The sequence below is a fragment of the Protomyctophum bolini genome (genome assembly GCF_963924005.1).
Source record: "Protomyctophum bolini genome assembly, chromosome: 21".
Taxonomy (NCBI): Eukaryota; Metazoa; Chordata; class Actinopteri; order Myctophiformes; family Myctophidae; genus Protomyctophum; species Protomyctophum bolini.
The window spans coordinates 554,534-626,622 of NC_137882.1; the positions used below are offsets into that span (position 1 = coordinate 554,534).

The 72,089-nt window shown below is 42.0% G+C and overlaps 2 long non-coding RNA genes across 3 annotated transcripts; both read left to right on the plus strand.

Moving 5' to 3' along the window:
• Nucleotides 1–3,439: 3,439 nt before the first annotated feature.
• LOC308336202 lies at nt 3,440–14,357 on the plus strand. Of its 2 annotated transcripts, XR_013966130.1 has the most exons (5): nt 3,440–3,618; nt 5,428–5,583; nt 10,199–10,318; nt 12,068–12,143; nt 12,982–14,357. It is a non-coding gene; the product is annotated as an uncharacterized lncRNA (long non-coding RNA). The 2 variants fall into 2 exon arrangements; XR_013966131.1 differs by lacking the exon at nt 12,068–12,143.
• Nucleotides 14,358–33,503: 19,146 nt separating this feature from the next.
• On the plus strand, nt 33,504–40,445 carry LOC308336793. Its single transcript, XR_013966186.1, has 4 exons — nt 33,504–33,671; nt 35,649–35,843; nt 37,254–37,373; nt 39,070–40,445. It is a non-coding gene; the product is annotated as an uncharacterized lncRNA (long non-coding RNA).
• Nucleotides 40,446–72,089: the final 31,644 nt, after the last annotated feature.

The following is a 72,089-nucleotide window of genomic DNA, read 5'->3' on the forward strand; positions in this document are numbered from 1 at the left end:
CTAGTTGGTGAACCATTCATTAACCAAGCCTTGTTTGACGTTCATAAACAGTGTGCTGCATACTGTAAGCTCTCTGTCTGCAGTGGGATTTCATAACGTCTCTGTCTTTGATCAGTGAACCTTCACTTCATTCCTTTTCTCAGCATTCTGTTTGATTTGGAAGAACTGCTTCTGCTTTGTGTGCCTTTAATTCATTAATGGAATTTCTACGTTTTATAGGACTTTCGGGGCGTTGTATTTGCTCTCTCTCTCTCTCTCTCTTTCACATGGACGTGGCTCAGAGGTAGAGAGGTAGAACAGCCGTACCAAGGTTCCCGGTTCGATCCCTGTGGGCTCCCCCAGAGTCAGTGTCCAAGAGTCCTTGAACAAGACTCTGAACCCCTGATTGCTCCTGATGTGCAGGTTGGTGCCTTGCATGGTTTCCTCCACCATGTTTCGCCAACTGCAGTTAATGTATACATCCTTTAATGTAAATATTTCACAGTCTGAGGACAAAGACATTCTGTAGCAAATATTACAGAGCAATATAATTATTGTTGGAGTATCATTTTTATAATAGTACAGAGTAATATAATTATTGTTGGAGTATAATTTATATAATAGTACACAGTAATATAATTATTGTTGGAGTATAATTTATATAATAGTACAGAGTAATATAATTATCGTTGGAGTATAATTTATATAATCATCAAGTTCACGGATGACACCACAATGACAATAAATGTAATCTAATCTAATCTAAAAAAAAACAGCTGGAATGTCCCAGGCAGAGAGCAGTCATGGTTAGCTGCAGAGAATAGCTATTATCCGTGACTTTGTTCTCGGTGGGTTCCTGGATCTAGTTATTAAAAATGTCTTCTGAAGGTTAACCCCGATATACCTACTGTAGGTATATTACTGTAGACTCGAGTACTGTACTGTACTACTGTATACCTACTGTAGAACTCATCTAAGTTTGGTCTTATGGGACAAACCACCTTCACACCTTGTATACAATAATAACTATATAAAAGTGAATACATAAAAGATGTGTAACTACTGATGGAATCTAATGTTTGTTGTGTGTGGGCTGAGTGGCTGTGTCACTTGGAGTTTAACAAGGACATGTTATCAGTGACACAGTGAGACAGTACTCCCTTCTGAACAAGAGCTCTTTCATGAGTTCAAGGTCTATTAGAACAGAAAAACACTGCATTGTTACTTTAAGGCATGTGAAAAACACTTTTGTTTTTTTTTACTTGAGACATTTTCTCATCCAAAAGTCTAAAGCAGTGGTTCTCAACCAGTGGTCCGGGGACCACCAGTGGTCCTTGTGGAGGTTCCAGGTGGTCCCCAGCTAAATGATGGAGAGTTGGTAACCAAATGGAGATATTTGACTCTTGAGGGTAAAATGAAACCATAATATGCTGTCAAGAGTAAAAGTTATTGTTAAACATCTGTATTACAAATTGATTTTATTATTGCGATTCATAATCACAAGCAGACCAGACAATACCACTGTGTGGTATACAGTACCTACATATGGTATACTGTATTTACCACTGCGTGGTAGCCTATTTCTCTCTCTCATAGCCTGGCGTTTCATAGCCAGATAATACCACTGCGTGGTAGCCTATTTCTCTCTCTCATAGCCTGGCGTTTCATAGCCAGATAATACCACTGCGTGGTAGCCTATTTCTCTCTCTCATAGCCTGGCGTTTCATAACCAGATAATACCACTGCGTGCAGGTAGCCTATTTCTTTGCATTGCAAAGGCAGTAGATTATTACGTCTGGCTACGCAGCGAGACTATAGCTCTCTCTCATTGTGCGTCAGAGTGGATACAAAGCGCCCATGTTCTCTTCATGAGACAACTGTCAATCTGTCATCTATATTATTTAGCTAATCCTCCTCATACTTCAAACTATAGCCTGGTAGACAATAAGGCAATCCAGTTGGTCTAGTTTTAAAATGTATTTTGGCAGGCCTTGATGCCGTCCTAATGACTGATTTTACACTTGCTGAAATTAGCCGATCTACGAGCTTGTAGAGCAGCTATTTTCAGCATGCAACCAAGTGTAAAATGACTTGTACTGGATCTCTTGTCCACTGCATGATTTCATGTAATGACCCTGATGTCATGATTTAATTTAATGACCCTACATCAGGTCATGATGTCATTTAATGACCCATGATGTCATGATTTAATTTAATGACCCTACATCAGGTCATGATGTCATTTAATGACCCTGATGTGATGTGATGTCTCTCTTCAAATGGGGGTCCCTGGCATATCTCTTCAAATGGGGGTCCCTGGCATATCTCTTCAAATGGGGGTCCCTGGCATATGTCTTCAAATGGGGGTCCCTGGCATATCTCTTCAAATGGGGGTCCCTGGCATATCTCTTCAAATGGGGTCCCTGGCATGTCTCTTCAAATGGGGGTCCCTGGCATATCTCTTCAAATGGGGGTCCCTGGCATATCTCTTCAAATGGGGGTCCCTGGCATGTCTCTTCAAATGGGGGTCCCTGGCATATCTCTTCAAATGGGGGTCCACGGGGTGGGCTTCAGCGAAGGGTCCATTAACTAAATCACTGAATAAATATATTTTATTAAGTGCATTATTTTAAACAGTGGTTCCCAAAGTGGGTCCGGGGACTAATTATCTCTTCAAATGGGGGTCCGCTGGCTAATTAGTGTCCAATGGGGGTCCTCGACATGAAAAGGTTTGGGAACCACTGAATTGAAATACATCTCAAAGTGTTAGTCAAACATTCCCATACATTTCATCTTGAACATATTTCTGCTGTTAGTTTGAGACAGATTCACACACCAAGGATATAACTATTATTATTATTATTATTATTATTATTGGTGTTAAGTGTCCATTCAAAGACTGCTCAGATAGTCTGTGGTCTGTGATAGAATTTACATGATGTGCTCTCATTTTAAGACCCATTTGCAAAAAATAAGCCAAATCTAGGCTTTTCTGCCATCCTGTGGTGTTAGTGGAGAATTGCAGAATATACATTTAAATGAATGCATGGTTGATGAGCGCTGAGAATAAGAATAAAAATAACAATAATAGTAACGATAATAAATGTTTATGGGTTTTAAATACGTTCTAAAACATCATTATTTTATTCTATATAACAATAATAATAATAGTAACGATAATAAATGTTTATGGGTTTAAAAACGTTCTAAAACATTATGTTTGTTCCGTTCACTCTTCAAAATAAATCCGTTTGGTCAGTTAAGTGACACGCTAAAACATCAAGAGCACTTCCACGCGCACTTCACACTACATGTAGTCCAAACATGTAGACAAAAGCACACAGTGGCGTAGGAACGGTTAGAGACGGAACTGATCTGTTAATTAAAGTGTTTGTTCCAGACTTTTTAACGGCTGCACACCGGATGTTTTCAAAGATGGCGGCTGTGTGTTAACGTTAACGTCGACGAAGCTGTTTAATGAATATATGATCATAAATATGACTTTATTAACGTTTTGATACATCCTAGTGTCATGGTGTCAGACTGAGGCTACATGTGAGGACAGAGATGGAACTTTTAGGAGAAATTAATCTCCATCTGCGGATGTTTCTGTCTTCAATCCAGCTCTGAAATCACCAGGTACTCAAATGATGATTTAATTACACATGTTAATTACTCTGTTAATGATTCTCATTGAATTGCACATGTTTAAGGTAGGATAAGTGGGCCCTATTGTAAACAAGTGTAATGCTTTATGTTGTCGTCCAGAGTTAACAGGTTTTGTATTGAGTTGTGCTTTAAATGTACTGTGATTCTCCAATCTGTTAATAAATGCATCAACCAATCAATAAATCAAACCTGGCCCTTCGAACCCATCCCATTGAAAGCGTTCTCAACAGGCAAATTAAGGGCCCCCCTACCTGGTCCCTCATCAAACCCTGTACACTCAAGACACACTCCATATATGGCCAGTACACGTGACCTCGCCCGGCAGTGGTGGATAAAATTATTCACATTTGAGTAAAAGTACAAAAGTAGTGACATAAAATGTACTTAAAGTACCAATAAGTAAAAGTAGGTTATACTCATTATGCAGAATGTCTCATTTCAAGTTTTCAAATATAAAAAATACTTTGAAAACAGCAGATCTACAAGCTCACAATGCAACACTTTGTGAGCTTGTAGATCTGCTACATTGAAATGTATATAAGGAAGTGTGATTTATTTTTGTATACTATATAGTCTTGATGAAAATGCTGCTATTTGTCTAAAAGTGACGGCAAATAATTGCTATTTGTTTAAACAAAAGCTTTATACCCTGTATATGTTAACACATATAACCATGCAATGGGACATGTTTACAAAATGCTGCTGTACCCTCCAACTGTATATACTTTCTCCATTTTCAACTGGGGTTTTTTTTACTATATTTTGACACTTGCTTTGGCAATGTAAAGATATGTTTTTCATGCCAATAAAGCTCCTTAGAATATAATTTAATTGTATTTAGGGCTGAAGTGGTTTATGTACGTTTTGTAGTAACAATCAAAATATACAAAGTAACTAATAACTAATGTTTTCAAATAATTGTACTGGAGTAAAAGTACAATATTTGCCTCTGAGATGTAGTGGAGTAGAAGTAAGAATATACAAATATAACTACAAATTGCAGCATATCACAAATCATGACTAAATACTAAATACATTATTGAAATGTATATTTTCAAAAAAACTAAATCTACTTAGGCCTGCTTTTTATCAGAGATGATTTCATTAAGATAGCAATTATTTCCCCACACCATTTTATAGATTGTTAATGAATTATTGCATATAATTATTCATTATAATTGCATATTCAGGAAGTGCTCTGTGAAAAGATAAGTCGCCCAATTGACACGTCATTACCTAAATAAGTTATTCATAGTCTAATATTTTCGGTGGTGAGGTGACCACCGAACTACAACATGACGTCACTGAGGTGACCACCGAACTACAACATGACGTCACAGAGCCGCAGTGAAGAGCAAACCACCGCTCTCCCCAGCCCTTCTCTCTGTTTTTACTCGCCACCGCTCCACGTTATTACAGCTCCGGTGGTCACCTCACCAGACTATGAATAGGCCTTTACTCCTTCCTTATCAGTAGTCTGTTATTGTTGAAAGAAAACGGTCAAAATGACCTCTCAGACCTTCTAGTGTTAAGTGTCTCTCTTTGTAATTATCTCCACCAGGCCGAAGGCATGGGGAGAGAGTATGTTTTGCACTCTGTTCGTTTGTGTGTGTGTGTGAGTGTGTGTGAGTCAGTTATTTAAATTGCAGTGCAATTGCAGTATTACTCAAAATGTTACGTATATATTCTTGGGGTCCTTGACGTGAAATAGTTTGAGATCGGCCTCAGGTCAAAATGGGTTAATGCGTAGGATACTAGGATTTCCCTTTTCTGTTCTAGGATGCGTTGGAACTGCTGGAGAGAGAGAGAGAGAGAGAGAGAGAGAGAGAGAGCGTCTAAGCCGGGGGGAAGGTGTAGACTCCGCTAAGCGATCTGCCCAACAGAAAGATGGAGGTAGTTCTGCCCAACAGCAACAACAAGACCACAGCGCTGGAGGTACCCACACAGACACACGCACACACACACACGCACACACACACACACACATGCGCACACACACACACACACACACACACACCCACACACACTAGGGCTGTCAGTTCACCTCTATAATCCAATTCGAATTTCATTGCTTAATTATTTGTAATTTTCGAAAATATTCGAATATTTACATTGTTTATTTTAGCTCATATTTAGCCTATAATAATACACGTGGCTGGCATGTCTTGTGAGTTTTGGGAAGTGCATAGTTTTGACAGGTCTGCCTGAATTAAACACGGGCAGACGCAACGATAAAGTCTATCATTCATTGTGAAGCCAGCAACATGTTGATGCAAACAGACGTGTACAGTAGCTGCTCGGCCTGCTCCAAATGATATTAGCATTCGTCTGTGTCTGCCCGTGTAAACGCAGCATCGAGTGTGTTATTAAGGAGGACTCCTTGGCTTCTAACGATATGGACCAGAGTTAAACTAATGTTAGCTCCCATGCTAACTAGTTGCTACCCTCGTCAGAAACAACACCACAGATCGGGTGGAAGATGCTGATATCACTTTGCTTGTGCCCGTGGATGGGAAATGAGATTTAAAAGGCTATAGAAGCGTGGATGAAAGGCAAGCACAGATGTGCAATAAAGTTGCGTCGTGAGACTGTATTATGATTTTCGTTCTACCGGCGATTTCTGTCTGCGTAGTATACTAGACGTATCTATGTATGTGTTACAAGGGTTTGTGTGTCTGTGAATAAATGTGCTACTGTTTACAACAGCCAGTAAGCCCGCCCACCCTGTAGACTGTCTCTGATTGGCGACGTGACCGGACGTGCACCTTTTCACATGCAGTGGAAGCGGCCGGGGAGATTTCACAGCGGTAGATCCGTTACTCAATACATTTAGTGAGCGGATAAAATAACATAAAACAAAATAAAAATATTAAATAGAATTAATAAATGATAAAAGCTCCATTCGAATGGCAATTTTAGCTTTCTAATATATATATATTTTTTAATATTCGAATTTCTTTCATATTATGAAATTCGTTCTGACAGCCCTAACACACACACACACACACACACAGTGGTGTCATGCTCGTAGAACGCAGTACCACGCCGTGGTGCCAGTAATTTCTTGACGTGCACACGCAGGGACAGAAGAAAACGGTGCTGCGTGCACGCTAGAACACGTCCCCCTAAATTCAAGAGAAGACTCACCTAATCAACCTCACAAAGTACCCAGTGGTACACACACACACACACACACACACACACACACACACACTCTCAAAGATGGCCTACAGTATAAGTTAGACCGTCAGAGTTCAAAGTTTGAATGAATGTAGAATTATTTGCAGGATTTAATATCCATACAGATGTAAGGGCACTTAATTGACTAATCTTTTTTGTTTTGTTCTGTTTTTTTTCGTTTTTTTTAAATATTTCTTTATCCCACGATTTTGCAACCCAGCTTTTTTCACCCAGTGCCAATTATCTAATGTAATCCTGGGCACTTCCTCCGCCAACCTAGGGGGACAGAGGACTGACATCATGCCTCCTTCCATGCATGAGGAGTCCAAGCTTTCACCTGACAGGGGAGAGTTTCCCCGGCCGGACGTAGCGCGTGGAAGGAACACGTTATTCCGACCAGTTCCTTTCCCCTCCATCAGGCGCCCCGGCTGGCCAGGGGGAGGTAGTTTTTTAGACACCAGGATTACTGCATGTTTTTGTGAGGGTACCTACCCTAGGGGACACGGGGAGAACATGTGAGGGTATCTACCCTAGGGGACACGGGGAGAACATGTGAGGGTACCTACCCTAGGGGACACGGGGAGAACATGTGAGGGTACCTACCCTAGGGGACACGGGGAGAACATGTGAGGGTACCTACCCTAGGGGACACGGGGAGAACATGCAAACTCCACACAGAAAGGCCCTTTCGCCAACCCCACCTCGTGTATGGGCACTGATGACGGAGGAGGGAAAACGCCCCCAGCGTCCCCAGCGTGAATCGAACCCAGGACCTTCTAGCACTACCGAGCCCCCTAATCTATTTAAATATATTTTACGTGTCCGTGTGCCAGTGATCTCCCCTGTGCCAATGTTGGTACCCTAAGGTTGTCTACCCCTGCGTTAGAGAGAGAGTAGCTTTTTATTGAGAGGATAAACCCCTTGAGATGTATCATCTAATTTTCCAGAAGGTCCTAACAAGAAGATCATAACTAGAAAGTCACCGTTCTAGTCATCATGTCCAAAACATCACACATCTTGAGCAACACCTCTACCTGGTCAATGACTAATTCACTCTGGCTCAGCTAAAAAAGATCAAATTAAACTCACTTTATTTCCAGCCCCTCTCGTACACACAGGGCTGTATTTTGCGTGTCTTAAGTACCAGGTCTTATTACCTAACTTGAGTAAACTAAAGACCTGGAGGTGTGATCAATGCCATTTGGCTATTCTGAGTGGCCAAAGAGCATTGACCACGCCTCCAGGTCTTTAGTTTACTCAAGTTAGGGAATAAGACCTGGGCTGCGTCCGAATTGCTAGGGTTGTTCCCTACTCCCTATCCCCCATACGGGGATCCAGACTCTAGTGGACTCTATAGTGATGATTTGGGACAATACTCCCTGTATGGGGATCCAGACTCTAGTGGACTCTATAGTGATGATTTGGGACAATACTCCCTGTATGGGGATCCAGACTCTAGTGGACTCTATAGTGATGATTTGGGACAATACTCCCTGTATGGGGATCCAGACTCTAGTGGACTCTATAGTGATGATTTGGGACAATACTCCCTGTATGGGGATCCAGACTCTAGTGGACTCTATAGTGAGGATTTGGGACAATACTCCCTGTATGGGGATCCAGACTCTAGTGGACTCTATAGTGAGGATTTGGGACAATACTCCCTGTATGGGGATCCAGACTCTAGTGGACTCTATAGTGAGGATTTGGGACAATACTCCCTGTATGGGGAGCACCGACTCTGACGTCAATATCGATAGAGGGCGCTGTAGTTCCGCGGGTTCATGTACTTTTTATTTGCATGAAATCCCCATTAGGTTTTTTCAGATCGCCTCATAAAGAACTGTTTGAAAAATAAACAAATCATCCCGGCCGTTTCACTCATTTGGATATGAAGAATCAACTGACTACAAGAAACCAATCAAAACGCTGCTGCTGAATTTCCGCTAGGAACAGACTGTATCAAATAAGTCTGGCTGTCACCTCCCTGCAAGGACAGTTTGTAAAGTTATTTTTAAATTCATGAATGAATAAAGGAAAAAATAGGTTAATGAAAATATGTTTGCAGGCATTTAGGCCTATATATCTATGATAAAAAGGTTATTTAGGATAATGGATATAGTCTAATATTAATTTATTGATAATAATCATAGGCCCATTGTTATGGGAAAACAGTGCACAACCTTGACAATATATGAAAATATCAGCAGCATGATTTAATCTTAACCACATGAACCCCCGCTAATCCTGGGGCGGGGGGGATACGGCAAAAATAGCCGATCTAAGCAACGCGCGACGTCCGTGTTGTGAGCTTGTATACTTTTACTTGGGTACTTTTGGTAAAGAATTACCAAAAGTAGCCGATCTACAAGCTCTTCTCACAATACGGACGTTTGGTGTTAACAGAAACAGCAGTCCAATAAATGACTGCCTACACAATGAAGTTGCAATTTATTGCAATTCAATGAAATAATGTTAGATAGCATATTCATGGCAGGAATGAATGAATATTAATAAAACATATGTTCGGACACCATTAATATGTGTCTCACATGCATGTATTTAGCCTACGTTTGTGATAAAGAATCTCACAAATATATTCTACAGCAAGCAACTGATTGCTCTCCTAACGTCATGCACTGGGCCTGGGTGATACAATTAATCAGATTAGTAATACTATTGCAAACGAGTAGATTTATTATAAATAAAATAAAACAATTTCAAATAAATGCACAGATCATTTGTCTCGAGATCTGTAGCTTCGAGATCCGCCAGGGAAGAAAAGAGGGGAAAACGAAAGTTTAAAAAGTACATTTGTGTTGATTTCTTTCGCTGGTTCAACTTCTGCCTCTTCTGAGTTGGAGCGCAATGAGCGCATGCATGCAGAAGCAGCGCACGTGCGCAAACGCGTGCATGTGCGCTCAAGAGCGAGCTTGCGCAATGCATTATGGGGCAGATTTGCTTCGCTGTGTTTTTGTAGTGACCATCGGATGCTCCCTACAATTCCCGGTGCATTGTGGGATACTTCAGTCCACTACGTTAGGGTGCAAAAATGCTCACTACATATTCGGACACTATAACAAAATGGCGGAACCTCAAAGTAGTGCACTATATGGGGCATAGGGAATGATTTCGGACGCAGCCCTGGTACTTAAGACACGCAAAATACAGCCCACAGTATGCAGAGGGCAAAGCCAAATCCTGTAAATGTAATATTTTGTCTGTTTGCTGCAGTTCCCAGAACATAATCGTATAAACCATGCTGTGGTCTTATGTAACTCAATGGGTCAAACATGAAAGTAATCCTTTGTCTGAGTTGGTCCATGAAAAACAAACATTTAATGTATTATTTTCTAAATGTCATGAATAGGTGCAGGAAAAGGAAGCTGGAGCCCTGGCTGGCTGGCGTGGCGATCTGCGTGGGAAAGAAGCTAGTCAAGATGCAGAGTGAACTGAATGCTACGGCTGCCTCTCTGGGAGCGGACTTCAGGTCTGGTGCCAAGTTTACATATTGTTCTTCTCCCAGAAACCACACCTTCACCCTCTACAATACTCTTTAATGGGACAGTTTACACATTGTTCTTCTCCCAGAAACCACACCTTCACCCTCTACAATACTCTTTAATGGGACAGTTTACACATTGTTCTTCTCCCAGAAACCACACCTTCACCCTCTACAATACTCTTTAATGGGACAGTTTACACATTGTTCTTCTCCCAGAAACCACACCTTCACCCTCTACAATACTCTTTAATGGGACAGTTTACACATTGTTCTTCTCCCAGAAACCACACCTTCACCCTCTACAATACTCTTTAATGGGACATGTTTACATATTGTTCTTCTCCCAGAAACCACACCTTCACCCTCTACAATACTCTTTAATGGGACAGTTTACACATTGTTCTTCTCCCAGAAACCACACCTTCACCCTCTACAATACTCTTTAATGGGACATGTTTACATATTGTTCTTCTCCCAGAAACCACACCTTCACCCTCTACAATACTCTTTAATGGGACAGTTTACACATTGTTCTTCTCCCAGAAACCACACCTTCACCCTCTACAATACTCTTTAATAGGACAGTTTACACATTGTTCTTCTAACAGAAACCACACCTTCACCCTCTACAATACTCTTTAATGGGACATGTTTACATATTGTTCTTCTCCCAGAAACCACACCTTCACCCTCTACAATACTCTTTAATGGGACATGTTTACATATTGTTCTTCTCCCAGAAACCACACCTTCACCCTCTACAAAACTCTTTAATAGGACAGTTTACACATTGTTCTTCTCCCAGAAACCACACCTTCACCCTCTACAATACTCTTTAATAGGACATGTTTTTCTTCTACTTTTCTTGTCACTCACAGATAAGAATAAAAAAATCACACCCGTGTGAAGTGAGGGGCGCTCTTATCATCATACATCATCTCATGAACAACTGAATTCATGTGATTGATTAGCCGATTTGCTCGTCGACATGAGACTTAAAATGTCCCTTCATTGTCAACGGCATTTAATGTTTGTTAACTTTACGCCATAAAGCACCTTTTCAAAGAATTACATTTTCTTCCCAAATATAATATAAATCCTTTCATTTCAATTCATTGTGCATAAAGTGAAGTATTTAAAACATTTATTTTAATCTTGATGAAAAAATCCTATTTCAAAATATTAGAATATTTTACGAGACCACTATTTTTTTTTATATTAATGTATGTAGTCAATACTTTGTCTGAGCTACTTTTGAACAAATCATTTCATCAATGGGGCGTGGCATGGAGGTGACCGGCCTGTTGAGGTGTTATGGAAGCCCAGGTTTGCTTTGATAACAGCCGTAAATTAATTTGTATGTGTTCAGTTTCATGTCTCACACCTTCCTCTTGACAATACAACCTAGAATCTCTGTGGGGTTCTGGTCAGGCCAGTTGGCTGGTTAGTTAAGCACAGTAATACCATGGTCAGTACACCAGTTACTAGTATATTTCAATATAAAAATATATTTCAATCCAAATACAGCAAAAATAGCAGATCTACAAGCTCAAAACGTGTCGCAGTGTGACATGTTTTGAGCTTGTAGATCTGCTATCTTTGTATATGCAGTGTGGCCCTCTGGAGTGAGTGTGGCCCTGTCCATATCCAAAGCAGAAGACATGTTAGAATCTGCTCTCAGCTCTCAATGAGGTTAATGTGTCTCATCATCACTTCTGTTTGCTGCTCTTCCAGATATCGCCGTGCAGTTCCTCCATAAATCTGCCCCCATATGCAAGCTACAGAAGAAGTACGCAGCGCATGTCGCCAGGTTAGTGGATGTATAGATCTACATGTTGTGTTCTATTCATTCCATGGTGTAGGTTAGTGAATGTATAGATCTACACGTTGTGTTCTATTCATTCCATGGTGCAGGTTAGTGGATGTATAGATCTACACGTTGTGTTCTATTCATTCACACACAGACACACAGACATCAAAGGGGGCTTCAGCCCCTGCCCTTTTACCCGTCTGTAAAACAACTGCCCTCTCCAGACCACGAATGCAGCGTTTGCTACATGGTGGAAGAAATGCAAAATGCCCTCCTCTCCTTTCCATGCCATTCCAGAAGGCCGCAGTCTCGTGAACTTACGTCTCCTGAACTTAAACACAGCATTTTGCGTTGAACAAATGTGTTTATAAATCCATGTCGTTACACCGCATCTCCACTAGCTAAAGATTGCTGGGTTGCGCCCCGAAAATATCTAATCTACAAGCTCTCAACGTGACACGTTGTGAGCTACCTGGTTGGTCCTGCCAGTAGCATATTCTTGTCTCAAAGATTAAGGGCCGATTCATACTCCTATTTTAGAGCCGAATAAAAGTCGGTTCGGCGCTGTAGAGACTACAATGTGACGTCATTTGAGGTTCGGGGGGGCGGGTACCGTCCTAAAGTCGTCTCTTCGGTCCTACTGAAAATTTCTGATGAGCCGAAATCATTTCGGCACTACAGCGCCGAAACAGCAGTAAAATAGGAGTATGAATCGGCCCTAAGCCATGCATGTCTAAGTACAAACGGCTTGTACAGTGAAACTGCGACATGAGTCCATATTTATCATTACCAATGTTATCGGTCGGTCAATAGCTTTCTGTTTGTTTCTCTATCACAGTTACTGACATGTGGATGAAACAGCAGACGCAGGACATCGACTCTGCTTTGGACCCGGAGAGCAAAGACCGCTCGTCTGAGAAACTGCAGCCGCCGTCTGTGTCCGTGAGCCATCACCAACACCACTGAGGGGAGGAGATTGTGTTTTCAGCCAGGTTGGCATTTAATGCTCCTCCCACCTCCGGTGAACTCTCACATTTCTGACATTGGGGCACAGGAACACTTTGGTCACTTTTCTTTTTTTATATATAAAGTATATTTATTGTTTTTTCACTTGGGTCACTTTGTGAGTGTGTGTTGGTGTTTCTCGCTTATCAAATCAAGGAGACGACAAGAGAAACAAGACTACAGATATGTAGTAATGCCCCATTTAGACTGCAGTCACAGCCAGTCAAATATTTTGCCCCGACCGTTCACACTGCATCTGCAATGAGATTTGAATCAGACTTGAAACCACCTCTGAATGTGGCTCAAGTCGCATTTGTAAAAATCGGATTCCACTTGTTGGTGTTTAGACTTAATGTAATCAAATCGGATTCCAGTCTGGATGTGGCACAGATCTGATTCAGATTCTTTTTTTTTTCTCCTCAAAAACGTTTGAAGCGCAATTAATCTTTGTTAATAATAATAATAATAATAATAAAACTTTATTTGTGTAGCACCTTTCATGACATGAAATGCAGCTCAAAGTGCTTTACAGAACAATGGAGAAAAAAGAAAAGAAAAGCAAGTCAACGACATTAGAAAACAAGCAGTAATGCAATACAGTGAGGACATGAATAACAAAAAATAAAAGATCCATTAAAAGCAATGTTGTAGAAGTGGGTCTTGAACTGTGCTTTAAAAATGTCTACAGAGGCTGCCTGTCGAAGGTACAGTGGGAGTTTGTTCCATGCCGTCGGCCCGTAGAAGCAAAAAGCTGCTTCCCCGTATTTTTAGAGGTTTGGGCTGTGTTAACATCATGATAACTCCAAGTGTTGGTGAGATTCATACCTCCAAATATAGTTGGTCTGTGGATTTATTTTTAAATTCACGTCTCCCCAAGAATCTCCTTTAGTTCACTTTAGTATGTGTGCCAAAAGTGTGCCTTTGAGCCCTGCTTTACAGTGAAACTCAACAGGGAGACTATCTTACGTCATACATATATATTCTTTTTAATTAACTATTGGACAACAGACACGAATATGTGTAGTTACATTGTGGCATGGAAACCACACAGCTCAAAGCTCCACCAATAAACAGAATATGTCTTTGCACTTTAAGTAATCTGGTGTGGTGAGTTATTATGAATAATAGTCAGGTTTTCTTTTTCTTTCTTTTCAGTTAACCCATTTAGGCCTGACGTCGAAGTTAAAACAATGTCTGAAATACCTCATGTTTCTCTATCAGTGGTGCTCAATATTTCATGTCGAGGACCCCCAGAATTATGTGTATTTGGCCGCCGACCCCCATCTGAAAATATGTTGTTCCAGAGACCTCCCCAGAAGCAAATGTATGAGTTAAAAATGTTTTTCTAAAATAGCAGACCTCCTACAAGCTCGTAGCGCTGCACTCGGTGCCGTGCTATGAGCTTGTAGATCTGCTATTTTTCAACGGCTAAAGCATAACATAATGCTTAAAACACCAAAAGGGGTTCCCGCCCAAAATGGGTTAAATATTGGTCCGGGTTGCGTGGTCCGGCTTTTATTTGCTACCTGGCACATTCTTATTAATAAAAATAAATGTTTTATTGTTGAATTAAAGAATATAACATTATTTAATACAACTATAATACATTTCAACATTTTATTGTTGAACTAAATGATAGAACATTATTTATATAAATAATGAGCATTTTTAAAGCATTGTGTTAAAGATAAATTGGGCTACAGTACCGTTCAGTGACTTTGTTATTTTATTTTGCTTTCCATTCAGTCTTGTGTCGAAGCACTTCAATCTCTATTTGCTTCATATTTAATTGTATAAGGCAGTGATTCTCCACCAGTGGTCCGTGAGGTGGTTCCAGGTGGTCCCCATACAGCTGAATGATGGAGAGTTGGTAACCAAATGGACCCTTATTAGATCTTTAAGGTCAAATGAAACCAAATGGACCCCATTTGGTTTACGTAGTAAGTTAAATTATTGTTAAACATCTGAATTACTTAACTTACAAGATGTCTACACAATTAGAGCATGTAGAATAGTTGTCATTTTCATCGTTTGCCTGTTATGCCTGGTTGAACGTCATCAAATGGTGGTCCGTGGCTCTTATGCTGAATAAATAATATAACTTGATATGAAAAGGGTAAGGCGATACTGCTCAAAGAACATAGATCTCTCTGTTTTTGTTAGCTCACAACGTGCTGCAGAGTGATCCTATGTCCTAGGATAGGTGGTCTAGAATAGAATAGGAATAGAATTATACCGAAATTTGGGCAGCCTCAAGTATGTATGGATGGTTCTAGACCTGTTACTGGTCTTCTCCACTTGAGGGCGACACAGACCGTAGAATAAAAACGGATTCAGCTCTGTCTTTCACAATCTGAGAACCCAGCGGATAGCGGATCTACAAACCCACAGCGCCTTCTGATGCAGCTCGTTGTGGGCTTGTAGCTCTGACGATAGCGCCCCTGGTGGTTAGTCTACCAACTTCGTGTAATGTAAATGTCCGTGTGTTTTTTATTAGTAATTGAATATTAGGACCACAATGGAAACACTGTGTTATCCTTTAGGCCAAAGTGTCTCACTTTAAATCTTTGCTATATATATATTTAATCTAATAAACTAACTAAAATAATAGCTAAATAACGAATTAACTATCTAATCCATTCATTAACATAATATATATTTACTTTCGCCCGGTGCATTTATGAACCGTCGTATGACGGTGCAGAGCGCCGAAAATATATCTACAAGCCCACAGCACTGTGAAAATCAGAGCTGTGATGCAAACTGTATTGAAAAGTGGGTATTAGTGCCTTCTGGTGGTAGTTTTAGTAATGTGCGTTGTCAAGTTAAAGCGTCGAAATTCTGACGTTCTATCAAATAGATAATGTACTAACCAACCCATAATTAATCATTTCAATAGATCAAACAGATAGTGTACTAACCAACCCATAATTAATCATTTCAATAGATCAAACAGATAGTGTACTAACCAACCCATAATTAATCATTTCAATAGATCAAACAGATAGTGTACTAACCAACCCATAATTAATCATTTCAATAGATCAAATAGATAGTGTACTAACCAACCCATAATTCAGATGTTACACTTGAAGAGTTTCTTTTACTTTTCTTAGTTGTAAATCCCACATCAAGTATATTAACAGTAAAAGACACAGGACAGAAAAAGAAAAGAGAGGGACATTTATTGACATTCAGTTAACATTCTGGACAGATACTGGTACATGGTTAATGTTAAATTGGACAGATACTGGTACATGGTTAATGTTACATTGGACAGATACTGGTACATGGTTAATGTTAAATTGGACAGATACTGGTACATGGTTAATGTTAAATTGGCAGGTTTTTTTTTTTCCATAAATGTTTAAAATGGACATAAATAATGTCAATGATATACATGATTTACATCAAGCTATCTAGGTTTTGTAGCATTTAAAAAATATATTAGGCCTTAAATGTTATTACAAATTAAAAATATATTATATTTTTATATATATATGTAAAAATACTGGGTCTTAAATGTTATTACAAAAATATATTATTATTTTATTATTATCTGTAATCAAATAGTAGGCCTACAAATAAAATTGTGCCAAGTGTTCTCATTGGCCCAATTGTTCCAGTTACCTTTCCTGTCCCATAGTTAGTTAGTTTAGTTTAGTTCACACAATTACACATAGTATACAATCAACACATCTCTCTCACTACAGACTACAGTCCATGCCTGTACTGTACTGTACTGTACTGTACTGTACTGTACTGTACTGTACTGTACTGTAGTTCCTCCACTGCTCTCCACATGATGTACATTACTGTACATGGAATACATTCTGTGTAAATCATCTTTATACCTGTGTAATTACTACAGCTATTGTTAAAAAAACCATGAAAAGGTCCCTCAAATAATTTCAAGTGAAAAGGTTCTCTAGAACAGTGATAAAAAGGTACAGTTGAATTATGTACATCACACTGCTGCTCAAATCAATGAACCACTTTAACCTGGAGAGAGACATGTAGAAGTGTAGAGTTTTAATCACTTTAACCCTGGAGAAGAAGTGTAGAGTTTTAATCAAATGAAAACAGCTGGTTTAACCTTAAGACCTGAGGGGCCGGTTCTACAAAGTGCCTAAATTCTAAATTATTTTAAATTATGTTTTGAAGACACATTTTTTCAAAAACTAGCAGAGGTTAATGAATCTGCGTGTGTGAGATGTGTCTCAGAGGTTAATGAATCTGCGTGTGTGAGATGTGTCTCAGAGGTTAATGAATCTGCGTGTGTGAGATGTGTCTCAGAGGTTAATGAATCTGCGTGTGTGAGATGTGTCTCAGAGGTTAACATCTGTCCTACAAACTGAATTATTAACCTTCAAATTTCTTGAAGCAGACTTTGCTGGAGGCGTCTTCAGAGATGACCTCGTTGAGCCAGAGGAGGTGCGCAGAGACCTCGTGGAACAGAGAAGGACGTCTGGACCAACCAGGCCAGCAGAGGACACCCTGCAGGTTATTGATCCGGCTGTCCTTCTCCTCACAGCTAAGAGGTCCACCCCAGTCCTCCTGTAACAACAACAACAACAACAACAAACAAGTTGTGTTTTTTAGAGTGTGTTTTATCTGTAATTATCATGTTTGTTTCCATCTCTATGTCACTCACGAAGGAGGGATGGGTCTCATCGCCTGCAGTACAGATCGTAGCGTTGGTGATCCTTTTGAGCAGGGAAGGATCATCAGCATAGTCCCGTCTGCACTGATCGGTTGTGATTGTGGTGGCTGAGCCTTCACGGAGAACGTCAGTGAGCCAACCTGGAGAAACACACACAGTATGCATAGTCAGGACATTGTATACAGAGGAAAAATATATTCCATTAAAGATATATACATTTTAACCACTTGTTTACCTATAATGACATGCCAAAAATATGTATTTATTTGTTTGTTTGTTTATTTATTTATTCATTTATTATAATGTATGTATATATAATATAATAATGTAAATATTATAATGTTCACACATTTTCAAAAAATGATAAATGTGAGTGACCAATCAAATTCCTTGTCAGCCTGTCTGAATGTGTGTTTATGTTCCTCACCTGGTGACCTGTGATCTCCCCATCCAGATATCAGGCAGACGGAACCAGCAGGGAGGACGTAGCCAGGCTTAGGGAGACAGATGGGTTGAACATGCTTGGTGAACTGGGCAGGGTGGGACAGTTTGAGCAGCCTCATGCCAAGGTAAGGACGGTTGGCCCAGGTGAAGTTGGGGTGCGTCAAGACCTACCAGAGAAATTACAGACACACGTTTAGATCAACCACATAAACCCTGTTTTCCAAACATTTTCAAAAAAGCTCAGATTGTAGATCTAACTTCAAAGGATTTTAACACATTGTGGAATGTTTGACTGAACAGAAGGACACTCCGTTCTCAAACACAACGTTCATTTCAGTAACACTGTAAGGTGATGTGTATAACTTCCACCTCTCATTTTTAAGTTATTATATTTTCAAGTGTAGAGAGACAGGAAATGACATCAGAGAGGGGGTGAGGACTGGGTCTTAATGTTTTATATCTAGCAGCTAAAACACTTGTCCATAATAATTTATGAATAATACATTAATAATTCTAATAAACATTATAATGTATCAGTAAAAAGCTCTATAATGATCTTTAATGGATCTATATTGTGTATTTAAAGACTTAGTTCAGACTGCAGGCTCAGACTTGATAAAACCATCTGATTACATTTAGACCTGTTATGTAATATGTTCTGACATATTGATCATACCTGTTCTATCTTGATCTTCTGACGTCCGTCTGAGGTGTTGGAACGTTTATGGACACCCAGGAACACAAAGTCACCAACCCTGGGGACAGAAACATAATTATTAAATTTTAATTCCATTATCAATTAGTAGCCTAATAAAAAAGTAGTAAAACTATTTAACATTTGTCTATACTGTATGTAGTATAGCCATGGGTTGGTTGTAAAACGTATATTTAATCACTTTAGCCCTAAATACTTTGTTTGTGTATTATGAATAGAAAAGATAAACGATCTAAGATGACAACACCTTGCTGTGGCACATTGTGAACTTGTAGATCAGCTATTTTCACAAGTTAATACCAAAATAGGAGCAGGCTTTAAGATGTAGTTAAATGAAAACAGGGTTTAACACATTAAGACCTGAGGCTGATTCTATACATTTACTTTATTTTTATTAATATTTTTCTTTTTACCATGACCTATAATGACTGATGACCAGAATAGTGAGTCCAGATTGAAAGAGTGACAGAGTGATACTAAACTGTGTTTACTTATATCTCATGGTTTATGTATGTTTGGATTACAGTACCCGGCCCAGAAATAAGTCACAACAAATGACTCATGGATCAGGGTAGCACCTCCGTTAAAGGATCCATCGGGACGCTGAAAGATAAAAAGGTAAAGTGTGAATCAAAGACAGACAGAATAAAGGGTTGGGTGAGCTTGTAGATCTTCTCTTTTCGCCGTGTGACGTCGTCGTACAATGGAGCATAAATGAAGCACTTCTCCAACATAATTACCATGTTCTATTAGCTCAGTGGTTCTCAAAGAGGTGTGTGTGTGTGTGTGTGTGTGTGTGTGTGTGTGTGTGTGTGTGTGTGTGTGTGTGTGTGTGTGTGTGTGTGTGTGTGTGTGTGTGTGTGTGTGTGTGTGTGTGTGTGTGTGTGTGTGTGTGTGTGTGTGTGTGTGTGTGTGTGTGTGCGCGCACTGTTAGAGGTTCAGTGTCTTGCTCAAGGACACTCGGACACGCAGCCAGGAGGAGCCGGGGATCGAACCGGGAACCTTCTGACTCCAAGATGACCTCTTTTCCTCCTGAGCCTCTGGCTGTCCTGTTGTATAAAGTATAATTACCTCAATGTATGCCATCCACGGTAAAGAATGGGGCGCAGAAACCTGTCCGTTTTCAACACGTACATCTGGAACATTCCTCATCCCACACTGGATCGGATCCCTCATCTCTACACGGGATGAAAGTAACACCATCTCTGTGAATAACAGCTAAATACATAAAGACTCAACTCAGTATAAAGGACTTTAAGTGTCTAAGATGCACACGCATGCACACGTCTCTCTCACACACACACACACACACGCACACACACACACGTCACACACACACACACACACACACACACACACACACACACAAACGTGCCAGCATGCAGGACGTCAAAACATGGACACACGCGTACGTTTAATGGCGTCATTGACGAACGTTTCGTTGTGGATCCAGTAAACTCCTGGACTGTTCAGTTCAGCACAATTATACGGCCCTCTGATGTTGGATCCCAACATGATGAGGTCATCGCCGACTTTCACCATCAGGGGAGCTCCAGAGTCACCCTGATGAGACAGCAGTACAGCATTGTTCAGTAGGGTGTGTGTGTGTGTGTGTGTGTGTGTGTGTGTGTGTGTGTGTGATAATTGGCATGACGACTAAATTATGGGGAAAAAGGGGTACACTAAATAATAATTGGCTCTACTCTACGTTTATAGGAAATACAAGGTGGCACCATTTCCCTGTCAGAGGAGGGGTGTGTGTAGCCTACTGTTAATTAAAGACGCCACCAGCCTACCAGTGACATCATCATTAGGCAGGTTTGTGTCATTTTTTTTACATTTTACGTCCTATTTTCTCTCCCTATAGCTGAAGTGCTCCATGAAGGTGTGGATGGAGTTCTCACCTGGCAGATGTTCTGATGTCCATGAAGGTGTGGATGGAGTTCTCACCTGGCAGATGTTCTGATGTCCATGAAGGTGTGGATGGAGTTCTCACCTGGCAGATGTTCTGATGTCCATGAAGGTGTGGATGGAGTTCTAACCTGGCAGATGTTCTGATGTCCATGAAGGTGTGGATGTGAGTTCTCACCTGGCAGATGTTCTGATGTCCATGAAGGTGTGGATGTAGTTCTCACCTGGCAGATGTTCTGATGTCCATGAAGGTGTGGATGTGAGTTCTCACCTGGCAGATGTTCTGATGTCCATGAAGGTGTGGATGTAGTTCTCACCTGGCAGATGTTCTGATGTCCATGAAGGTGTGGATGGAGTTCTCACCTGGCAGATGTTCTGATGTCCATGAAGGTGTGAATGGAGTTCTCACCTGGCAGATGGCAGGTCCGCCGGCGTCACAGATCATGTCGTCCGTCACCTTTCCACCACGGTATCTCCTCTTACATTGGCCGTGGTCGCCTATCGTCAGGTTGACCGCCTGGAGCGTTCTGGGTGCTGGTAGGTCTTCTATGAATGCACACAATGCACAACAGAACCATTATATCTGTGTGTGTGCCTGCGTGTGTGTGTGTGTGTGTGTGTGTGTGTGTGTGTGTGTGTGTGTGTGTGTGTGCGTGTGTGCGTGCGTGCGTGCGTGCGTGCGTGCGTGTTCTGACTGCAAGATTAACAACTTTTCAACCCTGTGTCTCTATTGTGGGTATATATGGCATGGAAAATAGCAGATCTACAAGCTCACATTGTGGGTCAATATGGCGTAAGTGTTTACATACAGTGAACAGTGGAAATGGAAGCCTAAATGTCATTATGTATGCGATTATTGTAGATCTGCTGTTTTCACCAAATTTTGGCCTATTACGACTAGGCGAGAATAGGGAGGGCGGTAGATAGGTGGATGTGCTTAAATACTGTTATTAATACTGCTGTTATTATTAATTAGCATTCTTTCAAAACTTTATTCAGTGAAATTCTATACTGCACTCAAAGTGTGGTCCGGGGACCTCCAGGGGTACTTGAGGCCACCTGATTGATCCTCTAAACTCCAGGGTCCATTTGGTTATAACCTCATGCCAATAAACAAACAAATGGAACCCCATTGGACCCTAATCTATACAAGTCCATCAGTCCAAATGTGATGAACTTTGGTCCCCGGGCAGGGTGCCATCTTGGGCCTACCTGCTGTTCCCACTTTACCCCAGCCGTACACGGTTGCTGGGGTACCAGTGGGGAAGACGCTGCCCCGGGCTGCTAAACACACGGGCTTGATGTTCTCCACGGGTCGGTCCAGTTTGACCACCGCCTCGTCGTACGCCCAAACCCTGTCAGGGATGAGTCACAATGATCCAGTATTAGTTATTAAACACTAGGACAATAATCTATACTGTGATCTTTGGCCAGTCGTTCACAACAACGTCCCTACTTTGAATTCTCTGGATCCCACTTTGGGTTGATCCTGAAGTCACTGACTTTCCTCGTCACGCCCCCTTCGCCATCGAGGTCCGTCCGCCCAATGGTTACTGGGTAATTCTTTACCCTCCTGCATGGAAGAGAAACATAGAAACATAGAAACATGGTTACTGGGTAATGTTCTACCTTCCTGCATGGAAGAGAAACATAGAAACATAGAAACATGGTTACTGGGTAATGTTCTACCTTCCTGCATGGAAGAGAAACATAGCCTATAAATGTCCCATTTAGTGATTATTCTAATTATTCAACAGTTGTCTTCATTTAGTGATTTTCTCTCTCTCTCTCCCTCTCTCTCTACCTACCTCTCTCCCTCCCTCTCTCTCTCCCTCCCTCCTCTGTCTCTGTCTCTCTCTCTCTCTCTCTCTCTCTCTCTCTCTCTCTCTCTCTCTCTCTCTCTCTCTCTCTCTCTCCCTCCCTCTCTCTCTCCGTCCCTCCCTCCTCTGTCTCTCTCTCTCTCTCCCTCCCTCCCTCCCTCCTCTCTCTCTCTCTCTCTCTCTCTCTCTCCCTCTCCCCCTCCCTCTCCCTCCCTCCTCTGTCTCCATCTCTTTGCACATGCATGAGGGCTGAGAGTGTAAAAGGATGAATAACGTTTTGTTACTTACTTAATGCAATATGCAGTAGTTACCACATACTGGGACTCCACCAGATTTCCGTGGCATGCATGAGTTCTACCACCAAAGCTGACGATGGACGACAGTTGGGCTGGCCTTCCTCCGATGATCTTTGGGCTTCTCGGCTGCCCCCCTCCCTCTGTGAGTGGAACAGAGTCAGCGGCCTGCTGCCCCCCTCCCTCTGTGAGTGGAACAGAGTCAGCGGCCTGCTGCCCCCCCCCCCTCCGTGAGTGGAACAGAGTCAGCGGCCTGCTGCCCCCCTCCCTCTGTGAGTGGAACAGAGTCAGCGGCCTGCTGCCCCCCTCCCTCTGTGAGTGGAACAGAGTCAGCGGCCTGCTGCCCCCCTCCCTCTGTGAGTGGAACAGAGTCAGCGGCCTGCTGCCCCCCTCCCTCCGTGAGTGGAACAGAGTCAGCGGCCTGCTGCCCCCCTCCCTCTGTGAGTGGAACAGAGTCAGCGGCCTGCTGCCCCCCCCCCTCCGTGAGTGGAACAGAGTCAGCGGCCTGCTGCCCCCCTCCCTCTGTGAGTGGAACAGAGTCAGCGGCCTGCTGCCCCCCTCCCTCCGTGAGTGGAACAGAGTCAGCGGCCTGCTGCCCCCCTCCCTCTGTGAGTGGAACAGAGTCAGCGGCCTGCTGCCCCCCTCCCTCTGTGAGTGGAACAGAGTCAGCGGCCTGCTGCCCCCCTCCCTCCGTGAGTGGAACAGAGTCAGCGGCCTGCTGCCCCCCTCCCTCCGTGAGTGGAACAGAGTCAGCGGCCTGCTGCCCCCCTCCCTCTGTGAGTGGAACAGAGTCAGCGGCCTGCAGCCCCCCTCCCTCTGTGAGTGGAACAGAGTCAGCGGCCTGCTCTGCACCTGTGGAAGAGACACAGACCCAGTGTTGGCAAGTAACTTAAGTAATATACTACTTTCAGTAATATTATTATTTTTTTCCCTGTGGAAGAGACACAGATCACCGATAATTAACAACTAAAGACTTTATACGGCCAATAGGCTATACTTCATTGTATATGATTCATTTTTTTAAAGTATCTAAAAAAAAGACTAACTCCAAATTATTATCCTAAGGGATAATAAATATCTCTATATTCTGATAATATCCTATATTATATATATCATTGATATAGTGTTAAATATCTCTATATTATGATAATATCCTATATTATATATATCATTGATATAGTGTTAAATATCTCTATATTCTGATAATATCCTATATTATATCATTGATATAGTGTTAAATATCTCTATATTCTGATAATATCCTATATTATATCATTGATATAGTGTTAAATATCTTTATATTCTGATAATATCCTATATTATATATATCATTGATATAGTGTTAAATATCTCTATATTCTGATAATATCCTATATTATTTATATCATTGATATAGTGTTAAATATCTCTATATTCTGATATTATCCTATATTATTTATATCATTGATATAGTGTTAAATATCTCTATATTCTGATAATATCCTATATTATTTATATCATTGATATAGTGTTAAATATCTCTATATTCTGATAATATCCTATATTATTTATATCATTGATATAGTGTTAAATATCTCTATATTCTGATATTATCCTATATTATATCATTGATATAGTGTTAAATATCTCTATATTCTGATAATATCCTATATTATATTATCATTGATATAGTGTTAAATATCTCTATATTCTGATAGTATCCTATATATTATTTATATCATTGATATAGTGTTAAATATCTGTTAAACAGAAGTTGTGTTGTACCGCGTCCGCAGAGCAGGGCCACCAACACCACCACGCCCACGGTGGTGCCCACAGCGAGGCCAGCAGTGACGTAAGGATGCTTGGGACGGAGGCACTTCCTTCTTTTAGCCATGGTACGCAGAACCCCAGATCTGAAACACACACACACACACACACACACACACACACACACACACACACACACACACACACACACACACACACACACACACACACACACACACACACACAGCCATGAGGTAGGGTATCGCCCAATTGTCTAGGTCCCGACGTGCCCTTGAGCAAGGCAGAAAATCAACGCTTGGCCAATCACAGAGACCCACGAGCATCATCTGGACTGGGCAGAACGGGATCGAATCCAGTTAGAGCCACAACTTTGTTGAACCTGGCTGTAACCTACTGTAGTCTGTAGCGGCGTAGCCTATATATACCATAACGTTATTGAACATAATCTGAATGAAAGATGCTAATGTATAAAAGTATACGACGCTAAAATTGACGTGAGATAAAGGCATTACTACCTATTTTTCGGCTACCTATCAATGATGCGCGTTGCCTACAAACCTAAACCTAGTAACTCTATCTTGTCAGGGTTATGTCGAGAGATTGCTATAGGGTTTGGAGCGCATCTCTCTCTCTCTCTCTCTCTCTCTCTCTCTCTCTCTCTCTCTCAGCGCATGCAAGCAATTATATATAGCCTACAGGCCTTTAATATAGCCTATCTATGCGCGCTCTCTCTCTCTCTCTCTCTCTCTCTCTCTCTCTCTCTCTCTCTCTCTCTCTCTCTCTCTCTCTCTCTCTCTCTCTCTCTCTCTCTCTCTCTCTCTCTCTCGTAATGACAGCACAGCAAGACGCATGCAGTCTCTGTGCGCACCTGTGCGTAATGTGACTATATCGTTAGATTGGAAGACAATACAGTCTTGGCTGACGACACCAATTGAAAGTAGAGTTCCCAAGGATTATGGTGATTTTTAAATTTAAAAAATCGCTTAAGAAATGAACGAGATATGCCCAAGTAAAATGTCAGTGGTCTTGGCTAACAAAATGTATTTGTGTGCGATCCGCGACGGTAACGGGCGCGGCGGCACAATAGATTTACATTCATCTTTCAGATCATTTTCATCAACTTCATAGGCTATTGTACAATATGTGACATATTTCTTTCACCCGGTATTATTGATGTGAGTTGATCAAAATAGTAGGCCTATTGCCTATAATGCTTGACTTGTAGCCTATAGGCTACAGTATATAATGCCAGCATGCAGTTGTGTTGTGTAAAGCAATGTGACATTCTCTTTCTTTAAGACTATAAGGCAACCCTTGACTTGATAGGCTTTCTCAAATAGACTACTATTAATAATGCGACGATAGCAGAAGTCCATTAACGTAATAAAAGACAGTCAAACTAATCACACAGTGACTTCCTCGTTGCAGTGATTGAACAGCCAACTCAACCGATTGTCTTGGACGTTTAAAAACACAAAGATCATAAAGAGAATAACAAATAGAACAAGCTCACGGTGTGAATCAAACTTTATCTTTATTTCTTTTTTTATTTGTCTTCTCTGTTCTGTTGCCTCGGGAGGTATAGCCACCGTGCCCCCTTCAATGGGTATTCTATAGATATAGGTTAAAATATATAAATTAGGCGCTGTGGTTTACACCTGCATAACTACTGCGCACTACAGGATGATATTATGCTCGCGCGTGGAAAATGGGTGAAATGATTAGCACGGCATATGTTTTTTCCTCCGTAGAACACTTCTCCGTGAGGTGCACGTGCACGCAATTTCAATTCAATTCAATTATTGGCATGAGAAAACATACGTTTACATTGCCAAAGCAGAAAGTACAATACACAGCAATACAATCAAAACAAAACAGCACGCACTCACACATGGGCAGCTGTAACCGAGCCCTAAGTCGAACCTAAGGGCTGATCTGGTCCTGGGGTAATGTATGGGGTCTCTGAGACGAGCGGGTATAAAGTCCTTATAGGTCGATGTATGGATCTTGGTTCTTATCTTAAAACCGTCTTCTACTCGCTATAGCACCTATATTTACAGTGTTGAGATGTCAGAGGTCACTCTGACATCACGGTCATGATGTCGGAGCGACACCAGGTTCCTTCGTATAACAGCAGCCGTGCGCTGCCTCAATGCCTATAGGCTATATGCCATCCGTTTGGCCGACACAACAACCAGCTGTTATTAGTTATACACGCACTTCCACGCTAACTCTGGGAGCCCGGGATCGAACCGGGAACTTATACGGTTCCCATCCGCCCCGACTGTGCGTCAGGACGGCGTGTCGCATCGCATGCAGCGCCATGCCAGGCCAGAATAACTCCCTAAAACTCTTAGCTCCATAATTATGTGCTCTCTCCCTATACGCTCCTTCTGTAGCATCTCAGAGCTACAGAATTAGCACATATGGGGCTGTGTAACTCTCTGCATGGGCAGAGCGCTAGAATGTTCCCTTCTCACCGTTCTCAAAGAGAGACGGAACTTTAATATTTTATATATTTAGTCATTGATTTAAATAACCCGTATAACTGCTTCATCATTCCTACACAGGACACCAAAGTGTATAATGTCTATATGGCGACTGCTAAAGAATAAATATACATAATACCAATAATAGCCCACTTGGCAACGTGCATGTTGATCCCAACGCAGTAACACACAGTAACACACAGTAACACACAGTAACACACAGGCCAAAAAACAGTAGAATAAATAATACATTATACATTCTGTCTTAGATTTGCTGCTTCATAATAATTCCATACATTGCATTCATTCCACAGCTCCATTTCTCCATTAGATAGATGAGACAATTCTCTGAGTATAAATGCCACTTCTATGCCAGACTAATAACATGCGGACAATTTGCTGCATGGCATGCTGTGTTTGTTGGTCAACTCTATTTCCGTAATTTAAAATACTTATTCTGACTCTTTGTACCATATTTATAGACACTTATATGACAACGGGAAAAGTCCAGACATAACGGAAAAGTTAATTCACAATTATACACCAGGCTTGTATAATTATTGTCCTTCATTGCGGATCTGTTATATTGTGTACATATACAGGCTATACACAATTGTTGAATGCGTTTACCACAACAACACTATAAATGCAGCCATGCTATATATATTTCTCATCGGCATTTCATTCACTTTCAAAGCATTTTACATTTGATATGAAGTCTGTCGTAAAAGCATTTTACATTTGATATGAAGTCTGTCGTAAAAGCATTTTACATTTGATATGTCAAAGCATTTTACATTTGATATGAAGTCTGTCGGACTCGTATATATAGTGTCTTTCTTATATTCAGAGTAAAACATATATATAGGATACTTAATTATTACTTACATTGTGTAGTTTATAGACGCCCCGGCTTGGCTGGACATATCCGCCGCGCTCTGTCTCCATCTCTCTCTCTCTCTCTCTCTCTCTCTCTCTCTCTCTCTCTCTCTCTCTCTCTCTCTCTCTCTCTCTCTCTCTCTGTCTCTCTCTCTCTCTCTTCACCAGTGGAGACTGAACTAACTATAGTGTGATGAACTGCAGAGATGAAATGAGAACATGCAGAAAGCTCCTGCAATATACACTGCCTCCTTGATGACGCAATGAGTCAGGGCGGAGTCAAGCTGTCCTTGCACACACACACACACACACACACACACACACACACACACACACACTCACTCACTCACTCACTCACTCACTCACTCACTCACTCACTCACTCTCTCTCTCTCCCTGCTCAAAGGCCCTTAAAACAAGGCTCCAGACCTCCCAAAACAAACTGGCCAGGCTCCTACTTATTGGCCTCACCCCCCGAACCCACCTCACCCCTGCCCACTTTGACAGGCTGGGATGGCTTAGGGTCGACGACAGAGTACAGCATCTTGCAATGGGTCTGGTCCACAAGATTCGATACACCACCAAGATACCCATGTGTACCTGTCTAGATACTTCCTTAATGTAAACGAAGTCCACACCCACAACACCAGAGGGAGTGCAACGAACCATGTACAACCCAGATTCGGCACAAACAAGGGACTAAATTGTTTTCGCTCCTATGCCACCAAAATGTGGAACACCCTACCAACAGTCATTAAGACATGTGAATTCCTTGACTCCTTCAAAACCGCAAAGGGCACCTACGGAAGGCTGCAATTCGAAACTGGCCCCCGTAAAATAAGAATCTATGTAAAGGTGTGTGAATGGGTGAATGTAATGCACAATCTAGTAAAGGTGTGTGAATGGGTGAATGTAATGCACCATCTATGTACACACACACACACACACACACACACACACACGCACACACACACACTATATACACAGATTTCAGCACCATAGACAGCGCCGCCTCCTATAGACTCATATGGCTCAGCCTCCTTCCACACACACACACACACACACACACACACGGATGCGCTGAGTTTAATTGTCTCCGCCAGGCCGAAGGCAGCTTGGGGAGACGGGATCAGAGAGTATGCCAACGATGAACCTCTGCCCCAAATCTTCCAGAACGTCCTGTTATAGCGCCACCATGAGGCAGATTCTCACATGTTTACCTGTAGATGCCAAGGTCAAACCTTTGACCTGTTTTTTTCACATCTGACTTTTCTAGCGCCACCAGGAGGCAGATTTCTGGATAAAAACTATGTCAGTGGTTCTCAAACTATTTCAGTTCAAGGACCCCCAAAATGTATGTATTCAGCCGCCGACCCCCATCTGAAAATATCTTGTTCCAGGGACTTTTTTACAAGGTCGTAGCGCGGTCGCGCTATGAGCTTGTAGATCTGCTATTTCTCAATAGACTAGGCCTTGTTATTCTGTGCGGGAACCCCTTTTGGTGTTTTAATTTAGCCATTGCAAAATAGCAGATCTACAAGCTCATAGCGTGGCACTCGGTGCTGCACTATACGACCTTGTAGGTCTGCTATTTGGTTTTAATCGTGAATATTTGGCGCAAATCTTTGAATATACGGTATATTCTTTCAAAACGAACGTTTTTAACTCAACTCTTTGCTTCTGGGCGGGGTCCCTGGAACACCATATGTTCAGATGGGGGTCCGCAGACAAATACAGAGCATTCTGGGGTCCTTGACATGAAAAAGGTTGAGAACCAACTGACATAGAACCACTGACATAGAACCACTGACATAGAAGCATGAGGGGTTTTCTGAAAACTGGCAGTATTTAGAAGACATTTGTAGAATCTGTGAACTAGTTGGTGAACCATTCATTAACCAAGCCTTGTTTGACGTTCATAAACAGTGTGCTGCATACTGTAAGCTCTCTGTCAGTGGGATTTCATAACGTCTCTGTCTTTGATCAGTGAACCTTCACTTCATTCCTTTTCTCAGCATTCTGTTTGATTTGGAAGAACTGCTTCTGCTTTGTGTGCCTTTAATTCATTAATGGAATTTCTACGTTTTATAGGACTTTCGGGGCGTTGTATTTGCTCTCTCTCTGTCTCTCTTTCACATGGACGTGGCTCAGAGGTAGAGAGGTAGAACAGCCGTACCAAGGTTCCCGGTTCGATCCCTGTGGGCTCCCCCAGAGTCAGTGTCCAAGAGTCCTTGAGCAAGACTCTGAACCCCTGATTGCTCCTGATGTGCAGGTTGGTGCCTTGCATGGTTTCCTCCACCATGTTTCGCCAACTGCAGTTAATGTATACATCCTTTAATGTAAATATTTCACAGTCTGAGGACAAAGACATTCTGTAGCAAATATTACAGAGCAATATAATTATTGTTGGAGTATAATTTTTATAATAGTACAGAGTAATATAATTATTGTTGGAGTATAATTTATATAATAGTACACAGTAATATAATTATTGTTGGAGTATAATTTATATAATAGTACAGAGTAATATAATTATCGTTGGAGTATAATTTATATAATCATCAAGTTCACGGATGACACCACAATGACAATAAATGTAATCTAATCTAAATCTAATCTAAAAAAAAACAGCTGGAATGTCCCAGGCAGAGAGCAGTCATGGTTAGCTGCAGAGAATAGCTATTATCCGTGACTTTGTTCTCGGTGGGTTCCTGGATCTAGTTATTAAAAATGTCTTCTGAAGGTTAACCCCGATATACCTACTGTAGGTATATTACTGTAGAGTACTGTACTGTACTACTGTATACCTACTGTAGAACTCATCTAAGTTTGGTCTTATGGGACAAACCACCTTCACACCTTGTATACAATAATAACTATATAAAAGTGAATACATAAAAGATGTGTAACTACTGATGGAATCTAATGTTTGTTGTGTGTGGGCTGAGTGGCTGTGTCACTTGGAGTTTAACAAGGACATGTTATCAGTGACACAGTGAGACAGTACTCCCTTCTGAACAAGAGCTCTTTCATGAGTTCAAGGTCTATTAGAACAGAGAAACACTGCATTGTTACTTTAAGGCATGTGAAAAACACTTTTGTTTTTTTTACTTGAGACATTTTCTCATCCAAAAGTCTAAAGCAGTGGTTCTCAACCAGTGGTCCGGGGACCACCAGTGGTCCTTGTGGAGGTTCCAGGTGGTCCCCAGCTAAATGATGGAGAGTTGGTAACCAAATGGAGATATTTGACTCTTGAGGGTAAAATGAAACCATAATATGCTGTCAAGAGTAAAAGTTATTGTTAAACATCTGTATTACAAATTGATTTTATTTTTGCGATTCATAATCACAAGCAGACCAGACAATACCACTGTGTGGTATACAGTACCTACATATGGTATACTGTATTTACCACTGCGTGGTAGCCTATTTCTCTCTCTCATAGCCTGGCGTTTCATAGCCAGATAATACCACTGCGTGGTAGCCTATTTCTCTCTCTCATAGCCTGGCGTTTCATAACCAGATAATACCACTGCGTGCAGGTAGCCTATTTCTTTGCATTGCAAAGGCAGTAGATTATTACGTCTGGCTACGCAGCGAGACTATATAGCTCTCTCTCATTGTGCGTCAGAGTGGATACAAAGCGCCCATGTTCTCTTCATGAGACAACTGTCAATCTGTCATCTATATTATTTAGCTAATCCTCCTCATACTTCAAACTATAGCCTGGTAGACAATAAGACAATCCAGTTGGTCTAGTTTTAAAATGTATTTTGGCAGGCCTTGATGCCGTCCTAATGACTGATTTTACACTTGCTGAAATTAGCCGATCTACGAGCTTGTAGAGCAGCTATTTTCAGCATGCAACCAAGTGTAAAATGACTTGTACTGGATCTCTTGTCCACTGCATGATTTCATGTAATGACCCTGATGTCATGATTTAATTTAATGACCCTACATCAGGTCATGATGTCATTTAATGACCCATGATGTCATGATTTAATTTAATGACCCTACATCAGGTCATGATGTCATTTAATGACCCTGATGTGATGTGATGTCTCTCTTCAAATGGGGGTCCCTGGCATATCTCTTCAAATGGGGGTCCCTGGCATATCTCTTCAAATGGGGGTCCCTGGCATATCTCTTCAAATGGGGGTCCCTGGCATATCTCTTCAAATGGGGGTCCCTGGCATATCTCTTCAAATGGGGGTCCTTGGCATGTCTCTTCAAATGGGGGTCCCTGGCATATCTCTTCAAATGGGGGTCCCTGGCATGTCTCTTCAAATGGGGGTCCCTGGCATATCTCTTCAAATGGGGGTCCACGGGGTGGGCTTCAGCGAAGGGTCCATTAACTAAATCACTGAATAAATATATTTTATTAAGTGCATTATTTTAAACAGTGGTTCCCAAAGTGGGTCCGGGGACTAATTATCTCTTCAAATGGGGGTCCGCTGGCTAATTAGTGTCCAGTGGGGGTCCTCGACATGAAAAGGTTTGGGAACCACTGAATTGAAATACATCTCAAAGTGTTTAATCATAATCACAGATAATCACAGCTTATATGAAGCTGTGATTATCCTTGTAAACTTATATAACTGAGAAACTGCTGTTTTGTTATAGTCAAACATTCCCATACATTTCATCTTGAACATATTTCTGCTGTTAGTTTGAGACAGATTCACACACCAAGGATATAACTATTATTATTATTATTATTATTATTATTATTATTATTATTATTATTATTATTATTATTATTATTATTATTATTGGTGTTAAGTGTCCATTCAAAGACTGCTCAGATAGTCCGTGGTCTGTGATAGAATTTACATGATGTGCTCTCATTTTAAGACCCATTTGCAAAAAATAAGCCAAATCTAGGCTTTTCTGCCATCCTGTGGTGTTAGTGGAGATTTGCAGAATATACATTTAAATGAATTCATGGTTGATGAGCGCTGAGAATAAGAATAAAAATAACAATAATAGTAACGATAATAAATGTTTATGGGTTTTAAATACGTTCTAAAACATCATTATTTTATTCTATATAACAATAATAACAATAATAGTAACGATAATAAATGTTTATGGGTTTAAAAACGTTCTAAAACATTATGTTTGTTCCGTCCACTCTTCAAAATAAATCCGTTTGGTCAGTTAAGTGACACGCTAAAACATCAAGAGCACTTCCACGCGCACTTCACACTACATGTAATCCAAACATGTAGACAAAAGCACACAGTGGCGTAGGAACGGTTAGAGACGGAACTGATCTGTTAATTTAAGTGTTTGTTCCAGACTTTTTAACGGCTGCACACCGGATGTTTTCAAAGATGGTGGCTGTGTGTTAACGTTAACGTCGACGAAGCTGTTTAATGAATATATGATCATAAATATGACTTTATTAACGTTTTGATACATCCTAGTGTCATGGTGTCAGACTGAGGCTACATGTGAGGACAGAGATGGAACTTTTAGGAGAAATTAATCTCCATCTGCGGATGTTTCTGTCTTCAATCCAGCTCTGAAATCACCAGGTACTCAAATGGTGATTTAATTACACATGTTAATTACTCTGTTAATGATTCTCATTGAATTGCACATGTTTAAGGTAGGATAAGTGGGCCCTATTGTAAACAAGTGTAATGCTTTATGTTGTCGTCCACAGTTACCAGGTTTTGTATTGAGTTGTGCTTTAAATCTACTGTGATTCTCCAATCTGTTAATAAATGCATCAACCAATCAATAAATCAAACCTGGCCCTTCGAACCCATCCCATTGAAAGCGTTCTCAACAGGCAAATTAAGGGCCCCCCTACCTGGTCCCTCATCAAACCCTGTACACTCAAGACACACTCCATATATGGCCAGTACACGTGACCTCGCCCGGCAGTGGTGGATAAAATTATTCACATTTGAGTAAAAGTACAAAAGTAATAAAATGTACTTAAAGTACCAATAAGTAAAAGTAGGTTATACTCATTATGCAGAATGTCTCATTTCAAGTTTTCAAATATAAAAAATACTTTGAAAACAGCAGATCTACAAGCTCACAATGCAACACTTTGTGAGCTTGTAGATCTGCTACATTGAAATGTATATAAGGAAGTGTGATTTATTTTTGTATACTATATAGTCTTGATGAAAATGCTGCTATTTGTCTAAAAGTGACGGCAAATAATTGCTATTTGTTTAAACAAAAGCTTTATACCCTGTATATGTTAACACATATAACCATGCAATGGGACATGTTTACAAAATGCTGCTGTACCCTCCAACTGTATATACTTTCTCCATTTTCAACTGGGTTTTTTTAAACTATATTTTGACACTTGCTTTGGCAATGTAAAGATATGTTTTTCATGCCAATAAAGCTCCTTAGAATATAATTTAATTGTATTTAGGGCTGAAGTGGTTTATGTACGTTTTGTAGTAACAATCAAAATATACAAAGTAACTAATAACTAATGTTTTCAAATAATTGTACTGGAGTAAAAGTACAATATTTGCCTCTGAGATGTAGTGGAGTAGAAGTAAGAATATACAAATATAACTACAAATTGCAGCATATCACAAATCATGACTAAATACTAAATACATTATTGAAATGTATATTTTCAAAAAAACTAAATCTACTTAGGCCTGCTTTTTATCAGAGATGATTTCATTAAGATAGCAATTATTTCCCCACACCATTTTATAGATTGTTAATGAATTATTGCATATAATTATTCATTATAATTGCATATTCAGGAAGTGCTCTGTGAAAAGATAAGTCGCCCAATTGACACGTCATTACCTAAATAAGTTATTCATAGTCTAATATTTTCGGTGGTGAGGTGACCACCGAACTACAACATGACGTCACTGAGGTGACCACCGAACTACAACATGACGTCACTGAGGTGACCACCGAACTACAACATGACGTCACTGAGGTGACCACCGAACTACAACATGACTTCACAGAGGTGACCACCGAACTACAACATGACGTCACTGAGGTGACCACCGAACTACAACATGACGTCACTGAGGTGACCACCGAACTACAACATGACGTCACAGAGCCGCAGTGAAGAGAAAACCACCGCTCTCGCCAGCCCTTCTCTCTGTTTTTACTCGCCACCGCTCCACGTTATTACAGCTCCGGTGGTCACCTCACCAGACTATGAATAGGCCTTTACTCCTTCCTTATCAGTAGTCTGTTATTGTTGAAAGAAAACGGTCAAAATGACCTCTCAGACCTTCTAGTGTTAAGTGTCTCTCTTTGTAATTATCTCCACCAGGCCGAAGGCATGGGGAGAGAGTATGTTTTGCACTATGTTCGTGTGTGTTCGTGTGTGTGTGTGTGTGTGAGTCAGTTATTTAAATTGCAGTATTACTCAAAATGTTACGTATATATTCTTGGGGTCCTTGACGTGAAATAGTTTGAGCACCACTGACAGAATTTTTTTTTGAATCGGCCTCAGGTCAAAATTGATTAATGCGTAGGATGTCCCTTTTCTGTTCTAGGATGCGTTGGAACTGCTGGAGAGAGAGAGAGAGAGAGAGAGAGAGCGCGTCTAAGCCGGGGGGAAGGTGTAGACTCCGCTGAGCGATCTGCTCAACAGAAAGATGGAGGTAGTTTTGCCCAACAGCAACCGCCACGCTGCAGCCATGCAGGCTTTGAGCGCCAGTCCCCAGTTCAACAAGACCACAGCGCTGGAGGTACACACACAGACACACGCACACACACACACCCACCCACACACACACAGTGGTGTCATGCTCGTAGAACGCAGTACCACGCCGTGGTGCCAGTCATTTCTTGACGTGCACACGCAGGGACAGAAGGAAACGGTGCTGCGTGCACGCTAGAACACGTCCCCCTAAATTTAAGAGAAGACTCACCTAATCAACCTCACAAAGTACCCAGTGGTACACACACACACACACACACACACACACTCACTCTCAAAGATGGCCTACAGTATAAGTTAGACCGTCAGAGTTCAAAGTTTGAATGAATGTAGAATTATTTGCAGGATTTAATATCCATACAGATGTAAGGGCACTTAATTGACTAATCTTTTTTGTTTTGTTCTGTTTTTTTCTTCTTTTTTTAAAAATATTTCTTTATCCCACGATTTTGCAACCCAGTTTTCTTCACCCAGTGCCAATTATCTAATTATCTGTCTAGGGGACACGGGGAGAACATGTGAGGGTATCTACCCTAGGGGACACGGGGAGAACATGTGAGGGTACCTACCCTAGGGGACACGGGGAGAACATGTGAGGGTACCTACCCTAGGGGACACGGGGAGAACATGTGAGGGTACCTACCCTAGGGGACACGGGGAGAACATGTGAGGGTACCTACCCTAGGGGACACGGGGAGAACATGTGAGGGTACCTACCCTAGGGGACACGGGGAGAACATGTGAGGGTACCTACCCTAGGGGACACGGGGAGAACATGCAAACTCCACACAGAAAGGCCCTTTCGCCAACCCCACCTCGTGTATGGGCACTGATGTCGGAGGAGGGAACACGCCCCCAGCGTCCCCAGCGTGAATCGAACCCAGGACCTTCTAGCTGTGAGGCGACAGCACTACCGAGCCCCCTAATCTATTTAAATATATTGTACGTGTCCGTGTGCCAGTGATCTCCCCTGTGCCAATGTTGGTACCCTAAGGTTGTCTACCCCTGCGTTAGAGAGAGAGTAGCTTTTTATTGAGAGGATAAACCCCTTGAGATGTATCATCTAATTTTCCAGAAGGTCCTAACAAGAAGATCATAACTAGAAAGTCACCGTTCTAGTCATCATGTCCAAAACATCACACATCTTGAGCAACACCTCTACCTGGTCAATGACTAATTCACTCTGGCTCAGCTAAAAAAGATCAAATTAAACTCACTTTATTTCCAGCCCCTCTCGTACACACAGTATGCAGAGGGCAAAGCCAAATCCTGTAAATGTAATATTTTGTCTGTTTGCTGCAGTTCCCAGAACATAATCGTATAAACCATGCTGTGGTCTTATGTAACTCAATTGGTCAAACATGAAAGTAATCCTTTGTCTGAGTTGGTCCATGAAAAACAAACATTTAATGTATTATTTTCTAAATGTCATGAATAGGTGCAGGAAAAGGAAGCTGGAGCCCTGGCTGGCTGGCGTGGCGATCTGTGTGGGAAAGAAGCTAGTCAAGATGCAGAGTGAACTGAATGCTACGGCTGCCTCTCTGGGAGCGGACTTCAGGTCTGGTGCCAAGTTTACATATTGTTCTTCTCCCAGAAACCACACCTTCACCCTCTACAATACTCTTTAATGGGACAGTTTACACATTGTTCTTCTCCCAGAAACCACACCTTCACTCTCTACAATACTCTTTAATGGGACAGTTTACACATTGTTCTTCTCCCAGAAACCACACCTTCACCCTCTACAATACTCTTTAATGGGACAGTTTACACATTGTTCTTCTAACAGAAACCACACCTTCACCCTCTACAATACTCTTTAATGGGACAGTTTACACATTGTTCTTCTCCCAGAAACCACACCTTCACCCTCTACAATACTCTTTAATGGGACAGTTTACACATTGTTCTTCTCCCAGAAACCACACCTTCACCCTCTACAATACTCTTTAATGGGACAGTTTACACATTGTTCTTCTCCCAGAAACCACACCTTCACCCTCTACAATATTACTCTTTAATAGGACATGTTTACACATTGTTCTTCTCCCAGAAACCACACCTTCACCCTCTACAATACTCTTTAATGGGACAGTTTACATATTGTTCTTCTCCCAGAAACCACACCTTCACCCTCTACAATACTCTTTAATGGGACAGTTTACACATTGTTCTTCTCCCAGAAACCACACCTTCACCCTCTACAATACTCTTTAATGGGACAGTTTACACATTGTTCTTCTCCCAGAAACCACACCTTCACCCTCTACAATACTCTTTAACGTCGTTTATCATCAATCTTGATGATTATGGCATACAGGCAGCTCATGAAAATCAAAAAATCCTATTTCAAAATATTAGAATATTTTTACGAGACCACTAAATTTTTTTATATTAATGTATGTAGTCAATACTTTGTCTGAGCTACTTTTGAACAAATCATTTCATCAATGGGGCGTGGCATGGTTAGATCAGCCTGTGGCACTGTTGAGGTGTTTGAGCTTTGATAACAGCCGTAAATTAATTTGAATTGTTCAGTCTTATGTCTCACACCTTCCTCTTGACAATACAACCTAGAATCTCCTTGGGTACACCAGTTACTAGTAGTTTTAACACAGTAACACCCTGGTCAGTACACCAGTTACTAGTAGTTTTAACACAGTAACACCATGGTCAGTACACCAGTTACTAGTAGTTTTAACACAGTAACACCATGGTCAGTACACCAGTTACTAGTAGTTTTAACACAGTAACACCATGGTCAGTACACCAGTTACTAGTAGTTTTAACACAGTAACACCATGGTCAGTACACCAGTTACTAGTAGTTTTAACACAGTAACACCCTGGTCAGTACACCAGTTACTAGTAGTTTTAACACAGTAACACCATGGTCAGTACACCAGTTACTAGTAGTTTTAACACAGTAACACCATGGTCAGTACACCAGTTACTAGTAGTTTTAACACAGTAACACCATGGTCAGTACACCAGTTACTAGTAGTTTTAACACAGTAACACCATGGTCAGTACACCAGTTACTAGTAGTTTTAACACAGTAACACCCTGGTCAGTACACCAGTTACTAGTAGTTACAACAGTATATGCAGTGTGGCCCTCTGGAGTTAGTGTAGCCCTGTCCATATCCAAAGTAGAGCTGAGCCTTGCTGTACAGTGAAACTGCGACATGAGTCCATATCGTTACCAACGTTATCGGTCGGTCACTAGCTTTCTGTTTCTGTTTCTCTATCACAGTTACTGACATGTGGATGAAACAGCAGACGCAGGACATCGACTCTGCTTTGGACCCGGAGAGCAAAGACCGCTCGTCTGAGAAACTGCAGCCGCCGTCTGTGTCCGTGAGCCATCACCAACACCACTGAGGGGAGGAGATTGTGTTTTCAGCCAGGTTGGCATTTAATGCTCCTCCCACCTCCGGTGAACTCTCACATTTCTGACATTGGGGCACAGGAACACTTTGGTCACTTTTCTTTTTTTATATATAAAGTATATTTATTGTTTTTTCACTTGGGTGACTTTGTGAGTGTGTGTTGGTGTTTCTCGCTTATCAAATCAAGGAGACGACAAGAGAAACAAGACTACAGATATGTAGTAATGCCCCATTTAGACTGCAGTCACAGCCAGTCAAATATTTTGCCCCGACCGTTCACACTGCATCTGCAATGAGATTTGAATCAGACTTGAAACCACCTCTGAATGTGGCTCAAGTCGCATTTGTAAAAATCGGATTCCACTTGTTGGTGTTTAGACTTAATGTAATCAAATCGGATTCCAGTCTGGATGTGGCACAGATCTGATTCAGATTCTTTTTTTTTTCTCCTCAAAAACGTTTGAAGCGCAATTAATCTTTGTTAATAATAATAATAATAATAATAAAACTTTATTTGTGTAGCACCTTTCATGACATGAAATGCAGCTCAAAGTGCTTTACAGAACAATGGAGAAAAAAGAAAAGAAAAGCAAGTCAACGACATTAGAAAACAAGCAGTAATGCAATACAGTGAGGACATGAATAACAAAAAATAAAAGATCCATTAAAAGCAATGTTGTAGAAGTGGGTCTTGAACTGTGCTTTAAAAATGTCTACAGAGGCTGCCTGTCGAAGGTACAGTGGGAGTTTGTTCCATGCCGTCGGCCCGTAGAAGCAAAAAGCTGCTTCCCCGTATTTTTAGAGGTTTGGGCTGTGTTAACATCATGATAACTCCAAGTGTTGGTGAGATTCATACCTCCAAATATAGTTGGTCTGTGGATTTATTTTTAAATTCACGTCTCCCCAAGAATCTCCTTTAGTTCACTTTAGTATGTGTGCCAAAAGTGTGCCTTTGAGCCCTGCTTTACAGTGAAACTCAACAGGGAGACTATCTTACGTCATACATATATATTCTTTTTAATTAACTATTGGACAACAGACACGAATATGTGTAGTTACATTGTGGCATGGAAACCACACAGCTCAAAGCTCCACCAATAAACAGAATATGTCTTTGCACTTTAAGTAATCTGGTGTGGTGAGTTATTATGAATAATAGTCAGGTTTTCTTTTTCTTTCTTTTCAGTTAACCCATTTAGGCCTGACGTCGAAGTTAAAACAATGTCTGAAATACCTCATGTTTCTCTATCAGTGGTGCTCAATATTTCATGTCGAGGACCCCCAGAATTATGTGTATTTGGCCGCCGACCCCCATCTGAAAATATGTTGTTCCAGAGACCTCCCCAGAAGCAAATGTATGAGTTAAAAATGTTTTTCTAAAATAGCAGACCTCCTACAAGCTCGTAGCGCTGCACTCGGTGCCGTGCTATGAGCTTGTAGATCTGCTATTTTTCAACGGCTAAAGCATAACATAATGCTTAAAACACCAAAAGGGGTTCCCGCCCAAAATGGGTTAAATATTGGTCCGGGTTGCGTGGTCCGGCTTTTATTTGCTACCTGGCACATTCTTATTAATAAAAATAAATGTTTTATTGTTGAATTAAAGAATATAACATTATTTAATACAACTATAATACATTTCAACATTTTATTGTTGAACTAAATGATAGAACATTATTTATATAAATAATGAGCATTTTTAAAGCATTGTGTTAAAGATAAATTGGGCTACAGTACCGTTCAGTGACTTTGTTATTTTATTTTGCTTTCCATTCAGTCTTGTGTCGAAGCACTTCAATCTCTATTTGCTTCATATTTAATTGTGTAAGGCAGTGATTCTCCACCAGTGGTCCGTGAGGTGGTTCCAGGTGGTCCCCATACAGCTAAATGATGGAGAGTTGGTAACCAAATGGACCCTTATTAGATCTTTAAGGTCAAATGAAACCAAATGGACCCCATTTGGTTTACGTAGTAAGTTAAATTATTGTTAAACATCTGAATTACTTAACTTACAAGATGTCTACACAATTAGAGCATGTAGAATAGTTGTCATTTTCATCGTTTGCCTGTTATGCCTGGTTGAACGTCATCAAATGGTGGTCCGTGGCTCATATGCTGAATAAATAATATAACTTGATATGAAAAGGGTAAGGCGATACTGCTCAAAGAACATAGATCTCTCTGTTTTTGTTAGCTCACAACGTGCTGCAGAGTGATCCTATGTCCTAGGATAGGTGGTCTATTAGCAAAGATTTGGCACAACGTTTGGAATAGAATTATACCGAAATTTGGGCAGGCTCAAGTATGTATGGATGGTTCTAGACCTGTTACTGGTCTTCTCCACTTGAGGGCGACACAGACCGTAGAATAAAAACGGATTCAGCTCTGTCTTTCACAATCTGAGAACCCAGCGGATAGCGGATCTACAAACCCACAGCGCCTTCTGATGCAGCTCGTTGTGGGCTTGTAGCTCTGACGATAGCGCCCCTGGTGGTTAGTCTACCAACTTTGTGTAATGTAAATGTCCGTGTGTTTTTATTAGTAATTGAATATTAGGACCACAATGGAAACACTGTGTTATCCTTTCTGTGCTATATATATTTTTCATCTAATAAACTAACTAAAAAAATAGCTAAATAACGAATTAACTATCTAATCCATTCATTAACATAATATATATTTACTTTCGCCCGGTGCATCTATGAACCGTCGTATGACGGTGCAGAGCGCCGAAAATAGATCTACAAGCCCACAGGGCGTCGCGGATGCAACACTGCAGATGTGAACTGTGAAAATCAGAGTTGTGATGCAAACTGTATTGAAAAGCGGGTATTAGTGCCTTCTGGTGGTAGTTTTAGTAATGTTCTTTGTCAAGTTAAAGCTTGAAATTCTGACGTTCTATCAAATAGATAGTGTACTAACCAGTACTACTAACCAACCCATAATTAATCATTTCAATAGATCAAACAGATAGTGTACTAACCAACCCATAATTAATCATTTCAATAGATCAAACAGATAGTGTTCTAACCAACCCATAATTAATCATTTCAATAGATCAAATAGATAGTGTACTAACCAACCCATAATTAATCATTTCAATAGATCAAACATATAGTGTACTAACCAACCCATAATTCAGATGTTACACTTGAAGAGTTGCTTTTACTGTTCTTAGTTGTACAGTACATGTCATGGTAAAATCACACATCAAGTATATTAACAGTAAAAGACACAAAGGACATAAAGAGAGGGACATTTATTGACATTCAGTTAACATTCTGGACAGATACTGGTACATGGTTAATGTTACATTGGACAGATACTGGTACATGGTTAATGTTAAATTGGACAGATACTGGTACATGGTTAATGTTAAATTGGACAGATACTGGTACATGGTTAATGTTAAATTGGACAGATACTGGTACATGGTTAATGTTACATTGGACAGATACTGGTACATGGTTAATGTTAAATTGGACAGATACTGGTACATGGTTAATGTTACATTGGACAGATACTGGTACATGGTTAATGTTAAATTGGACAGATACTGGTACATGGTTAATGTTACATTGGACAGATACTGGTACATGGTTAATGTTACATTGGATCAGATACTGGTACATGGTTAATGTTACATTGGACAGATACTGGTACATGGTTAATGTTAAATTGGACAGATACTGGTACATGGTTAATGTTACATTGGACAGATACTGGTACATGGTTAATGTTAAATTGGACAGATACTGGTACATGGTTAATGTTAAATTGGACAGATACTGGTACATGCGCTTAATGTTAAATTGGCAGGTTTTTTTTTTTCTATAAATGTTTAAAATGGACATAAATAATGTCAATGATATACATGATTTACATCAAGCTATCTAGGTTTTGTATCATTTAAAAAATATATTAGGCCTTAAATGTTATTACAAATTAAAAATATATTATATTTTTATATATATATGTAAAAAATACTGGGTCTTAAATGTTATTACAAAAATATATTATTATTTTATTATTATCTGTAATCAAATAGTAGGCCTACAAATAAAATTGTGCCAAGTGTTCTCATTGGCCCAATTGTTCCAGTTACCTTTCCTGTCCCATAGTTAGTTAGTTTAGTTTAGTTCACACAATTACACATAGTATACAATCAACACATCTCTCTCACTACAGACTACAGTCCATGCCTGTACTGTACTGTACTGTACTGTACTGTACTGTACTGTACTGTACTGTAGTTCCACCACTGCTCTCCACATGATGTACGTTACTGTATATGGAATACATTCTGTGTAAATCATCCCCCCCCCCCAGAAGAGAAGATTTGCATTCAATTCTAAATTATTTTAAATGATGTTTCGAAGACACATTTTTTCAAAAACTAGCAGAGGTTAATTCATCTGCGTGTGTGAGATGTGTCTCAGAGGTTAATTAATCTGCGTGTGTGAGATGTGTCTCAGAGGTTAACATCTGTCCTACAAACTGAATTATTAACCTTCAAATTTCTTGAAGCAGACTTTGCTGGAGGCGTCTTCAGAGATGGCCTCGTTGAGCCAGAGGAGGTGCGGAGAGACGTCGTGGGACAGAGAAGGACGCCAGGACCGACCAGGCCAGTAGAAGACACCCTGCAGGTTATTGATCGGGCTGTCCTTCTCCTCACAGCTAAGCGGTCCACCCCAGTCATACTGTAACAACAACAACAAACAAGTTGAGTTTTTTAGAGTGTGTTTTATCTGTAATTATCATGTTTATGTTTCCATCTCTATGTCACTCACGAAGGAGGGATGGGTCTCATCGCCGGTTGCAGTACAGATCGTAGAGTTGGTGATGGATTTGAGCATGTTAGGATAATCAGCATAGTCCCGTCTGCACTGATCGGTTGTGATTGTGGTGACTGAGCCTTCACGGAGAACGTCAGTGACCTTTGGCCAATCTGGAGGAACACACACAGTATGCATAGTCATGAGGACATTGTATACAGAGGAAAAATATATTCCATTAAAAATATATACATTTTTAACCACTTGTTTACCTATAATGAAATGCCAAAAATATGTATTTATTTGTTTATTTGTTTATTTGTTTGTTTGTTTGTTTTATTCATTTATTCATTTATTCATTTATTCATTTATTCATTTATTCATTTATTATAATGTATGTATGTATATATAATATAATAATGTAAATATTATAATGTTCACACATTTTCAAAAAATGATAAATGTGAGTGACCAATTAAATTCCTTGTCAGCCTGTCTGAATGTGTGTTTATGTTCCTCACCTGGTTTCTTGTCATCTCCCCATCCAGATATCAGGCAGACGGAACCAGCAGGGAGGACGTAGCCAGGCTTAGGGAGACAGATGGGTTGAACATGCTTGGTGAACTGGGCAGGACGGGACAGTTTGAGCAGAAACATGCCAAGGTAAGGATAGTTGGCCCAGGTGAAGTTGGGGTGCGTGAGGACCTACCAGAGAAATTACAGACACACGTTTAGATCAACCACATAAACCCTGTTTTCCAAATATTTTCAAGAAAGCTCAGATTGTAGATCTATGTTCAAAGGATTTTAACACATTGTGGAATGTTTGACTGAACAGAAGGACACTCAGTTCTCAAACACAACTTTCATTTCAGTAACACTGTAAGGTGATGTGTATAACTTCCACCTCTCATTTTGAAGTTATTATATTTTCAAGTGTAGAGAGACAGGAAATGACATCAGAGAGGGGGTGAGGACTGGGTCTTAATGTTTTATCTCTAGCAGCTAAAACACTTGTCCATACTAATTGTAGAGACCTTTTGTCCTTGTGGTGGTTGACTGAGAGTACCTTTTTCCAACTGACTGGCTTTGTGCAGCAAACTTAAACCAAAAAAAGGGAAATGAGGAATGTCCAGGCGAAGAGTTAAAGTTGAACTCAAAAGATTTATTTGATCCAAGTTGAAGACAAAAATAAAGATACTTTTAGCATATAAACTGTAACTTAGAATAGAAGGAGGTGCAGAACAAAAACCAGACGTAAAAAACTGTGAACCTCCAATCAACAACACCTGGCCCTCTGATGGCCAGGTAATTTATGTCCTTTCTGCCATGTCTGTAGGGGGTGACAAAGCACACTAACAGGGGTGTTAGGCATGGCATGATGGCACATACATGATGTGATGGCCTATTAGTAGATCGGCTCCTACACACCGGCCCCAATTGTATGGCGTGTATAACTAAATACAATTATCAATACAAAATAATGAATGGAGCCGTTTAGTTATATTCAACACATTCTTCATATTGTGTCAAAATAGAAAATGACTTAACTTAAAAATGTCTACTGGGGACAGGAGTCGTCTTCAAGCAGCAGACATAGTTTTGTGATGGGTCGTTCAAGAACACTGGTTTGGGTCTTGATCTTTACAGAACGAACTAGGCCTTTGGCATCTGGCCTGGTTTCCATCACTCTTCCCAGAATCCATGACCCTCGGGGTGCTGTCGAGTCGACAATCATAACAATGTCACCCGTCTGAATATTTTTCTTCTTACTTGACCATTTTTGTCGCTCCTGCAACAATGGCAAGTATTCTTGGGTCCACCTTTTCCAAAACAAGTCAGCCATGTACTGAGCTTGTCTCCATCGGCGTTTGAGGTACATGTCAGACTTTTGAAAGACCCCCGGTGGTAGAATGGGTTTAGACCTCAAGGTCAGGATGTGGCTGGGTGTCAGTGCCTCCAGATCGTGTGGGTCAGATGACATGGTGGTGATGGGCCGACTGTTGAGAATAGCTTCTACCTCACACAGGATGGTAAACAGGCCTTCATCATCGAGCACTTGCTGGTGTAAAACTGATAATAGGACTTTTCTCACCATTCTGATGAGCCTTTCCCACACTCCACCGTGGTGTGATGCTGATGGGGGGTTGAAAGTCCACTTGATGCCATCTTTCAATAAAGAATTCCTCAGTTTGTCCTGGTTCAGATTCATTAGGGCTTCACGTAGTTCTTTATTTGCACCAACCAGATTAGTGCCATTGTCTGAACGGATGTGAGATACTTGACCTCTCCGACATATGAATCTCCGAATGGCATGTACACAAGAGTCTGTGTCTAAGGAGTATGCCATCTCTAAATGCACTGCCCTACTGGTCATACAGGTAAAGATCACTCCATACCGCTTGACAAGGCTTCTTGCTCTTTTTACTTGGATTGGTCCAAAGTAATCCATTCCAACATTTGTAAAGGGTGGCAGATCAGGGATTAGTCGTTCTTGGGGCAGGTCTGCCATTTTCTGTACTTTGGTCCTTCCTGCTACACGTCTGCACACAGTGCACTTGGTGATCACCTTTCTTGCTGCTGAGTTTGCATTTGTGATCCAGTACTTCTTACGAAGCTCAGACATCATGTGATTTCTTCCACTGTGGCCTGTGCGCTCATGTATGTGACGTAGTATCAGAGTAGAGATTGGGTGATTTTTGTGCAGGATTATGGGATGTTTTACCTGTTGGGGCATGGCTGCACGGTTGAGACGTCCACCAACTCTTAATAAGCCATTATCCAACACTGGATCCAACTTGAATATGCAGCTTGCTTTTTGCACACAAGATGGCGCCATTTGCAACTTTGCCAATTCTTCAGGGAATGTTTGACTCTGGCTAATTCCAATGATGACTTTTTCAGCCTCTTCCATGTCATCTACAGTGATGTTCTGACCGCTCACAATGGAGTTGAATGGGTGCATTTTTGAAGCGACATTTTTGCTTTGGCAACGTGTAGTTACACCAATTTCCTTGAGTTCCATTTCCTTTCTCTTTCTTGCAAGTTTTCTCAGAACATCTTTAAACTTCAAGTACCAAGCCACTGCCTTCTTGAGTCTCAGCCAGTCTGAGAAGTGAGATAGCAGCTGGTCTGTTGGGCTTTGTGTGTTTTGAACATTGGTTGTATATGAGACAACCTTTCTTTTGACCTCTTGGTCATCCACTGGGTTAAACTGTAAATCAACGTAGTTAGCTGGCCAGTCATTTTCAGAATTCATGAGAAACGTTGGACCTTGTATCCATCGTTTGCATTCGACAAACTTCTTGGCACTTAGGCCTCTGGAAGCGAGATCTGCTGGGTTGAAATTTGTGCTTACATACCTCCACTGTGACGCGCTGGTGTTCGCCCGGATCGCAGCTATGCGATTGGCTACAAAGGTGTGGAATCGTGTTTTTTCATTAGAAATGTATTTCAACACCGTCTGACTATCTGTCCAAAAGACAGAATCCTCGAGTTCCAGTTGTAGTTCTGACCTCAGCATTTTGTCCACTCTTACTGATAGTACTGCAGCTGTGAGCTCCATCCTGGGTACTGTGATCTGTTTCAAGGGAGCCACTCTTCCTTTTCCCATCATAAATGAAACTGACACTTCCCCTCTGCTGTTTTTCATCCGTAGGTAGCTCACGGTGCCATATCCATCATCACTGGAGTCTGAAAAGTGATGTAATTGGGAGCTGGTTGATTCGCCAAAGTCTTTTGGTTTGATGCAGCGAGGCACGCTAAAATCGGTCAGCTTTGTCAGACTAGATGTCCAGTCGGTCCATTTTTTAGATGTTGCTTGTGGGATGTTTTCATCCCATCCATACTTTTCTTTGCATAGTTCTTGGAGCATATTTTTTACAGGAAGGGTTAGTGGGGCTAAAAATCCAAGTGGATCATAAACTGAACTTAATACAGAAAGCATTCCTCTTCGAGTGAGTGGCTTTTCTTTCAGTGTAATTTTGAACACAAAAGTGTCATTTTCGACATTCCACTGTAGTCCCAGTGCCCTTTCCATGGGGAGCTCCTCTTTATCCAAGTCCAATGTTTTAACTTCTTTGGCTCTGTCTTCCTCGGGGATAGCGGAGAGCACAGTGCGGCTGTTACTCATCCACTTTGTGAGATGAAATCCTCCCATGTGACAGGCATTTGACAGGTTTTTAACCATTTGTATAGCATCCTGTTCTGTGGCCATTGACTTCAAGCAATCATCGACGTAAAAGTTATTATTAATGGTGCTTTCTATTTCTGGGTGGAAATGAGCCTTGTTGTCCTCTGCTGTTCTTTTCAATGCAAAACTTGAGCAGCTGGGTGACGAAGTAGCTCCAAATAGGTGAACGAGCATGCGATGTTCGACTGGGCTTTTACTGACATCGCCATTAGGCCACCACAGAAATCTTAGAAAGTCAACGTCCTTTGCAGACACCCTCACTTGATGGAACATTGAGCGGATATCTGCCATAACGGCCACAGGCTCCTTTCTAAATTTCAGAAGCACTCCAATTAGGCTGTTTGTCAAATCAGGGCCTTGCAGCAGCTCAGAGTTGAGTGTCTTTCCCTGGTAGGATGCACTGCAGTCAAATACAACTCTTAATGTTTTCTTTTTGGGGTGATACACGCCGTGATGTGGAATGTACCAAACTCTCCCGTCTGTCTTTTTGAGCTGCTCTGATGGTATCACTTCGGCATAGCCCTTTTCAATTACATCAGCTACAAAGTTAATGTACTCTTTCTTGAAATGTTCATTCTTTTCAAATTTCCTTTTCAGCCCTAGGAGGCGCTGTTCTGCAACTGAACGATTATTTGACATGGTAAGGTCGTTTCTCCTGAAAGGCAAATCCAGATAATAGTGTCCATCTTTCAGTGTTACACTATTATTTGCACATTTAATGAATTTCCTGTCTTCCATTGACATCTCAGGCTTATCCTCAGATGCCTTCTCACTGAAGTCTTGATTATATTGGCTGATCAAGAGCTGCTCTATTTTGTCAATTGAAATTCTATTGCATTGGACAGTTGGATGGCAGGTTGTGTCTGTGCCATCATGATGTCCAAGCGGTCCATTGACAATCCACCCCAAATGTGTTCTCACAGCAAACGGTCCATCTCCTTTGCTGTTAATTACCTCCAATGGTTCCATGACTTTTGGGGCGTCTGTTCCAATCAGCAACTCCACTTCAGCATCAATGACAGGGATGTGCACTTTGTTCAGATATGGCCATTTGGATAGATCCTCCTTTCTGATGATGTTGTCTCTAGTTACGGGCATTTCCTTCTGTGTGTAAATGCCTGGAAGAATATAAAAGTCATTGGTGTCCAGTCCAGCCACTTCTAGGCCTGAAACAATGCGTGTTTCGATAACTTTCTTCTGACCCATAGTTCTCAATAAGATGTTAGTTTTTCTTCCTTGGAGGTTGAGTCTAGCCATTAGCCCCTCTGTACAAAATGATGCCGTGCTGCCTGGGTCAAGGAATGCATAAGTATACACTGTTGTGTTCCCTTTCCTGGCCTTTATTTGAACCGGCACTATTGCAAGTTTGCAGTTGTCTTCACCGGCCCCAGTAAGACCGCTGGTCAGCACGGACGCCATGGCTTTGTCTTTGATGATTTCCTTCATTTCAGATGGGTCTCTGTAAATATGTAGCATTTTGGGGTGCCTTAGGCCGCAAATGCTGCAATTTAGTCTTCGTCTACATGTTGCACTGATGTGTCCTTTGCACATGCAGCCAAAACATATTCCATTCTCTTTTAGAAAAGTGAATTTTTCGTTATGTGTCCTCTTTTCCAACTCTGGGCACAATTCTAGTGCATGCTCTCCTTCGCAGAATAAGCATCTCTTTATAGAAAACTGACTTTTCTTTTCCTGGGTTCCTTTTTCTTTTGCAGCCGTCACGGTTGTTGCAAAAATACTTCCTTTTATTTTGGGGTGTGGTTGTGACTTGGACCTTCTTGTGTCTTTATTCACTGGGTCGTCTTTAATGTCACCAAAGATGGGATCTGTAATGATTCTGACTTGTTTTTCAAGAAAAAATACAATGTCCTTAAAGCTTGCTCTTCGGCTGTGGTTCTCCTGGAAGTCACATACTATATTTCTCCATTTGTCCCTTAGGCGGTAAGGCAGCTTCTTAATGATGATCAACAGATTAGAAGGCATATCAAGCTCGTGCATATAGTTGACATCTTCCATGGCATTACAACATCCTCGTAGGAAAAGACTGTAAGCTTGCAGAGCTGTAGTGTCATCAGGTTTTATTGACGGCCATAAAAGAGCCTTCTCCACATAGGCTGTTGAGATTTTATGCTCGTTGCCAAAATGCTCCTTCAGTAGAGACTTAGCCTTCCTGTATCCTCGGTCTGACATCATGTGTAAGCAGCTCCTCACGAGTTCCCTTGGTTGTCCTTGGGTATACTGTTCCAGATAATATAGACAATCTGTGGGATTTGGGTTCTTAGTTTCGATGTTATGTTCAAAGGATTTTATAAAGGTATGATATTTAAGTGGGTCACCATCAAAAATGTGAATTTCCTTCTTGGGCATAGAAGACAGACATTGTTGTTGAATGAGTAGGGCTGTGATTTCGTTTTGTTTCTCCATGACAGAATAGATATTGTTGCCTTGTTCAACTGGACCCATCTGGCTTGCCACAGGTGCTGTAGTGCGAGGCCGGACGGCCGGATCCACAGCTCTGCCTGTGACAATGCCTGCTGGTGCTGATGCCCCAACATCTCTCTCTGGTATTGGGTTTGCTGTCAGTGAATAGACCGGAGCCACGGCGCCACCTGTGGGTGTTGCAATTAGAGCTGGTGCCTGTCTGGGTTGTGAGGGGACCTGTCCTGGAGTGGGTTGTGCATGTGATGTGGAAACAGCTGCCTGCTGTCTCTTCTCAAAATATGATCTCATCCCATCTGTCACTTTAGATGTAATAGAAACATCAGATCTCCTTGAATCTAGCACCTTTATTTTTGCCATATTAGCAGCCATGTTTGTGTCCAGCTCCAGCTGTTCTTTTTGTCTTCTTAGCTGCTCCATTTGTACCTCTAGGGCATGTTTATCCTTTATCGTTTTTTGCTGAGCAATGAGACCAGCCATTTCTGCCTGAGCTTTCAATCGTGCTGATGCTGTACTTGAAGCTCTACTAGAACCTTTTGTTTTCTTGCTTGCATTTGATACACTGTCACCAGGTTGAATCGTTTCCTGTAAGTCAACTGTTTCAGATGTTGCCTGTTGTGATTGAGTTACCTGTTGTGACTGATCAGAGTGCATTTGAGCATTAGGTGGCATTGTCTCCTGCTGCCCATCATTTATTTCCACCTCCTGTCTAGCAGGTATTTCAATATGCCGTACATGTCCAACATTGATTTCCACCTCTTCAGGTGAATACATAAATTCAGTAACTGGCCCAGTTTCATCCACATTACTCATTTCATGCATTGACATTTCATACATTGACATTCCAAGCTTAATAAACCACTGTTTCACATCCTCCATGAAATCTTTATGGTGTTTTGAAACACGTGAAAACCACACATTCTGATTTTCAAGTTCCTCCTGTGGAATTGATAGGATTAGTGAATCGTGTACTGCTTTTGCATTTTCGTACGCATTTATCAGTTCCCCCATTGTGCTTTGCACATCCTTTGCATTTGCGTCATCTTTCATTAGCCCTTTAATTTCTCTTGTGAGCTCTTTCATTTGTTTCACATGTGAGTGGCGGTCCTTCTGATTCTTTTCAATTTTATTACCCAGTGCTTTGGCTGAGAGCTTGACCCTCCTCCTTGTGTCCTCCATTTGATCCTCCTGATCCATTCTGTTTGTGTCTGTGACGTTTGTGTCACTCATTTTCCATTTCCAACATGTAATTCACAGCAAGAATACACAGCAGGGGTGCACACAACACCAGCCAAAATCCAAACAATAGTCCCCAATGGACCAGCAGTAGTACTTCTTTCAACTGTGTTCAAATTCAACCAAATACACAGAAGAGAAGAACCTGCAATACGATACGATTGTATTTCTCACCAATGGCTGTGATGCTTTGCTGCTTGTTCAAACATTTTCATTGCTGTTGTCCATATGTCACTCCAAACTGAGTCACACTCTTCTCCAATCCAGAAATCAATCTGTCCAAACTCCATGAATCCATGTTGTCCAATTAGTCCTGTACTCCAGAAAGGTAGTTTTTTACAATTGTAGAGACCTTTTGTCCTTGTGGTGGTTGACTGAGAGTACCTTTTTCTAACTGACTGGCTTTGTGCAGCAAACTTAAACCAAAAAAAGGGAAATGAGGAATGTCCAGGCGAAGAGTTAAAGTTGAACTCAAAAGATTTATTTGATCCAAGTTGAAGACAAAAATAAAGATACTTTTAGCATATAAACTGTAACTTAGAATAGAAGGAGGTGCAGAACAAAAACCAGACGTAAAAAACTGTGAACCTCCAATCAACAACACCTGGCCCTCTGATGGCCAGGTAATTTATGTCCTTTCTGCCATGTCTGTAGGGGGTGACAAAGCACACTAACAGGGGTGTTAGGCATGGCATGATGGCACATACATGATGTGATGGCCTATTAGTAGATCGGCTCCTACACTAATTGATGAATAATACATTAATAATTCTAATAAACATTATAATGTATCAGTAAAAAGCTCTATAATGATCTTTAATGGATCTATATTGTGTATCTAAAGACTTAGTTCAGACTGCAGGCTCAGACTTGATAAAACCATCTGATTACATTTAGACCTGTTAGTTATGTAATATGTTCTGACATATTGATCATACCTTTTCTATTTCAATCCTCTGACGTCCATCTGAGGTGTTGGAACGTTTATGGACACCCAGGAACACAAAGTCACCAACCCTGGGGACAGAAACATAATTATTACATTTTAATTCCATTATCAATTAGTAGCCTAATAAAAAAGTAGTAAAACTATTTAACATTTTGTCTATACTGTATGTAGTATAGCCATGGGTTCGTTGTAAAACGTATATTTAATCACTTTAGCCCTAAATACTTTGTTTGTGTATTATGATACAAGATGACAACACCTTGTGGCACATTGTGAACTTGTAGTTATTTTCACAAGTTAATACCAAAATAGGAGCAGGCTTTAAGATGTGGTTAAATGAAAACAGGGTTTAACACATTAAGACCTGAGGCTGATTCTATAAATTTACTTTATTTTTATTAATATTTTTCTTTTTACCATGACCTATAATGACTGATGACCAGAATAGTGAGTCCAGATTGAAAGAGTGACAGAGTGATACTAAACTGTGTTTACTTATATCTCATGGTTATGTATGTTTGGATTACAGTACCTGGCCTTGAAATCAGTCACAGCAAATGACTCATGAATCAGGGTAGCACCCGCCTTAAAGGATCCATCGGGACGCTGAAAGATAAAAAGGTAAAGTGTGAATCAAAGACAGACAGAATAAAGGGTTGGGTGAGCTTGTAGACCGTCTCTTTTTCCCGTGTGACGTCGTCGTACAATGGAGCATAAATGAAGCACTTCTACATGACTGCCTGCCTAAATATGTCCCAAACCGCCCCCCTAAGGTCTTCCACTGCTGGCCTGCTCGCTTTGCCTAAAAAATGGCAACTAAAAAATATGGGGAAGCAGATTTTTGCTTCTAGGGGCCGACGGCATGGAACAAACTCCCACTGTACCTTCGACAGGCAGCCTCTGTAGACATTTTTAAAGCTCAGCTCAAGACCCACTTCTACAACATTGCTTTTAATTGATCTTTTATTTTTAAATATGAATTTAATTTAGCATCAATGTAGGGATTCTTGGGATCTTCTATTTGAAGGAAGAAAAAGGTTTCATGGTTTCCTCTGTGCGTGCTCACGGACACTCGGACACGCAGCCAGGAGGAGCCGGGGATCGAACCGGGAACCTTCTGACTCCAAGATGACCTCTTCTCCTCCTGAGCCTCTGGCTGTCCTGTTGTATAAAGTATAATTACCTCAACGTAAGCCATCCACGGTGAAGAATGGGGCGCAGAAACCTGTCCGTTTTCAACACGTACATCTGGAACATTCCTAATCCCACACTGGATCGGATCCCTCATCTCTACATGGGATGAAAGTAACACCATCTCTGTGAATAACAGCTAAATACATAAAGACTCAACTCAGTATAAAGGACTTTAAGTGTCTAAGATGCACACGCATGCACACGTCACACACACACACGCACACACACACACGTCACACACACACGCACACACACACACACACACACACACACACACACACACACACACACACACACACACACACACACACACACACACACACACACACACCCACACACACACAAACGTGCCAGCATGCAGGACGTCAAAACATGGACACACGCGTACGTTCAATGGCGTCATTGACGAACGTTTCGTTGTGGGTCCAGTAAACTCCTGGACTGTTCTGAGCAGCACAATCACGCGGCCCTCTGATGTTGGATCCCAACAGGATGTGGTCATCGCCGTCTTTCACCAGCAGGGGAGCTCCAGAGTCATCCTGATGAGACACAAGCAGTACAGCATTGTTCAGTATGAAACGTCTGGGTTTCCGAGGCTAAAGGCTCATTCATAGTCTGGATTTTCGGTGGTTAGGTGACCACCGAACTACAACATGACGTCACGAGCCGCGGTGAAGAGCAAACCACCGCCACCGCTCCAGCCCTTCTCTCTGTTTTTACTCACCACCGCGCAACGTTATTTCAGTTCCGGTGGTCCGCTCACCACCGGAGCGGTGGTGAGCACCTTAAGCGCACCTTACCACCGAAAATTCAGACTATGAATAGGCCTTAAGTAGGATGTGACAGCAGTGTGTGTGTGTGTGCTATGATGATTGACGTATAAGGTATGTCACTTTAATGGGCACTGCTTAGGTAGTGGGCGTGTCACGGGGGCTGGGGCGCTGCCACTCTAGTTTTCATGGTGTTACCTGTCACTACGGTGAGGGAAGTTGGATAGAGAGAGGAGGTGAGCGTGGGAGAAGACAATTCTGTTGACCGTATCAATCGCACCTTTTATTCACCTTAACAACCACGTTCAGTCATCGCTAAAGCCTGGGAACTGTTGTGACTTACGTGTGGTGACGAGAATAAACGGTAAAACCTACAGCTGGAATGGACCTGAATTCATTGCGTGCGCGTCATACAAGCGTCTCTTTTTACTCTCATGTTTAGCTCCTCGCGGCGGCCTATAAACCGCCGCAACATTACGTTTATAGGAAATAAAAGGTGGCACCATTTCCCTGTCAGAGGAGGGGTGTGTGTGTAGCCTATACTGTTAAAGACGCCACCAGTCTACCAGTGACATTTTTTAACATTTTACGTCCTATTTTCTCTCCCTATGGCAGATGTTCTGATGTCCATGAAGGTGTGGATGGAGTTCTAACCTGGCAGATGTTCTGATGTCCATGAAGGTGTGGATGGAGTTCTCACCTGGCAGATGTTCTGATGTCCATGAAGGTGTGGATGGAGTTCTCACCTGGCAGATGTTCTGATGTCCATGAAGGTGTGAATGGAGTTCTAACCTGGCAGATGTTCTGATGTCCATGAAGGTGTGGATGTGAGTTCTCACCTGGCAGATGTTCCGTCCGCCGCCGTCATTTCCAGCACAGATCATGTCGTCCGTCACCTTTCCAAGGTATTTCTGCTTACATTGGCCGTGGTCGTTTAGCGTCAGGTTGACCGCCTGGAGCGTTCTGGGTGCTGATGGGTCTCCTAAAAATACACACAATGCAGAACAGAACCATTATCTCTCAGTTGGTTAACAAACAAACGGAACCCCATTGGACCGATGGATTTCCATCGAAAGAAGTAGTAAAGTGTGCCGCTTGGGATATTATTTACATTATGAAGAGAGGATATATACAAAGAAATTATAATTTTGAGCAATGGAAATAAGCAAATTAGCACAACACCTCATAGCCCCATTCAATTCCAATTCAATGCAATTCATTGAGGGCTTATGGTAGGGGAAATAGCCAATAAGGAGCTTTTGCACAAAAAAACACCTGGACCTCTTTGGTGGGGACGTAACAACTACAAAGAAAGGTAAGAAAGCCTTTTAGTATGGAATTCTCCTTTAAGAGGCGGCTGTTCATAGCTACTGTGTAGTCAGTACTGCTGTATGGGGCCGAGACATGGACCCTCACAGTGGAGTCAGTATTGCTGTATGGGGCTGAGACATGGACCCTCACAGTGGAGTCAGTACTGCTGTATGGAGCCGAGACATGGACCCTCACAGTGGAGTCAGTACTGCTGTATGGGGCCGAGACATGGACCCTCACAGTGGAGTCAGTACTGCTGTATGGGGCCGAGACATGGACCCTCACAGTGGAGTCAGTACTGCTGTATGGGGCCGAGACATGGACCCTCACAGTGGAGTCAGTACTGCTGTATGGGGCCGAGACATGGACCCTCACAGTGGAGTCAGTACTGCTGTATGGAGCCGAGACATGGACCCTCACAGTGGAGTCAGTACTGCTGTATGGAGCCGAGACATGGACCCTCACAGTGGAGTCAGTACTGCTGTATGGGGCCGAGACATGGACCCTCACAGTGGAGTCAGTACTGCTGTATGGGGCCGAGACATGGACCCTCACAGTGGAGTCAGTACTGCTGTATATGGGGCCGAGACATGGACCCTCACAGTGGAGTCAGTACTGCTGTATGGGGCCGAGACATGGACCCTCACTGTGGAGTCAGTACTGTTGTATGGGGCCGAGACATGGACCCTCACAGTGGAGTCAGTACTGCTGTATGGGGCCGAGACATGGACCCTCACAGTGGAGTCAGTACTGCTGTATGGGGCCGAGACATGGACCCTCACAGTGGAGTCAGTACTGCTGTATGGGCCCGAGACATGGACCCTCACAGTGGAGTCAGTACTGCTGTATGGAGCCGAGACATGGACCCTCACAGTGGAGTCAGTACTGCTGTATGGGGTCGAGACATGGACCCTCACAGTGGAGTCAGTACTGCTGTATGGGGCCGAGACATGGACCCTCACAGTACAACAGGAAAAAGCCCTGGATGGAGTCTACACAAGAATGCTACGAATGGCACTAGGTGTCACATGGACGGATCGCATCAGAAATGTGGACCTCTATGCCATGGGGACCTACCACGCGTCACGAACAAAGTCAGAGAGAGAAGGATGAGGCTGGCAGGGCACTGCGTCAGGCACCCAGAACTTGAGGCAAGTAAATTGACCCTATATGGGAGCCAACCCAGGGCAAAGCCAGGAGGGGAAAGAAGCGTACCACCTAATGTAGACGTGCTGCGGCGCGACAGCTTGGCTGACAACACTGCAGAGCTCAAGAACCTGATGTTGGAGAGGACAGCGATCCAGGAATCCCGAGTTGGTGTTGGCTAGACCTCAGTCTCGCAGCAAGAAGATTAGTCCAAATGTGATTATCTGTGGTCGCCGGGCAGGGTGCCATCTCTGGGGGTCCCCGGGCAGGGTGCCATCTCTGGGGGTCCCCGGGCAGGGTGCCATCTCTGGGGGTCCCCGGGCAGGGTGCCATCTCTGGGGGTCCCCGGGCAGAGTGCCATCTCTGGGGGTCCCCATGCCGTGCCTACCTGATGTATCCCAGCCGTACACAGTTGCTGGCGTGCCGTTCAGGAAGACGCTGCCCCGGCCTGCTAAACACACGGGCTTGATGTTCTCCACGGGTCGGTCCAGTTTGACCACCGCCTCGTCGTACGCCCAAACCCTGTCAGGGATGAGTCACAATGATCCAGTATTAGTTATTAAACACTAGGACAATAATCTATACTGTGATCTTTTTCAGTCGTTCACAACAACGTCCCTACTTTGAATTCTCTGGATCCCACTTTGGGTTGATCCTGAAGTCACTGATGTTCCTGGCCACGCCCCCTTGGCCATCCAGGTCGGACCGCCCCACGATTACCTTCAAGGAGGCTGCTGTGTTATTCCTGCATGGACGAGAGACATAGGTGAGCTCTGCACAGTGCTATGCTCTGTCTCTCTACCTCTCTCTCTCTCCCTCTCTCTCTCTCTCTCTCTCTCTCTCTCCCTCTCTCTCCTCTGTGTTATTCCTGCATGGGAGAGAGACATAGGTGAGCTCTGCACAGTGCTATGCTCTCTCTCTCTACCTCTCTCTCTCTCTTTCTCTCTCTCCCTCTCCCTCCCTCCTCTGTCTCTCTCTCTGTCTCTCTCTCTGTCTCTCTCTCTCTCTCTCTCTCTCTCTCTCTCTCTCTCTCTCTCTCTCTCTCTCTCTCTCTCTCTCTCTCTCTCTCTCTCTCTCTCTCTCTCTCTCTCTCCCTCTCCCTCCCTCCTCTGTCTCTCTCTCTCTCCCTCTCTCTCTCTCTCTCTCCCTCCCTCCTCTCTCTCTCTCTCTCTCTCTCTCTCTCTCTCTCTCTCTCTCTCCCTCTCCCTCCCTCCTCTCTCTCCATCTCTTTGCACATGCATGAGCACTTTAGGGCTGAGAGTGTAAAAGGATATAATAACGGCTTGTTATACTTGCCTAATGCAATGTGCAGTAGTTAACACATACTGTTACTTATACCTAATGCAATGTGCAGTAGTTAACACATACTGTTACTTACCTAATGCAATGTGCAGTAGTTAACACATACTGTTACTTATACCTAATGCAATGTGCAGTAGTTAACACATACTGTTACTTATACCTAATGCAATGTGCAGTAGTTAACACATACTGTTACTTATACCTAATGCAATGTGCAGTAGTTAACACATACTGTTACTTACCTAATGCAATGTGCAGTAGTTAACACATACTGTTACTTACCTAATGCAATGTGCAGTAGTTAACACATACTGTTACTTATACCTAATGCAATGTGCAGTAGTTACCACATACTGTTACTTATACCTAATGCAATGTGCAGTAGTTAACACATACTGTTACTTATACCTAATGCAATGTGCAGTAGTTACCACATACTGTTACTTACCTAATGCAATGTGCAGTAGTTAACACATACTGGGGCTCCACCAGAACTCCGTGGCATTCATGGACGTCACTTCTACTGAAGCTGGCGATGGACGCCAGCTGGGCTGGCTTCCCTGCAGTCCCAGCCCAACGACAGCAGGCTGTCTCAACCACTGTGACTGGAAAGAAGTCACCTGTGGAGACACAGATCACATGTATACCATTAACCACTAAAGACCTACTATATAAAAAACTAAATCCAAATTATATTTAGTGTTAAATATCTCTATATTCTGATAATATCCTATATTATATCATTGATATAGTGTTAAATATCTCTATATTCTGATAATATCCTATATTATATAACATTGATATAGTGTTAAATATCTCTATATTCTGATAATATCCTATATTGATATAGTGTTAAATATCTCTATATTCTGATAATATCCTATATTATTTATATCATTGATATAGTGTTAAATATCTCTATTCTGATAATATCCTATATTATTTATATCATTGATATAGTGTTAAATATCTCTATATTCTGATAATATCCTATATTATTTATATCATTGATATAGTGTTAAATATCTCTATATTCTGATAATATCCTATATTATTTATATCATTGATATAGTGTTAAATATCTCTATATTCTGATAATATCCTATATTATATATATCATTGATATAGTGTTAAATATCTCTATATTCTGATAATATCCTATATTATTTATATCATTGATATAGTGTTAAATATCTCTATATTATGATAATATCCTATATTATATATATCATTGTTATATGGCCTCCATGTTAAGCAATAAGTACTGTAGATGCATGTGAAAATAGGAAGTGATCATGCAGAAAAATTGGAACTGGACTAATGCTAATGATGAATTGTAAAACACACCATCAGGTGGAAGTGGTCTTACCGTTGAAGATGAGCAGTTGAAACAAGGAGATGGACACGCAGGAGACAATGACAGAGATCACAGCCAGGGCAGCAGTCAGGAGAGGATGCTTAGGACAGAGTTCAGCCATGAGGTAAACCGCTATGCTACGCAGAACCCCAGGTCTGAAACACACACACACACACACACACACACACACACACACACACGCTCTTTATTGTATTGTAATATTTTGTGCACTGAGCTACGTATATAAACGTTTTAAACTTTGAGCTTGTTTGGATATGAATAATTTTATCATTGTTTTGTCGCGCGTCATTATTGTTTTATCTCCCAGGTCTGAAGAACCGGGTCTCCACTGTACCTCTCTGGGTTCTGACCCGGACCTCCACTGTACCTCTCTGGGTTCTGACCCGGACCTCCACTGTACCTCTCTGGGTTCTGACCCGGACCTCCACTGTACCTCTCTGGGTTCTGACCCGGACCTCCACTTTACCTCTCTGGGTTCTGAACGTCTGGTTCCCTGGGAGTGATAACGGGGGCCGGGACCCCCCCGGCTGCAGCCTGGCCATCGGCTGCCTGGACCCCCCCTGGAGCGGCGGGGGAGGAGGGGCTGCCTGGACCCCCCCTGGAGCGGCGGGGGGAGGAGGGGCTGCCTGGACCCCCCCTGGAGCGGCGGGGGGAGGAGGGGCTGCCTGGACCCCCCCTGGAGCGGTGGGGGGAGGAGGGGCTGCCCAGGTGGGGGGAGGAGGGGCTGCATAGGTGGGGGGAGGAGGGGCTGCATAGGTGGGGGGAGGAGGGGCTGCCTGGGTGGGGGGAGGAGGGGCTGCCTGGGTGGGGGGAGGAGGGGCTGCCTGGGTGGGGGGAGGAGGGGCTGCCTGGGTGGGGGGAGGAGGGGCTGCCTGGGTGGGGGGAGGAGGGGCTGCCCAGGCGGGGGGGAGGAGGGGCTGCCTGGGTGGGGGGAGGAGGGGCTGCCTGGGTGGGGGGAGGAGGGGCATCGGTGACCAGCTGAGCGAGCCGGTCAGTCATCTCAACGAGAACAGCACCTCGAAGCCGGGCGAGTTCTGCAGGATCCATCTTTTGGGTTGGTTTATACTGTCCGGCTTCTGTCCCTGCAGGTAAGGATCACATGACACAATGTCACACATGACACAATGAATAACTTAAAGTCTTTACTTAGAAATAAGGTACACTGATAAACCAACACCAATCACATGAGAAAACCAAGGGCTAAATATAGACTATAGGCCCTCATTTATCAACCGTGCGTACGCCCAAATATGCATGTGTGATGGGTATAGGAGTATAGGACAAAAAGTCACGTCTGGTCGGGAGCCGTCGTACGCTTTGTCCTCGGCTGTTTTTCTGTCGTACACAAGCGGAGCAGCCTTGTCTGAACTGCTGACACGCTGTCACAGGCATCTAAACATATGTTTTCACTCCTAAAATGTTAATATAAAACTATGTATATGTAAAAAAAAAAAGGAAAAAAAAGAGAGATTTCCAACTTTACAAGTAATTAAATTTGCGCAATTAAAAACAATGTAACATGTTTACAATGTATTAGTTTGTGCTTAATCTAACAGTGCTTTACTGGCCTTGTTATGCGAGCGCACTTGTGAGATGATTTGGGAGCATGTGGCATGACATCAGATGCCTATATCACTGTACTGTCTGTGAGTGATATTATAACATGACATCAGATGCCTATATCACTGTACTGTCTGTGAGTGATATTATAACATGACATCAGATGCCTATATCACTGTACTGTCTGTGAGTGATATTATAACATGACATCAGATGCCTATATCACTGTACTGTCTGTGAGTGATATTATAACATGACATCAGATGCCTATATCACTGTACTGTCTGTGAGTGATATTATAACATGACATCAGATGCCTATATCACTGTACTGTCTGTGAGTGATATTATAACATGACATCAGATGCCTATATCACTGTACTGTGATATTATTTAAAAAAGGCATAAATGGACTGCACGCCTCTATTTCCAATGATAAATTGGACATGATAGCCTATCTCTCATGCAGGCATCACTGACACCCTGAGTCACCCACAAACAGGACTTATCACAGCAGTGCGCAGTCTCACGCCTTCGCCGTCATGTAGGTGCGTGCGTGCATGACAGCAAGGCAAGCGAGGTGAGAGGGAAACAGACAGGGTAGGCCTACAACTTTATTTTATTCATGCAGGTGTTCGTTCTTTATTTATTTAACAACACACCAGTTAGTTGTGCGTGCTGTGCGTCTGTGCGTGTGTAAGAGAGAGGGGGGTGAGGCGGGCAGCAGCAAGGCACGGGAGAAACGTATTTTTCTTCCTGTAACCATGGTTTCAGGAAAACGTATTGCATGTTGTTCATGTCGCAAAAACGAGGGCGAGGCTTGATTTCATAGGGCGTGCCAGATAGAGTTCAGCCGTCACATTTGTTTAACGTCAGAACGAAATGAAGGAAGGATCAGCTGTTTGCGATCACTTTATAAATGCCGTGGCGACGTGGGTGTACTACGAAACCTGCACTCGAATCCGTGGCAGATTTTACACTCGATTGATAAATGAGGGCCTATAGGTTAATTATAGGGAGCAGGTGAGGTGAGACACACAGGTGGGTCCAGGTAGTCATCAGGGCAGTGGATGAGTGTGTGTGCATGGCACAGACTGTGGCCAGGGCTGTGACAGGTAAGGGTCAAAGGTGTTTTGCAGGCCATGATTCCTATTTTTTCACCACTGGACGGACGATCCACAATCTATAGCCATCTTACTGTAAAGCTATACGTTCTACAGGCAGTTAAACATTGTACAGTAAATTGACCGAACAGTGCGTTACTGTACAACATTGTATTGCAGAAATTACAGCAATCGGTTACAGAGCATGGGTGGTGATTATCCTTTACTGACAACTTAAGTGACCTGAGACCAGTGACCATGCAGTGACCATGTCACCATAACATGGTCTGGGAAAGTAAAGTCTGGAAAAGTAAAGTGTGCACAGAATGATGAAGGGAGGGAAACAGTGCGTTTGGGGTAAAGCAGTGGTTTTCTTTTTTTTATATATATTTTTTTATCCCACGATTTTGTAACCCATTTTTCACCCCTGTGTCAATCATCTAATGTGATCCTGGGCTCTACACACCCTCCACCAACCTAGTCCCCATATATGGGGGACAAGGGGAGAGCAACGGACTTGAACTCATGCTTCCTTCATGCCTGAGTGTCCAAGTTGCTCCTTTACAACCTGACAAAGCAGTGGTTTTCAACCCTTGTCATATCATATCTGCATTTGAGCCACGGACCACCATTTGATGACATTTAGCCTCTCAGGCCCAAAACTTTTTTCGTCTAACGCTAAACCCAATGGCCCTCATTTATCAACCGTGCGTATACGCCAAAATATGGGTGCACGCCGAAATTACAATTTAAATAGTGTTTTGCATGAGCCCCCCCGACCCCCCCCCCCCCCCCTAACTTAATTCATTCCATGACTGGATCGAGAGGCGTTTGCAATGCTGCAGCTTTAGATTTTCTTTTCTCAGATAAGTAAGCCTGGGACCTAATATACAGTGAGTAATGTCATAAACGTGCATGCAGGTCAGTGACAGAGACAGATAAGTAAGCCTGGGACCTAATATACAGTGAGTAATGTCATAAACTAGTATAGTATATAGTGCAGGTCAGTGACAGAGACAGATATGTAAGCCTGGGACCTAATATACAGTGAGTAATGTCATAAACGTGCATGCAGGTCAGTGACAGAGACAGATAAGTAAGCCTGGGACCTAATATACAGTGAGTAGTGTCATAAACGTGCATGCAGGTCAGTGACAGAGACAGATAAGTAAGCCTGGGACCTAATATACAGTGAGTAGGCCCAGGGCCGGATTTCCCATCCACCACTATGTGCAGCTGCACAGGGGCATGTGGCAAGGGGGGGGCATATTGAAAAAAAAAGAAAAAGATATTTTTTGCATCAGGTCAGGCCAGCCAACCACAACCAGCGCAGCAAAAAAATCTCTCCTAAGCTCAGGCCAGGCCAGCCACAGTCAATGTCAATGCAGGCAGTGTTGCTGGAGCACAGTGCAGCGCACTGCCCTTTATAAAAGGTTTATAAACACTGTTAATGGAGGGAAGAAGTTAATAATATAAAGAACATCAGATCTGGTACATTTCTCATGTGAAATTGCTGTAAAAAGGCCCCCAAACTGTCCCCCAAGGGCCCCCAACATTTCACAGGTAGAACAGTCAGTGTTTCCCGAACTGGAAACGGGCACTAGGGACATGTGGGCACATGGACAACTGCCAAGTTGTCCTGGTGCCCACATGTCCACATGTCCACATGTCCACATGTACACATTGTTCAATCCATCAAAACATTTAGAGACATATACAAATAGACACTTCAATGTATAGTTAAAGAACAGAACAGGAATTCATCATAATCCGTTTGACCAACTCACAGCCGAGCCAACAAAACACATAAAACCAGCCATGTTATTATATTTACACGCCAGCCTATTACCATTTTAATATAAACACAATATTAGACGTATAGCTGCAACTCCCCCCCCCCCCCCCCAAAAAAAAGGCCAGGCCAGAATGACTCCTCCTATGGTCCCTATGGTCACATTCTCACCCAATACTTCGGTAGAATTTGGGATTCTTGCATATTTCATTCGCTGTGGTTTGCCTTCACACTCATTTCATTCGTAGAAATTGGAAACGCAGCATGCCATGAGGCCTTTATCCCATTCATAAACTATAGCCTACACAGTGGAATATATGGTGATCAAAATTACACTCTAACGTGCATGTGTCGTGCCGTCTGGGACTGGTCCCCCCCCCTCCCTCCCCCTCTCTCTCTCTCTCTCTCTCTCTCTCTCTCTCTCTCTCTCTCTCTCTACGCACGCAGGCGACCCACTGTTCTTTTGGGCATGGAGGCACAGCGCTGAGCGCACTGATAGAACTCCCCAGCACTCCATGTTTACGGCACGCACAGACGGACAGAATATTCTGTATAGGCTATAATACACTGCAGTGTTTTTACGTGTTTTCTTAAGCAATTGATTAATGTACTCGTCCTCATTTCGATCAGGGCTTCAGTCTCCTCATTCGACCTCAGTCTATCCACGGTAACTAACGGCCGGGACATCTTTGCGCTGCGTAAAATATGCCTTCTCCGTCTCCAACTACATGTGTTCAGCTTCTCACCCGCCACATTTGCTTCATTTCCTTTATTTACAGCGGATTGCATTCATACCTGCACCGAATCGTATAATCAAAGGAGATTGGAAGCGAAGCGAACCCCCCGTTTTTGCTCGGAGTAGAATGAGGTTCTTTGATATACGCAATTACGCATTAGGATTCGAATGAGCCTTCAACACCTGCCAAACGAAGTGCACTTTCTGACAATGCGCAGCAGGATTCGTTTAAATTGCAGCAAAGCTTTCTGGTGTGAATGTCACCTGTAACTCTCTGCATGGACAGAGCATATAGGCCTTTCAGAACACCGTTCTCAAAGAGAGACGGAACTTAAATGACGAGATATATATTTATAAATATAGAAAGACACGAGATAAGAAATGAGAAAAGTACATCCTATGAAAACGGGAATTTAATTTAAATATAGGTTACAACAACAAGCCCTAATCTAAACTCAAATTAACAAGAAAGACAGCTATTTAATTCACCCTGAACAACAACTATTAAAGCTATAGGCGCCTACGTCTGAGTTTTCTCATTAATTTAAATAACTGCTCTACTTTCTAACTAAAAGGTCACGGTGACTGCTAAAAATAAATCAACATATTAATAAATCAACATAATAGATGATAATACCAATAACAGCCAACAGCATAATTCAACTAAATAAACATATAAAGATCAGATCGATGTCTGTTTCCACGCAGCGCGCAGTGCGCTCTTCTCCGGGCAAAGACGCGCACATCCATAATGTTGGCACCAATGCGCTCCGATCTGAACACTCACTTTACTGTGCGTCTCAGACAAGCCAAATAAAACCATCATTCTGTCTTAAGTCGCTGCTTGATAAATCCATGACACATCATTTACATTTATTCCACATAGCTGAACTTTTCCCCGAGATTAATTCACTCGGACAATTCTCTATACGTGCCAGCTAATAAAATACAGTAAAGAATTAGCCTATATATATTTCGTTGAAAAAACGGAATATATTGCCCTTCATTTTTACAGTGTGTGTATAGTGTATACTATAGCATATAACTATACACAATAAGTTCAATAAGTTGAATGCGTTTAGCCAACACCATGATGCAGTCCCACAACAACACAGTATAATAAACCCAGCCGTTATGTTATTATAGCCTATATAAAAAAATCAATGTCGTTACTTACATTTGTAGAGTCAAGACTCTCTCCTCGGCTTTCAATTAAGCTCTCTCTCTGCACTGAGTTTAAATCCCAGTTTCCTCCAGCGATCTATGGCGACAGGAGATCAGACTCTGATGGAAGTTTGGAACTGACTGACTCGTATAGCTATTAGCTACGGTTCTAACTTCTGACGCATTCAGACCCAATGATTCTACACGGGCAGGTGCACAACACACCCCTCTCTCTCTCTCTCTCTCTCTCTCTCTCTCTCTCTCTCTCTCTCTCTCTCTCTCTCTCTCTCTCTCTCTCTCTCTCTCTCTCTCTCTCTCTCTCGCTCTCTCTCTCCCTCTCTCTCTCTCTCCGTGCGTGTGCGTGCGTGCGTGCACGTGTGTCATAAGTTCCTCAAAAACAACATGCATTTGCATCACGTGACTCAACAGACAACAGACAAACAGGCTTCATTAATTGCTTCAAAGTAACCGTTATGTTCTCTGCATGCCGACATGTATCGTTTGATCTCCAGGTAAACAGTGGCTTTAACCCTCTGAGACCCGCATTCATTTCTACTGGCAAAAAAATAGATTTCAACTTTGTACTACTAGGACTAAGACTAAAAAAATATGTTAAAAATGTCTAATAATTATATAATAATATAGAAAATTAATAATTTACATTTGGGGGATATCTTTCACAATAATGAATAAAACGTGTTCTAGACATTCTAATCACAAAAAACATATTACAATTATTGTACCTACTTTTATTAGGGTAAAGGTCAAAATGTCCAGACATTTTTAATTTGTGTGAATTTCAGCCTCTGTGGGGGGTATTTATATGCAAATATCATGACCAATGGCATTGAAATGGCATTGCAATGAACATCACTGATGACGTTTAGGTAAAAAAAAGAACAGAAAACATTTTTTTGTAATTAATTAAAATAAAAGTGTTGCTAAAAAGCAACGCTGGGTCTTAGAGGTTTAATTTGGCCTTGCATGCAGCTGACTTGTCCGTGAAAATAAAATACATGATTTATGCATAAATAAATATCATTGAATTAAAAAACAACAATGGGTGACACACACACACACACACACACACACACACACACACACACACACACACACACACACACACACACACACACACACACACACACACACACACACACACACACACACACACACTCACTCCAGAGAGAGTGCAACAAACCATGTACAACCCAGATTCGGCACAAACAAGGGACTAAATTATTTTCGCTCCTATGCCACCAAAATGTGGAACGCCCTGCCAACAGTCATTAAGACATGTGAATCCCTTGACTCCTTCAAAACCGCTCTCAAAGGGCACCTACGGACGGCTGTGATTCAAAACTGGCCCCCGTAAAAACTGAATCCCCCCCACCGCCCCCCCCCCCCCCTTTTCCCCTCACTGTATATGTTTCTTTTCCCTTTTTACTTCCTTTATGATGAATTCCTGTTCTGTTCTTTAACTATATAGAAGTGTCTATTTGTACGTCTCTAAATGTTTTGATGAATTGAACATGGTGGACCCTGTTGTAAACAAGTGTAATGCTTAATTGGGTCGTCCCCTCACAGTTAACAGTCTTTGTATTGAGTTTGTGCTTGAAATTTACTGTAATTCTGCAAACTGTTAATGCATAGTTCAATCAATCAATCAACACACACACGCACACACACACACTATAGACAGAGTTCAGCCCCATGGACAGCGCCTCCTATAGGCTCATACCTCATAATGGGCTCCGCCTCTTTTTAACTTATAGATTGACTGGCCTAGAAGGGTTAAAAAGTGGTTTCAATTGCTTCCTGGTGCGATATTTATATCAAATTTCAGATTCAGATTTCAGATCTGACTGGGGACCCCCTGGAGCCCTGACTGGGGAGACCCTGGAACCCTGTCAAGGACCCACAGGGCAGGGGGTCCCCGCCTCCCCGGACCCCCAGATTGAGAACACAGAACTAGCGCACATGTGGTCCGGTCCCTCGAGCAGTTTCACACCAGAAAAGTCTTCTGCTAATGGAGCAAGATGTTCCACAATACCTTGGCTAGCTCATGTCACTGGACAGAGAAATAAGCAGTACATTTTCATTAGCATGCAAACATTAAAATATATAATATTGATAAGGGCCAAAGGTGTTTTGCAGGCTATACTTTCTCTTTTTTCTCCACTGGACGGACGATCCACAATCTATAGCCATCTTACTGTAAAGCTATACGTTCTACAGGCAGTTAAACATTGTACAGTAAATTGACCGAACCGTACGTTACTGTACAACATTGTATTTCAGAAATTACAGCAATCGGTTACAGAGCATGGTCATTATCCTTTACTGACAACTTAAAGGACCACTTCAACACTTTTCAACCTATCTTCATATATAACAGGTCCTCACTAATAATCATGAAAACATTGCACAATGTTTTTCTACTCCGTCTGTGTCTCATATAGGACGGCTGTGGGCAGTTTAGAAACTGTCTTCCAGTGACATCATCGTTAGGCAGATCTCTTTTTTTTTAAATATGTTTTTACAAAAATATTTCGATTTTCATTTTCGCATTGCAACTTTTCAGGACTAGAAGACGGTTTCTGAACTGCACCCAGCCCTCCTATGAGACACAGACCGAGTAGAAAAAAATCTCACCTTTTTTTTCATGATTATTAGTGAGGACCTATTATATGAAGATAGGTTGAAAAGTGCAGGTGAAGTGGTCCTTTAAGTGACCTGAGACCAGTGACCATGCAGTGACCATGTCACCATAACATGGTCTGGGAAAGTAAAGTGTGCACAGAATGATGAAGGGAGGGAAACAGTGCGTTTGGGGTAAAGCAGTGGTTTTCTTTTTCTTATATATATTTTGTAACCCATTTTTCACCCGTGTCAATCATCTAATGTGATCCTGGGCTCTACACACCCTCCGCCAACCTAGTCCCCATATATGGGGGACAAGGGGAGACCAACCTAGTCCCCATATATGGGGGACAAGGGGAGAGCAACGGACTTGAACTCATTCTCTTCCCTCTTCCCTTCATGCCTGAGTGTCCAAGTTGCTCCTTTACACCTGACAAAGCAGTGGTTTTCAACCCTTTTCATATCATATCTGCATTTGAGCCACGGACCACCATTTGATGACATTTAGCCTCTCAGGCCCAAAACGCTAAACCCCATATCTCTAAACTTCTTTGCCTTTTTTACTGTTTTGAAAAACATTTTTGAATAGTTCAACTAGCCAATCTATACATTGACACGTTGTGAGCTTGTAGACTGGCCATTTTAACTATTCAAAAATGTTTAGCAAAATAGTAAAAAAGCCTTATGTCCAACAATAATGTAACTCCTGGGAGTGTAAAAAGAAACCAAATTGACCCATTTGGTTTCATTTTACACTCTCAAAAGATTTACACAGGTCCATTTGGTTATAGCAACTCTGCATAATGTATACCTGGACCCCACCTGGACCCCCTCAAGGACCACTGGTGGTCCTCGGACCACTGGTTGAGAACCACTGGGTAAGCTCTTTGCCAGTGGGATTTCATATAACGTCGTTTGTCTTTGACCAGCGATCCGCACTTCATTCCTTTTTCAGCATTCTGTTTGGTTTGGAGGAAAATCATGATTGTGGGCCTTTCATTTAATTTGTGTGCCTTTCATTAATTAATGGAGAGTTTCTACGTTTTGATATGACTTTCAGGGTGTTGACCTTTTGTGTTTGCTCTCTCTTTCCCACGGCAGTCCAGCTCAGTCAGAGGTGGAGACGGAGTGGCCGGTACAGAACAGCCGTATCTCCTCCAGAGTTGGTGTCGGAGTGTCCTTGAGCAAGACGCTGAACCCCTAATAGCTTCCGCCCGGTGTGCAGGTTGGTGCCTCGCATGCATGGTTTCATCTGCCATCGGTGTACTGCATGAATGTGTGTGCGAATGTAAGGTGAATGTAATGTACAATCTATGTAAAGTGCCTTGATTGAAGGTGCTATATGTATATTTCACATCACCACCTATCCTGGCCACCCTATACATTGGCTGCCTGTCTCATACAGACTACATTTAAAAAAACTTTTATTCACTTAGATCCGGACTTGCTCCATCTTACATTTCTGACCTGCTCGACCCCTACGAGCCAGGTCGCGACCCTAGCATGTCATGTCACATGACCCTGTCATGTCACATGACCCTGTCTATGACATGGCTGCACTTCCAACCACAAACAAACAAACAAACAAACAAACGAGGGTTTCCTGGGGCCTGTTTCACCAAACTGACCTGGGGCCTGTTTCACCAAACTGACCTGGGGCCTGTTTCACCAAACTGACCTGGGGCCTGTTTCACCAAACTGACCTGGGGCCTGTTTCACGAAACGTGGATTAGAGATTAAGCCGGGATTTAACACATGTCCTGTCTTAATATATCCTGGATCAGCGATTAACCGGTTTCATGAAAACTGGTTAATCTTGCCAGATTAATTTAACCAGTTAACCTGGATATGTTGAGGCATGATTCGGTTTCATGAAAGTTGATGCTACGTACATTATAGTTACCATGGAAACTAATGCTAAAGCCCACACACAACAAACATTTGATTCCATCAGTATAGTTACACATCTTTATTTATTCACTTTTATACAGTTATTATTGTATATAAGGTCACATAAGACCAAACTTAGATGAGTTCTACAGTAGGTATATCGGGGTGCAGCATGGATCTATGCTGTCAACACCTTCAGAAGACATTTTTAATAACTAGATCCAGGAACCCACAGAGAACAAAGTCACGGATAATAGCTATATTCTCTGCAGCTAACCTGCATGACTGCTGTCTGCCTGGGACATTCCAGCTGATTAGATTAGATTAGATTCAATGTTTTTTGTCACTGCACATACAAATACTTTGACAATTAAATGAATAGTGGCGTCCAACCAGAGTGCAATACAGTAATGCAGTAATGCGAATAAATGCACTTGTTGTTGAATGTACAGAATGTACAGTATGTACAGTAGTATATAATAAATAGGAAATAAATAGAAAAATAAACAATAAAGTATAAATAGAAATGAGGAGTATGCATATATATACACACACCCACACAAGCCATAAGCCATAGCATGCTAGTGTATGTATGTATGGTGTGAGCATGAGAGTTCAGATGGGGGGGACGGAGGGGGGTGTCATTGTTCAGTGTCATTGAGGAGGGGCAGAGTTCAGATAGGAAGGGGGAAGGGGGGACGTAGGGGGGTGTCATTGTTCAACACTACCAACACTAGTAGATTTCTTAATTTGTGGATCCTGTGGTTCTGGATCAGACTGCGGTCCGTTTAGTCCAGCATTCTTTAAATAAAAGATCCATCTAGATTCAGTTTGGAGGAGTTTAGTGTTTACATTTTAGACACCAAACTCCTCCAAACTGAAGCTAGATGGATTTTTTTATTTAAAGTCTGTCAATCCAGGTGGCTTGAATGAAGATCTCTCCCTCCAGTGCTACCTATAAGGAAATATATTCAAAAAGTGATTATAAGTCTGTCAACATGTGATATATATATGCAATATTCTTGTTTCCCATAATAACTGTGATTTTGTATATCCTTTCTGTAATGTCCACGCCCACAATCTGGTGATGTCATCAATTAGTAATCCTCAGCACCTGAGCTGTATTGTTTTGGAGCTGTTTGAGAGTAAGTTCTTTGTCTGTGAAAAACCATATAGCACTGACGAAGGCCCGAGGACCCAAACGTTTGCTTTTTAATTGCACCATGAGCACAGATCGAGCACCATAAGAGCATGATAAAATAAAAGACAAAATATTTTTCTAAGTCTCAAGGTCCAAGGAGTTTT